Raw genomic sequence first — 72,089 nt, 5'->3', positions numbered from 1 at the left:
ATTGATATTGTCTTTTTATTCCACTGCGACCTCCATCACTCTTCCAAGCGGCATTGATATTGTCATTTTATTATACTGCGAACCACCACCACTCTTCCAAGAGGCATTAAAATCGTCTTGTTACGCTACTGTGACCTCCTCTTCTCTTCCACTGGGTATTAATATTGTCTTTATATTCCACTGTAACCTCCACCACTCTTCCAAGGGGCATTAAACCTTCTTGTTAAACTACTGTGACCTCCACGTCTCTTCCAGGGGGAATTAAAACCGTCTTGCTAAACCACTCTGAACTCCACAGCTCTTCCAAGGGGCATTAAAACCTTCTTATTAAGCTACTTTGACCTCCACGTCTCTTTTACGGGGAATTGATATTGTCTTTATATTCCACTGTAACCTCCACCACTCTTCCAAGGGGCATTAAAACCATCTTGTTAAATCACTCTGTACTCCACAGCTCTTCCAAGGGGCATTAAAACCATCTTGTTAAGCTACTGTGATCTCCACGTCTCTTCCACAGGGTATTGATATTGTCTTTTTATTCCACTGTGACCTCCACCAATCTTCCAAGGGGCATTGATAATGTCTTTTTCTTCCACTAAGACCTCCACCACTCTTCCAAGGGGCATTAAAACCATCTTGTTAAGCTACTGTGACCTTCACCTCTTTTCCAAGGGGCATTAAAACCGTCTTGTTAAACCACTCTGAACTCCACAGTTCTGCCAAGGGGCATTAAATCCGTCTTGATAATCTTCTGTGACCTCCACGTCTCTTCCACGCGGCAATGATATTGTATTTTTATTCCACTGCTACGTCCACCACTCTTACAAGTTGGAAATAAAACCGTCTTTTTAAGCTCCTGTGACCTCCATGTCTCTTCCATGGGGCACTGATAATGTCTTTTTATTCCAATGTAACCTCCACCACTTTTCCAAGGGGCAGAAAAACCATCTTGTTAAGCTACTGTGACCTCCATGTCTCTTCCAAGGGACATTAAAACCATCTTTTTAAACCTCTCTGAACACAACAGCTCTTCCAAGGGGCATTAAAACCGTCTTATTATGCTACTGTTACCTTCATGTCTCTTCCACGGGAAATTAATATTGTCTTTTCATTCCACTGCGTCCTCCACCACTCTTCCAAGCGGCATTAAATTTGTCTTGTTAAGTTACTGTGACCTCCACGTCTCTTCCACGGGGCATGGATATTGTCTTTTTATTCCACTGCGACCTCCACAACTCTTCCAAGGGGCATTAAAACCATCATGTTAAGCTACTGTGACCTCCACTTCTCTGCGAAGGGGCATTAAAACTTTCTTGTTAAACCACTCTGTACTCCACCACATTTCCAAGGGGTATTACAACTGTCTTGTTAAGCTACTGTGACCTCCACGTCTTTTCCACGGGGCATTAATATTGTCTTTTTATTCCACTGCAACCTCCACCTCTCTTCCAAGGTGCATTAAAACCGTCTTGTTAAGCTATTGTGACCTCCAAGTCTTTTCCACGGGGCATTGATATTGTCTTTTTATTCCACTGCGACCTCCACCACTCTTTCAAAGGGCATTAAAACTGTTTTGTTAAGCTACTGTGACCTCCACGTCTCTTCAACTGGGCATTGATATTGTCTTTTTTTTCCACTGCGACCTCCACCACTCTTCCAAGGGGCATTAAAACCGTCTTGTTAACCTACTGTGACATCCATGTCTCCTCCAAGGGGCATTAACACCGTCTTGTTAAACCACTCTGAATTCCACAGCTCTTCCAAGGGGCTGTAAAACCATGGTATTAAGCTACTTTGACCTCGACGTCTCTTCCACGGGGCAATGATAATGTCTTTTTATTCCTCTTCGACCTCCATCACTCTTCAAAGGGGCATGAAAACCATATTGTTAAGGTGCTGTGACCACCACGTCTCTTCCACGGGGCATTGATATTGTCTTTTTTCCACTGTGATCTCCACCACTCTTCCAAGGGGCATTGATATTATCTTTATATTCCATTGCGATCTCCACCACTCTTCCAAGGGACATTGAAACCGTCTTGTTAAGCTACTGTGATCTCCACGTCTCTTCCACGGGGCATTGATATTGTCTTTTTATTCCACTGTAACCTCCACCACTCTTCCAAGGGGCATTAAAACCATTTTGTAAAGCTACTGTGACCTCCATGTCTCTTCCACGGGGCATTGATATTGTCTTTTTATTCCACTGCTACATCCACCACTCTTCCAAGTGGCAGTGATATTTTATTTTTATTCCACTGCGACCACCACCACTCTTCGAAGGGGCATTAAAACCGTCTTGTTAAGCTACTGTGACCTCCACGTCTCTTCCAGGGGGAATTAAAACCGTCTTGCTAAACCACTCTGAACTCCACAGCTCTTCCAAGGGGCATTAAAACCTTCTTATTAAGCTACTTTGACCTCCACGTCTCTTTTACGGGGAATTGATATTGTCTTTATATTCCACTGTAACCTCCACCACTCTTCCAAGGGGCATTAAAACCATCTTGTTAAATCACTCTGTACTCCACAGCTCTTCCAAGGGGCATTAAAACCATCTTGTTAAGCTACTGTGATCTCCACGTCTCTTCCACAGGGTATTGATATTGTCTTTTTATTCCACTGTGACCTCCACCAATCTTCCAAGGGGCATTGATAATGTCTTTTTCTTCCACTAAGACCTCCACCACTCTTCCAAGGGGCATTAAAACCATCTTGTTAAGCTACTGTGACCTTCACCTCTTTTCCAAGGGGCATTAAAACCGTCTTGTTAAACCACTCTGAACTCCACAGTTCTGCCAAGGGGCATTAAATCCGTCTTGATAATCTTCTGTGACCTCCACGTCTCTTCCACGCGGCAATGATATTGTATTTTTATTCCACTGCTACGTCCACCACTCTTACAAGTTGGAAATAAAACCGTCTTTTTAAGCTCCTGTGACCTCCATGTCTCTTCCATGGGGCACTGATAATGTCTTTTTATTCCAATGTAACCTCCACCACTTTTCCAAGGGGCAGAAAAACCATCTTGTTAAGCTACTGTGACCTCCATGTCTCTTCCAAGGGACATTAAAACCATCTTTTTAAACCTCTCTGAACACAACAGCTCTTCCAAGGGGCATTAAAACCGTCTTATTATGCTACTGTTACCTTCATGTCTCTTCCACGGGAAATTAATATTGTCTTTTCATTCCACTGCGTCCTCCACCACTCTTCCAAGCGGCATTAAATTTGTCTTGTTAAGTTACTGTGACCTCCACGTCTCTTCCACGGGGCATGGATATTGTCTTTTTATTCCACTGCGACCTCCACAACTCTTCCAAGGGGCATTAAAACCATCATGTTAAGCTACTGTGACCTCCACTTCTCTGCGAAGGGGCATTAAAACTTTCTTGTTAAACCACTCTGTACTCCACCACATTTCCAAGGGGTATTACAACTGTCTTGTTAAGCTACTGTGACCTCCACGTCTTTTCCACGGGGCATTAATATTGTCTTTTTATTCCACTGCAACCTCCACCTCTCTTCCAAGGTGCATTAAAACCGTCTTGTTAAGCTATTGTGACCTCCAAGTCTTTTCCACGGGGCATTGATATTGTCTTTTTATTCCACTGCGACCTCCACCACTCTTTCAAAGGGCATTAAAACTGTTTTGTTAAGCTACTGTGACCTCCACGTCTCTTCAACTGGGCATTGATATTGTCTTTTTTTTCCACTGCGACCTCCACCACTCTTCCAAGGGGCATTAAAACCGTCTTGTTAACCTACTGTGACATCCATGTCTCCTCCAAGGGGCATTAACACCGTCTTGTTAAACCACTCTGAATTCCACAGCTCTTCCAAGGGGCTGTAAAACCATGGTATTAAGCTACTTTGACCTCGACGTCTCTTCCACGGGGCAATGATAATGTCTTTTTATTCCTCTTCGACCTCCATCACTCTTCAAAGGGGCATGAAAACCATATTGTTAAGGTGCTGTGACCACCACGTCTCTTCCACGGGGCATTGATATTGTCTTTTTTCCACTGTGATCTCCACCACTCTTCCAAGGGGCATTGATATTATCTTTATATTCCATTGCGATCTCCACCACTCTTCCAAGGGACATTGAAACCGTCTTGTTAAGCTACTGTGATCTCCACGTCTCTTCCACGGGGCATTGATATTGTCTTTTTATTCCACTGTAACCTCCACCACTCTTCCAAGGGGCATTAAAACCATTTTGTAAAGCTACTGTGACCTCCATGTCTCTTCCACGGGGCATTGATATTGTCTTTTTATTCCACTGCTACATCCACCACTCTTCCAAGTGGCAGTGATATTTTATTTTTATTCCACTGCGACCACCACCACTCTTCGAAGGGGCATTAAAACCGTCTTGTTAAGCTACTGTGACCTCCACGTCTCTTCCACGGGGCATTGATATTGTCTTTTTATTCCACTGCGACCTCCACCACTCTTCCAAGGGGCATTAAAACCGCCTTGTTAAGCTACTGTGGCCTCCACGTCTCATCCAAGGGGCATTGATTTTGTCTTTTTATTCCACTGCTACCTCCACCACTTTTCCAATGGGCATTGACATTGTCTTTTTATTCCACTGCTACATCCACCACTCTTCCAAGGGGCATTAAAACCGCCTTGTTAAGCTACTGTGACCTCTACGTCTCTTTCATGGGCCATTGATATTGAAATTTTATTCCACTGCGACCTCAACCACTCTTCCAAGGGGCATTGATATTGTCTTTTTATTCCACTGCGACCACCACCACTCTTCGAAGGGGCATTAAAACGGTCTTGTTAAGCTACTGTGACATCCACGTCTCTTCCACGGGGCATTGATATTGTCTTTTTATTCCACTGCGACCTCCATCACTCTTCAAAGGGGTATTAAAACCGTATTGTTAAGCTGCTGTGACCACCACATCTCTTCCACGGGGCATTGATATTGTCTTTTTTCCACTGTGATCTCCACCACTCTTCCAAGGGGCATTGATATTATCTTTATATTCCACTGCGATCTCCACCGCTCTTCCAAGGGACATTGAAACCGTCTTGTTAAGCTACTGTGATCTCCACGTCTCTTCCACGGGGCATTGATATTGTCTTTTTATTCCACTGTAACCTCCACCACTCTTCCAAGGGGCATTAAAACCGTCTTGTAAAGCTACTGTGACCTCCACATCTCTTCCACTTGGCATTGATATTGTCTTTTAATTCCACTGCGACCTCCACCACTCCTCCAAGGGTGATTGATATTTTCTTTTTTTTCCATTGCGACCTCCACTACTCTTCCAAGGGGCAAAAAAAACATCTTGCTAAGCTTCTGTGACCTCCACGTCTATTCCACGGGGCATTGATATTGTCTTTTTATTCCATTGTAACCTCCACCACTTTTCCAAGGGGCATTAAAACCGTCTTGTTAAGCTACAGTTACCTTCACGTCTCTTCCAGGGGGCATTAAAACCGTCTTGTTAAGCCACTCTGAACTCCACAGCTCTGTCCTCTGCCAAGGGGCATTAAAATTATCTGGTTAACCTAATGTGACCTCCACGTCTCTTCCACTACGCATTGATGTAGTGTTTTTATTCCACTGTAACCTCCACCACTCTTCCAAGGGGCATTAAAATCATCTTGTAAAGCTACTGTGACCTTCACATCTCTTCCAAGGGACATTAAAATCGTCTTGTTAAACCACTCTGAACTCCACAGCTCCGCCAAGGTGCATTAAAACCGTCTTGATAATCTACTGTGACCTCCATGTCTCTTCTACGTGGCAATGATATTTTCTTTTTATTCCACTGAGATCACAACCACTCTTCAAAGGGGCAATAAAACTGTCTTGTTAAGCCACTGTGACCTCCGCGTCTCTTCCTCGGGGCATTGATATTGTCTTTTTATTCCGCTGTAACCTCCACCACTCTTCCAAGGGGCATTAAAACCGTCTTGTTAAGTTAATGTGACCTTCACGTCTCTTCCACTGGGCATTGATATTGTCTTTTTATTCCACTGCGACCTTCACCACTTTTCCAAGGGGCATTGATATTGTCTTTTTATTCCACTGTGACCACCACCACTCATCGAAGGGGCATTAAAACCGTCTTGTTAAGCTACTGTGACATCCACGTCTCTTCCACGGGGCATTGACATTGTCTTTTTATTCCACTGCGACCTCCATCACTCTTCAAAGGGGTATTAAAACCGTATTGTTAAGCTGCTGTGACCACCACATTTCTTCCACGGGGCATTGATATTGTCTTTTTTCCATTGTGATCTCCACCACTCTTCCAAGGGGCATTCATATTATCTTTATATTCCACTGCGATCTCCACCACTCTTCCAAGGTACATTAAAACAGTCTTGTTAAGCTACTGTGACCTCCACGTCTCTTCCATGGGGCATTGATATTGTCTTTTTATTCCACTGTAACCTCCACGACTCTTCCAAAGGGCTTTAAAACCGTCTTGCTACGCTACTATGACCTTCACGTCTCTTCAACGGGACATTGATATTGTGTTTTTATTCCACTGCGACCTCCACCACTCCTCAAAGGGTGATTGATATTTTCTTTTTTTTCCATTGCGACCTCCACTACTCTTCCAAGCGGCAAAAAAAACATCTTGCTAAGCTACTGTGACCTCCACGTCTATTCCACGGGGCATTGATATTGTCTTTTTATTCCATTGTAACCTCCACCACTCTTCCAAGGGGCATTAAAACCGTCTTGTTAAGCTACAGTTACCTTCATGTCTCTTCCAAGGGGCATTAAAATCGTCTTGTTAAGCCACTCTGAACTCCACAGCTCTGCCCTCTGCCAAGGGGCATTAAAATTATCTGGTTAACCTATTGTGACCTCCACGTCTCTTCTACTGGGCATTGATGTAGTGTTTTTATTCCACTGTAACCTCCACCACTCTTCCAAGGGGCATTAAAATCGTCTTGTAAAGCTACTGTGACCTTAACATCTCTTCCAAGGGACATTAAAATCGTCTTGTTAAACCACTCTGAACTCCACAGCTCTGCCAAGGTGCATTAAAACCGTCTTGATAATCTACTGTGACCTCCATGTGTCTTCCACGCGGCAATGATATTGTCTTTATATTCCACTGCAATCACAACCACTCTTCCAAGGGGCAATAAAACTGTCTTGTTAAGCCACTGTGACCTCCTCGTCTCTTCCACGGGGCATTGATATTGTCTTTTTATTCCGCTGTAACCTCCACCACTCTTCCAAGGGGCATTAAAATCGTCTTGTTAAGCTACTGTGACCTTCACGTCTCTTCCACTGGGCATTGATATTGTCTTTTTATTCCACTACGACCTCCACCACTCTTCCAAGGGGCATTGATATTGTCATTTTATTATACTGCGAACCACCACCACTCTTCCAAGAGGCATTAAAATCGTCTTGTTACGCTACTGTGACCTCCTCTTCTCTTCCACTGGGCATTAATATTGTCTTTATATTCCACTGTAACCTCCACCACTCTTCCAAGGGGCATTAAACCTTTCCTCTTAAGCTACTGTGACCTCCACGTCTCTTCCAAGGGGAATTAAAACCGTCTTGTTAAACCACTCTGAACTCCACAGCTCTTCCAAGGGGCATTAAATCCGTCTTATTAAGCTACTTTGACTTCCACGTCTCTTTTACGGGGAATTGATATTGTCTTTATATTCCACTGTAACCTCCACCACTCTCCCAAGGGGCATTAAACCTTCTTGTTAAGCTACTGTGATCTCCACGTCTCTTCCACGGGGTATTGATATTGTCTTTTTATTCCACTGTGACCTCCACCAATCTTCCAAGGGGCATTGATAATGTCTTTTTATTCCACTAAGACCTCCACCACTCTTCCAAGGGGCATTAAAACCGTCTTGTTAAGCTACTGTGACCTTCACCTCTTTTCCAAGGGGCATTAAAACCGTCTTGTTAAACCACTCTGAACTCCACAGTTCTGCCAAGGGGCATTAAATCCGTCTTGATAATCTACTGTGACCTCCACGTCTCTTCCACGCGGCAATGATATTGTATTTTTATTCCACTGCGACGTCCACCACTCTTACAAGTTGGAAATAAAACCGTCTTGTTAAGCTACTGTGACCTCCATGTCTCTTCCATGGGGCACTGGTAATGTCTTTTTATTCCAATGTAACCTCCACCACTTTTCCAAGGGGCACGAAAGCTGTCTTGTTAAGCTACTGTGACCTCCATGTCTCTTCCAAGGGACATTAAAGCCATCTTTTTAAACCTCTCTGAACTCCACAGCTCTTCCAAGGGGCATTAAAACCGTCTTTTTATGCTACTCTTACCTCCATGTCTCTTAAACGGGATATTGATATTGTCTTTTCATTCCACTGCGTCCTCCACCACTCTTCCAAGGGGCATTAAATTTGTCTGGTTAGGCTACTGTGACCTCCACGTCTCTTCCACGGGGCATTGATATTGTCTTTTTATTCCACTGCGACCTCCACCACTCTTCCAAGGGGCATTAAAACCATCTTGTTTAGCTGCTGCGACCTCCACTTCTCTGCCAAGGGGCATTAAAACTTTCTTTTTAAACCACTCTGTACTCCACCACATTTCCAAGGGGCATTAAAACCGTCTTGTTAAGCTACTGTGACCTCCATGTCTCTTCCACGGGGCATTAATATTGTCTTTTTATTCCACTGCAACCTCCACCACTCTTCCAAGGGGCATTAAAACCGTCTTGTTAAGCTGCTGTGACCCTCCAAGTCTTTTCCACGGGGCATTGATATTGTCTTTTTATTCCACTGCGACCTCCACCACTCTTTCAAAGGGCATTAAAACTGTTTTGTTAAGCTACTGTGACCTCCACGTCTCTTCAACTGGGCATTGATATTGTCTTTTTTTTCCACTGCGACTTACACCACTCATCCAAGGGACATTAAAACCGTCTTGTTAAGCTACTGTGACCTCCATGTCTCTTCCAAGGGGCATTACCACCATCTTGTTAAACCACTCTGAATTCCACACCTCTTCCAATGGGCAGTAAAGCCATGTTATTAAGCTACTTTGACCTCGACGTCTCTTCCACGGGGCAATGATAATGTCTTTTTATACCACTTCGACCTCCATCACTCTTCAAAGGGGCATTAAAACAGTATTGTTAAGTTGCTGTGACCACCACGTCTCTTCCACGGGGCATTGATATTGTCTTTTTTCCACTGTGATCTCCACCAGTCTTCCAAGGGGCATTGATATTATCTTTATATTCCACTGCGATCTCCACCACTCTTCCAAGGGACATTGAAATCATTTTGTTAAGCTACTGTGATCTACACTTCTCTTCCACGGGGACTTGATATTGTCTTTTTATTCCACTGTAACCTCCACCACTCTTCCAAGGGGCATTAAAACTGTTTTGTAAAGCTACTGTGACCTCCATGTCTCTTCCACGGGGCATAGATATTGTCTTTTTATTCCACTGCTACCTCCACCACTCTTCCAAGGGGTATTGATATTGTCTTTTTATTCCACTGCTACCACCACCACTCTTCGAAGGGGCATTAAAACCGTCTTGTTAAGCTACTGTGACCTCCACGTCTCTTCCACGGGGCATTGATATTGTATTTTTATTCCACTGCGACCTCCACCACTCTTCCAAGGGGCATTAGAACCGCCTTGTTAAGCTACTGTGGCCCCCACGTCTCATCCAAGGGGCATTGATTTTGTCTTTTTATTCCACTGCTACCTCCACCACTTTTCCAATGGGCATTAAAACCATCTTCTTAAGCTACTGTGACCTCTACGTCTCTTCCATGGGGCATTGATATTGTCATTTTATTCCACTGCGACCTCCACCACTCTTCCAAGGTGCATTGATATTGTCTTTTTATTCCACTGCGACCACCATAACTCTTCGAAGGGGCATTAAAACCGTCTTGTTAAGCTACTGTGACATCCAGGTCTCTTCCACGGGGCATTGATATTGTCTTTTTATTCCACTGCGACCTCCATCACTCTTCAAAGGGCTATTAAAACTGTATTGTTAAGCTGCTGTGACCACGACATCTCTTCCACGGGGCATTGATATTGTCTTTTTTCCACTGTGATCTCCACCACTCTTCCAAGGGGCATTCATATTATCTTTATATTCCACTGCGATCTCCACCACTCTTCCAAGGGGCATTGAAACCGTCTTGTTAAGCTACTGTGATCTCCACGTCTCTTCCACGGGGCATTGATATTGTCTTTTTATTACACTGTAACCTCCATAACTCTTCCAAGGGGTATTAAAAACATCTTGTAAAGCTACTGTGACCTCCACGTCTCTTCCAAGGGGCAATGATATTGTCTTTTTATTCCACTGCGACCACCACTACTCTTCGAAGGGGCATTAAAACCATTTTGTTAAGCTACTGTGATCTACACTTCTCTTCCACAGGGAATTGATATTGTCTTTTTATTCCACTGTAACCTCCACCACTCTTCCAAGGGGCATTAAAACTGTTTTGTAAAGCTACTGTGACCTCCATGTCTCTTCCACGGGGCATAGATATTGTCTTTTTATTCCACTGCTACCTCCACCACTCTTCCAAGGGGCATTGATATTGTCTTTTTATTCCACTGCGATCACCACCACTCTTCGAAGGGGCATTAAAACCGTCTTGTTAAGCTACTGTGACCTCCACGTCTCTTCCACGGGGCATTGATATTGTATTTTTATTCCACTGCGACCTCCACCACTCTTCCAAGGGGCATTAGAACCGCCTTGTTAAGCTACTGTGGCCCCCACGTCTCATCCAAGGGGCATTGATTTTGTCTTTTTATTCCACTGCTACCTCCACCACTTTTCCAATGGGCATTAAAACCATCTTCTTAAGCTACTGTGACCTCTACGTCTCTTCCACGGGGCATTGATATTGTCTTTTTATTACACTGTAACCTCCACCACTCTTCCAAGGGGCATAAAAACCATCTTGTAAAGCTACTGTGACCTCCACGTCTCTTCCAAGGGGCATTGATATTGTCTTTTTATTCCACTGCGACCACCACTACTCTTCGAAGGGACATTAAAACCATTTTGTTAAGCTACTGTGACCTCCACGTCTCTTCCACGGGGCGTTGATATTGTCTTTTTATTCCACTGCGACCTCCACCACTCTTCCAAGGGGCATTGATATTGTCTTTTTATTCCACTGCGACCACCACCACTCTTCGAAGGTGCATTAAAACCGACTTGTTAAGCTACTGTGACCTCCACGTCTCTTCCACGGGGCATTGATATTGTCTTTTTATTCCACTGCGACCTCCACCACTCTTCCAAGGGGCATTAAAACCGTCTTGTTAAGCTACTGTGACCTCCACGTCTCTTCTACGGGGCACTGATATTGTCTTTTTATTCCCTGCGACCTACACCACTCTTCCAAGGGGCAATAAAATTTTCTTTTTAAGCAACTGTGACCTCCACGTTTCTTCCACGGGGCAGAGATATTTTCTTTTTATTCCACTGCGACATCCACCACTCTTCCAAGGTGCATTGATATTGTCTTTTTATTCCACTGCAACCTCCAACACTCTTCCAAGGGGCATTAAAACTGTCTTGATAAGCTACTGTGACCGCCACATCTCTTCCACGGGGCGTTGATATTATCTTTTTATTCCAATGTAACCTTCACCACCTTTCCAACGTGCATTAGAACTGCCTTGTTAAGCTACTGTGGCCTCCCCGTCTCATCCAAGGGGAATTAAAACCGTCTTGTTAAACCAATCTGAACTCCACAGCTCTTCCAAGGGGCATTAAAACCGTCTTGTTAAGCTACTGTGACCTCCACGTATATTCCACGGGGCATTTATATTGACTTTTTAATCCAATGCGATCTCCACCACTCTTCCAAGGGGCATTAAAACTGTGTTGTTAAGCTACTGTGACCTCGACATCTCTTCCACGGGGCATTGAAATTGTCTTTTTCTTTCACTGTAACCTCCACCACTTTTCCAATGGGCATTAAAACTCTCTTTTTAAGCTACTGTGACCGCCACGTCTCATCCAAGGATCATTAATACCGTCTTTATAAACCACTCTGAACTTCACAGCTCTTCCAAGGTATATTAAAACCATCTTGTTAAGCTACTTTGACCTCCACGTCTCTTCCACGGGGCATTAATATTGGCTTTTTATTCCACTGCGACCTCCACCACTCTTCCAAGGGGCATTAAAACCATCTTGTTAAGCTACTTCTACGTTCACGTCTCTTGCACGGGGCATTGATATTCTCTTTTTACTCCACTGCAACCTCCACCACTCTTCTAAGGGGCACTAAACCTGTATTGTTAAGCTACTGTGACCACAATGTCTCTTCCACAGGGCATTGATATTGTCTTTTTATTCCACTGCGACCTCCACCAATCTTCCAAGTGGCATTAAAACAGTCTTGTTAAGCTACTATTACGTCCACGTCTCTTCCACGGGGCATTGATATTGTCTTTTTATTCCACTGCGACCAACATCACTCTTCCAAGGAACATTGATATTGTCTTTTTATTCCACTGCGACCCCCACAGCTCTTCCAACGGGCATTAAAACCGTCTTGTTAAGCTACTGTGACTTCCACGTCTCTTCCAAGGGGCATTAAAACCGTTTTGTTAAACCTCTCTCAACTCCACAGCTCTTCCAAGGGGCATTAAAACAGTCTTATAAAGCTACTGTGACCTCCACGTTTCTTCCACTGGGCATTGATATTGTCTTTTTATTCCAATGTAACCTACACCACGATTCCAATTGGCACTAAAACCGTCTTGTTAAGCTACTGTGACCTCCATGCCTCTTCCAAGGGGCATTAAAACTGTCTTGTTAAACCTCTCTGAACTACACAGTTCTTCCAAGGGGCATTAAAACAGTCTTGTTATGCTACTGTGACCTTCATGTCTGTTCCACTGGGTATTGATATTGTCTTCTTATACCACTGCGACCTCCACCACTCTTCCAAGGGGCTTTAAAATAGCCTTGTTAAGATACTGTGACCTCCACGTCCCTTCTACGGGGCATTGATATTGTCTTTTTATTCCACTGTATCCTCCACCACTCTTCCAAAGGGCATTAAAACTGTCTTGTTAAGCTACTGTCATCTTCACGTCTCTTCCAAGGGGCATTAAATCCTTCTTGTTAAACCACTCTGAATGCCACAGCTCTGCCAAGGGGCATTAAAAAGTGTCTTGTTAAGCTACTGTGGCCTCCATGTCTTTTCCACAGGGCATTGATATTGTCTTTTTTTTTCACTGTAACCTCCACCACTCTTCCAAGAGGCATTAAAACTGTCTTGTTAAGCTACTGCTACCTCCACGTCTCTTCCAAGGGGCATTAAAACCATCTTGTTAAACCACTCTGTGCTCCACAGCTTTTCCAAGGGGCATTAAAACCATCTTGTTAAGCTACTGTGACCTCCACGTCTCTTCCACGGGGCATTGATATTGTCTTTTTATTCCACAGCGACCCCCACTACTCTTCTAATGGGCATTAAAACCGTCTTGTTAAGCGACTCTGACCTCCACGTCTCTTCCACGGGGCATTGATTTTGTCTTTTTATTCCACTGCTACCTCCACCACTCTTCCACGGGGCATGAAAACCATTTTGTTAAATTTCTGTGACCTCCATGTCTCTTCTACGGGGAATTGATATTGTCTTTTTAGTCCAATACGATCTCCACCACTCTTCCAAGGGGCATTGATATTGTCTTTTTATTCCACTGCAACCGCCACAACTTTTCTAAGGGCCATTAAAACCATCTTGTTAAGCTACTGTGACCTCCACGTCTCTTACACGGGGCATTGATATTGTTTTTTTATTCCACTGCGACATCCACCACTCTTCCAAGGGGCATTAAAACCGCTTTGTTAAACTACTGTGACCTCCACGTCTCTTCCACGGGGCATTGATATTGTATTTTTATTCCACAGCGACCTCCACGACTCTTCCAAGGGGCATTAAAACCGTCTTGTTAAGCTACTGTGACCTCCACGTCTTTTCCAAGGGGCATTGATATTGTCTTCTTATTCCACTGCGACCTCCACCCATCTTCCAAGCGGCATTAAAACTGTCTTGTTAAGCTACTATTACCCCCACGTCTCTTCCACGGGGCATTGATATTGTCTTTTTATTCCACTGCAACCAACATCACTCTTCCAAGTAACATTGATATTGTCTTTTTATTCCACTGCGACCCCCACAACTCTTCCAACGGGCATTAAAACCATCTTGTTAAGCTACTGTGACTTCCACGTCTCTTCCAAGGGGCATTAAAACCGCCTTGTTAAACCTCTCTGAACTCCACAGCTCTTCCAAGGGGCATTAAAACTGTCTTGTTATGCTACTGTGACCTCCACATTTCTTCCAATGGGCATTGATATTGTCTTTTTATTCCAATGTAACCTACACCACGATTCCAATTGGCACTAAAACCGTCTTGTTAAGCTACTGTGACCTCCACGTCTCTTCCAAGTGGCATTAAAACTGTCTTGTTAAACCTCTCTGAACTCCACAGTTCTTCCAAGGGGCATTAAAACAGTCTTGTTATGCTACTGAGACCTTCATGGCTGTTCCACTGGGTATTGATATTGTCTTCTTATACCACTGCTACCTCCACCACTCTTCCAAGGGGCATTAAAATAGTCTTGTTACGCTACTGTGACCTCCACGTCCCTTCTACGGGGCATTGATATTGTCTTTTTATTCCACTGCAACCTCCACCACTCTTCCAAGGGGCATTGTTATTGTTTTTTTATTCCACTGCGACCTCCACTACTCTTCCAAGGGACTTTGATATTGTCTTTTTATTACTCTGCGACCTCCACCAAGGGGCAATAAAGCCATCTTTTTAAGCTACTGTGACCTCCAAGTCTCTTCCACGGGGCATTCATATTGTCTTTTTATTCCACTGTAACCTCCACCACTCTTCCAAGGGGCATTAAAACTGTCTTGTTAAGCTACTGTCATCTTCACGTCTCTTCAAAGGGGCATTAAATCCTTCTTGTTAAACCACTCTGAATGCCACAGCTCTGCCAAGGGGCATTAAAAAGTGTCTTGTTAAGCTACTGTGGCCTCCACGTCTTTTCCACAGGGCATTGATATTGTCTTTTTTTTTCACTGTAACCTCCACCACTCTTACAAGAGGCATGAAAACTGTCTTGTTAAGCTACTGCTACCTCCACGTCTCTTCCAAAGGGCTTTAAAACCATCTTGTTAAACCGCTCTGTACTCCACAGCTCTTCCAAGGTGCATTAAAACCATCTTGTTAAGCTACTGTAACCTCCACGTCTCTTCCACGGGGCATTGATTTTGTCTTTTTATTCCACTGCTACCTCCACCACTCTTCCACGGGGCATGAAAACCATTTTGTTAAGTTTCTGTGACCTCCATGTCTCTTCTACGGGGAACTGATATTGTCTTTTTAGTCCAATACGACCTCCACCACTCATCCAAGGGGCATTATTATTGTCTTTTTATTCCACTGCAACCGCCACAACTTTTCTAAGGGCCATTAAAACCATCTTGTTAAGCTACTGTGACCTCCACGTCTCTTACACGGGACATTGATATTGTTTTTTTATTCCACTGTGACCTCCACCACTCTTCCAAGGGGCATTAAAACCGCTTTGTTAAACTACTGTGACCTACACGTCTTTTCCACGGGGCATTGATATTGTATTTTTATTCCACAGCGACCTCCACTACTCTTCCAAGGGGCATTAAAACCGTCTTGTTAAGCTACTGTGACCTCCACGTCTTTTCCAAGGGGCATTGATTTTGTCTTTTTATTCGAATGCGACCTCCACTACTCTTCCAAGGAACATTGATATTGTCTTTTTATTCCACTGCGACCTCCACCCCTTTTCTAAGGGCCATTAAAACCAACTTGTTAAGCTACTGTGACCTCCACGTCTCTTGCACCGGGCATTGATATTGTATTTTTATTCCACTGCAAACTCCACCACTCTTTTAAGGGGCATTACAACTGTCTTTTTAAGCTATTTAGATCTCCACGTCTCTTCCCCGGGGCATTGATATTGTCTTTTTATTCCACTGTAACCTCCACCACTCTTCTAAGGTGCAGTAAAACCATCTTGTAATGCTAATGTGACCACCACGTCTCTTCCAAAAGGCATTAAAACCATCTTGTAAAATCAATCTGAACTCCACAGCTCTTCCAAGGGGCATTAAAACTGTACTGTTAAGGTAGTGTGACCTCCACGTCTCTTCCAAGGGGCATTGAAATTGTCTTTTTATTCCACAGCGACCTCCACCACTCTTCCAAGTAGTATTAAAATCGTCCTGTTAAGCTGCTGTGAAATCCACGTCTCTTCCACGGGGCATTGATTTTGTCTTTTTATTCCACTGTAACCTATATCACTTTTCCAAGGGGCATTAAAACCATCTTGTAAAGCTAATGTGGCCTCCACGTCTCTTCCAAGGGTCAATAAAACCATCTTGTAAAACCACTCTGAACTCCACCACTTTTCCAAGAGACATTTAAACCGTCTTGTTAAGCTACTGTGACCTCCACGTCTCTTCGAAGGGGCATTGATATTGTCTTTTTATTCCACTGCGACCTCCAGCAATCTTCCAAGGGGTATTGATATTGTCTTTTTATTCCACTGCAACCTCTAGCACTCTTCCAAGGGGCCTTGATATTGTTGTTTTATTAAACTGCGAACTCCACCACTCCTCCAACGGGCATTAAAACCGTCTTGTTAAGTTACTGTGACCTCAACGTCTCTTCCACGGGGCATTGATATTGTCTTTTTATTTCACTGTAACCTCCACCACTCTTCCAAGGGGCATTAATACCGTTTTTTTAAGCTACTGTAACCTCCACGTCTCTTCCAAGGGGCTTTCAAACCGTCTTGTTAAACCACTCTGAACTCCACAGCTCTTCCAAGGGGGAGTAAATCTGACTTGTTAAGCTACTGTGACCTCCACGTTTCTTCTACGGGGCATTAATATTGTCTTTTTATTCCACTTCGAACTCCAACACTCTTCCAAAGGGCATTTAAACCGTCTTGTTTAGCTACTGTGACCTCCACGTCTCATCCAAGGTGCATTCATTTATTTTTTTTTATTCCACTGCGACCTCCACAACACTTCCAATGGACATTGATATTGTCATTTTATTCCATTGCGACCTCCACCACTCTTCCAAGGGGCCGTGATATTGTCTTTTCATTCCACTTCGAAATCCACCATTCTTCCAAGGGGCATTGATATTGTCTTTTCATTCCACTGCGAAATCCACCACTCTTTTAAGCGGCATTACAATTGTCTTTTTAAGCTATTTAGATCTCCACGTCTCTTCCCCGGGGCATTGATTTTGTCTTTTTATTCCACCGTAACCTCCATCACTCTTCCAGGGGGCTTTAAAACCATCTTGTAAAGCTAATGTAACCTCCACGTCTTTTCCAAGGGTCAATAAAACCATCTTGTAAAACCACTCTGAACTCCACCACTTTTCCAAGGAGCATTTAAACCATCTTGTTAAGCTACTGTGACCTCCACGTCTCTTCCAAGGGGCATTGATATTGTCTTTTTATTCCACTGCGACCTCCAGCAATCTTCCACGGGGTATTGATATTGTCTTTTTATTCCACTGCAACCTCCACCACTCCTCCAAGGGGCCTTGATATTGTCGTTTTATTAAACTGCGAACTCCACCACTCCTTCAACGGGCATTAAAACCGTCTTGTTAAGTTACTGTGACCTCCACGTCTCTTCCACGGGGCATTGATATCGTCTTTTTATTCCACTGCAACCTCCACCACTCTCCAAAGGGCATTGATATTTTCTTTTTATTCCACTGCAACCTCCAGCACTCTTCCAAGGGGCAAAAAAAACATTTTGTTAAGCTACTGTGACCTCCACTTCTCTTCGACGGGGCATTGATATTGTCTTTTTATTTCACTGTAACCTCCACCACTCTTCCAAGGGGCATTAATACAGTTTTTTTAAGCTACTGTGACCTCCACGTCTCTTCCAAGGGGCTTTCAAACCGTCTTGTTAAACCACTCTGAACTCCTCAGCTCTTCCAAGGGGGAGTAAAACTGACTTATTAAGCTACTGTCACCTCCACGTTTCTTCTACGGGGCATTAATATTGTCTTTTTATTCCACTTCGAACTCCAACACTCTTCCAAGGGGCATTTAAACCGTCTTGTTTCAAACTCCAACACTCTTCCAAGGGGTATTTAAACTGTCTTGTTAAGCTACTGTGACCTCCACGTCTCATCCAAGGGGCATTCATTTATTTTTTTTTATTCCATTGTGACCTCCACCACTCTTCCAAGGGGCCGTGATATTGTCTTTTTATTACACTGCGAACTCCACCATTCTTCCAAGGGGCATTAAAACCATCTTGTAAAGCTAAAATGACCTCCACGTCTCTTCCACGGGGAATTGATGTCTTTTTAATCCACTGCGACTTCCACCACTCTTACAAGGGGCATTAAAACCATCTTGTTATGCTTCTTTGACCTCCACGTCTCTTCCCCGAGGCATTGATATTGTCTTTTATTCCACTGCGACCTCCACCATTCTTCCAAGCGGCATTGATATTGTCTTTTTATTCCACTGCGACCTCTACCACTCTTCCAAGGGGCATTAAAACCGTCATTTTAAGATACTGTGACCTCCACGTCTCTTCCAAGGGGCATTCAAACCGTCTTGGTAAACCACTGTGAACTCCACCACTCTTCCAAGGGGAATTTAAACTGTCTTGTTAAGCTACTGTGACCTCCACGTCTCTTGCAAGGGGCATTGATATCGTCATTTTATTCCACTGTGAGCTCCACCACTCTACCAAGGGGCATTTATATTGTCTTTTTTTTCCACTGCGACCTCCACCACTCTTCCAAAGGGCCTTGATAATGTGTTTTTATTCCACTGCAAACTCCACAACTCTTCCAAAAGGCATTAAAACCATCTTGTTATGCTACTGTGACCTCCATGTCTCTTCCACGCGGCATTAATATTGTCTTTAAATTCCATTGTAACCTTTACCACTCTTCCAAAGGGCAATATAACCATATTGTTAAGCTACTTTGAGCTCCACGTCTCTTCCAAGGGGCATTGATATTGTCGTTTTATTCCCTGCGACCTCCACCACTCTTCCAAGGGGCAATAAAACCGTCTTTTTAAGGTATTGTGACCTCCACGTTTGTTCCTCGGGGCATTGATATTGTCTTTATATTCCACTGCGACATCCACCACTCTTCCAAGGGGCATTAAAACTGTCTTGTTAAGCTACTGTGACCTCCACGTCTCTTCCACGGGGCATTGATATTGTCTTTCTATTCCACTTTAACCTTCACCACCTTTCCAAGGGGCATTAGAACCACCTTGTTAAGCTACTGTGGCCTCCATGTCTCATCCAAGGGGCATAAAAACCATCTTGTTAAACCACTCTGAACTCCACAGCTCATCCAAGGGGCATTAAAAACGTCTTGTTAAGGTACTGTGACCTCCACGTCTATTCCATGGGGCATTGATATTGTCTTTTTATTCCACTGCGACCTCCACCACTCTTCCAAGGGGCATTGATATTGTCTTTTTATTCAAGTGCGATATCTACCACTCTTCCAAGGGGCATTAAAACTGTCTAATTAAGCTACTGTGTCCTCCACGTCTCTTCCAAGAGCCATTGATATCGTCTTTTTATTCCACTGCGACCTCCAACACTCTTCCAAGGGGCATTAAAACCGTCTTGTTAAGCTACAGTGACCTCCACGTCTCTTCCACAGGGCATTGATATTGTCTTTTTATTCCACTTTAACCTTCATCACCTTTCCAAGGGGCATGAGAACCTCGTTGTTAAGCTACTGTGGTCTCCACGTCTCATCCAAGGGGCATTAAAACCATCTTGTTAAACCACTCTCAACTCCACAGTTCTTCCAAGGGGCATTAAAACCGTCTTGTTAAGCTACTGTGACATCCACGTCTATTCCACGGAGCATTGATATTGTATTTTTATTCCACTGCGACCTCCACCACTCTTCCAAGGGGGATTGATATTGTCTTTTTATTCCACTGCGATCTCCACCACTCTTTCAAGGGGCATTAAAACTATCTTGTTAAGCTACTGTGTCCTCCACGTCTCTTCCAAGAACCATTGATATCATCTTTTTATTCCACTGCGACCTCCACCACTCTTCCAAGGGGCATTAAAACTGTCTTGTTAAGCTACTGTGACCTCCACGTCTCTCCACGGATCATTGATAGTGTCTATTTTTTCCACTGTAACCTCCACCACTCTTCCAAGGGGCAATAGAACCGTATTGTTAAGCTAATTTGACCTCCACGTCTCTTCCATGGGGCATTGATTTTGTCTATTTCTTCCCTGCGACCCCCAACACTCTTCCAAGGGCTATTGATATTGTCTTTTTATTCCACTGCAACCTTCACCACTCTTCCAAGAGGCTTTAAAACCATTTTGTTAAGCTACTGTGACCTCCACGTCTCTTCCACGGGGCAATGATATTGTCTTTTTATTTCACTGTAATCTCGCCCACTCCTCCAAGTGGCATTAATACCGTGTTTTTCAGCTACTGTGACCTCCATGTCTCTTCAAAGGGGCATTCAAACCTTCTTGTTAAACCACTCTGAACTCCACAGCTCTTCGAAGGGGCATTAAAACTTTCTTGTTAAGCTACTGTGACTTCCACGTCTCTTCTACAGGGCATTAACATTGTCTTTTTATTCCACTGCAAAATCCACCACTCTTACAAGGGGCATTTAAACCATCTTGTTAAGCTAATGTGACCTCCACGTCTCTTCCAAGTGGCATTGATATCGTCTTTTTATTCCACTGCGACCTCCACCACTCCTCCAAGGGGCATTGATATTGTCTTTTTATTCCACTGCGACCTCCACGACTCTTCCAAGGGGCATTGATGTTGTATTTTTATTCCACTCCAAACTCCACCACTCTAGCAAGCGGCATTAAAACCATCTTGTTAAGCTACTGTGATCTCCACATCTCTACCACGGGGCATTGATATTGTCTTTAATTTCCACTGTAACCTCCACCACTCTTCCAAGGGGAAATAAAACCGTATTGTTAAGCTACTTTGACCTCCACGGTTCATCCAAGGGGCATTGATATTGTCTTTTTATTGCCTGCGACCTCCAGCACTCTTCCAAGGGGCAATAAAACCATCTTTTTAAGCTAATGTGACTTCCACGTTTCTTCCACATGGCAATGATATTGTCTTTTTATTCCACTGCGACATCCACCACTCTTCCAAAAGGCATTGATATTGTCTTTTTATTCCACTTTAACCTCCAACACTCTTCCAAGGGGCATTAAACTGTCTTGCTAAGCTACTGTGACCTCCACGTCTCTTCCACGGGGCATTGATATTGTCTTTTTATTCCAATGTAACCTTCACCACCTTTCCAAAGGGCATTAGAACTAAATTGTTAAGCTACTGTGGCCTCCAAGTCTCATCCAAGGGGCATTAAATCCGTCTTGTTAAACCACTGTGATCTCCACAGCTCTTCCAAGGGGCATTAGAACCGTCTTGTTAAGCTACTGTGACCTCCACGTCTATTCAATGGGGCATTGATACTGTCTTTTTATTCCAATGCGACCTCCTTCACTCTTCCAAGGGGCATTAAAACCGTCTTGTAAAGCTAATGTGACCACCGTGTCTCTTCCAAGGGGCATTAAAACCATCTTGAAAAACCACTCTGAACTCCACAGCTCTTCCAAGGGGCATTAATACCGTATTGTTAAGCTACTGTCACCTCCACGTCTCTTCCACGGGGCATTGATATTGTCTTTTTATTCCACAGTGATCTCCACCACTCTTCCATGTAGCATTAAAACCGTCTTGATAAGCTACTGTGACCTCAACGTCTCTTCCACGGGGCAGTGATTTTGTCTTTTTATTCCTCTGTAACCTCCAGCACTCTTCCAAGGGGCATTAAAACAGTCTTGTAAAGCTAATGTGACCTCCATGTCTCTTCCACGGGGCATTGATGTTGTCTTTTTATTCCACAGCGACCTCCACCACTCTTCCTAGTAGCATTAAAACTGTCTTGTTTTGCTATTGTGACCTCCACGTCTATTCCACAGGGGGAACTGATATTGTCTTTTTATTCCACTACGACCTCCACCACTCTTCCAAAGGGCATTGATATTGTCTTTTTATTCCACTGTAACCTCCTCCACTGTTCCAAGGAGCATTAAAACCATCTTGTTAAGCTACTGAGACCTCCACATCTCTATCAAGGGGCATTAAAACTGTCTTGTTAAACCACTCTGAACTCCACAGCTCTTCCAATGGGCATTTAAACCGTCTTGTTAAGCTACTGTGACCTCCATGTCTCTTACAGGGCATTGTTATTGTCTTTTTATTCCACTTAGACCTCCACCACTCTTCCAAGGGGCATTAAAACCATCTTGTTAAGCTACTGTGTCCTCCACGTCTCTTTCACGGGGCATTGACATTGTCTTTTTATTCCACTGCGACCTCCACCACTCTTCCAAGGGGCATTGATATTGTCTTTTTATTCCACTGTAACCTCCTCCACTGTTCCAAGGGGCATTAAAACCATCTTGTTAAGCTACTGAGACCTTCACATCTCTATCAAGGGGCATTAAAACCATCTTGTTAAACCACTCTGAACTCCACAGCCCTTCCAAGGGGCATTAAAACCGTCTTGTTAACCTACTGTAACCTCCACGTCTCTTTTACGGGGCATTGATATTGTCTTTTTATTCCACTGCGACCTCCACCACTCTCCCAAGGGGCATTAAAAGCGTCTTGATAAGCTACTGTGACCTCCACGTCCCTTCCACGGGGCATTAATATTGTCTTTTTATTCCACTGCGACCTCCACCACTCTACCAAGGGGCATTGATATTGTCTTTTTATTCCACTGCGAACTCCACCACTCTTCCAAGGGACATTGATATTGTCTTTTTATTCCACTGCGACCTTCACCTTTCTTTGTCACGCTGTCTCTGTGTACTGGAGGTAGGGGGCCTAAGCTGACCCTAAGCTGGGGCCCTGACTAATCCCTCTACCTGGAGGTACTGTTAAAGGTACAGAGGTCCAGGCCGCCAGCGTAACCCCTACCTCCTGAGGATCCCTGCACCTAAGTAATCTAGTCCTGAGAAGGACCCCTGATCACAACAAAAGGGGACAGGTAATAATATGCCCACACTCAGTACTTAGACGAACGAGACAGTACAACGGTAAAACCAAAACCACCTTGCATACAAAAACTACACAACTACAACAGAGGGAACACCAACGGTAAAGGAGATAAATGTTAAAGTGAGGAAGGGAAAAAAACACTCCAAATACACTTAGCTCTGAAACTCCAAATACCACGATCCGCTCTGTTAGTCTGCATGAAATGCTTTCACCGACACTTCCCTAACAGACCGGCAGGCATTTGAAGGAGTCCCACTACAGCAGCATTGATTGCAGCTGGGCGAGGCTGGACCTTGTCTAGCACAGAGAGAGAGTTAACTCCCTCACTGCCGAAAAACACAAAGCACCAAAAACTCAGCTGCGAGAAGTCAGGCTGTGTAATCGTGAGGATCTTCGTGGCGACACACCCGTGACAGTACCCCTCCTTCTACTAGGGGCCTCCGGACCCTCAGGGCCAGGTTTATCCGGGTGAGTCGTGTGGAAGGCCCGAACTAATCGGTCTGCGTTAATATCCGACGCAGGAACCCACATCCTCTCCTCAGGACCATACCCCTTCCAATGAACCAGGTACTGAAGGGACCGGCGATTAAAGCGTGAATCGATGACCCTCGATACCTGGAACTCCAAGTTACCATTGACCACCACTGGAGGGGGAGGTAAAGGTGACGGTACCACCGGCGCCACATACCTCTTAAGCAATGATCTGTGGAACACGTTGTGAATTTTAAACGTAGGGGGGAGGTCAAGACGGAATGCCACCGGATTAATTATAGAACTGATCCTGTACGGCCCGATGAACCTGGGACCCAGTTTCCAGGAGGGAACCTTAAGTTTTATATTCCTGGTAGACAACCATACCCGATCGTTCACACTTAGGTCCGGACCAGACACTCTCCTCCTATCAGCCATACGTTTGTATCGGTTCCCCATAGTATTCAGATTCTTCAGCACCCCTCTCCATACTGAAGCGAGTGATGAAGAAAATCGTTCCTCCTCAGGAACCCCCGAAGAGACCCCCTACTGAAAGTACAAAACTGGGGGTGAAAACCATATGCCCCAAAAAACGGGGACTTACCAGTGGACTCGCTCCGCCTATTATTAAGAGCAAACTCTGCCAGAGGTAAGAAAGAAGCCCAGTCCTCCTGGTTCTCTGACACAAAACACCGGAGATATGTCTCCAAGCTCTGGTTCATACGTTCCGTCTGACCATTGGTCTGAGGATGAAAAGCCGATGAGAACGATAAATGCATCCCCCGCCATGTACAAAACGCCTTCCAGAATTTGGACACAAACTGAGACCCCCGATCTGACACCACCTCGGAGGGTACCCCGTGAAGCCTCACAATCTCCCCAATGAACACCTGCGCAAGAGTTTTAGCATTAGGAAGAGCAGGAAGAGCGATAAAATGTGCCATCTTGCTGAACCTGTCCACTACAGCGAGTATGACCGTTTTACCTGAAGACGGAGGGAGGTCCGTAATAAAGTCCATAGACAGATGAGTCCAAGGACGCTCCGGGATCTTCAAAGGTAAGAGGGCCCCAGACGGACGGGTATGTGAGGTCTTAGAGCGCGCACAAACCCCACAGGACGCGACAAAAGTTACCACCTCCTTATGTAAGTTAGGCCACCAAAACCGACGCGAGAGGAGATCCACAGTTGCTTTACTCCCTGGGTGTCCTGCTAAAGCTGAGTTATGGTGTGCCTCGATCACCTTTTGTCGCAACTGATCTGGAACAAACAGTCTCCCCGGAGGTCCAACAGGGGCGTCCCCCTGAGCCTCCAATACCTCCTCCTCAAGCTCAGAGCATACTGCCGAAACCACCACCCCCTCCTGAAGGATAGGAATCGGGTCGTCCGTATTCCCGGCCCCAGGGAAACTACGAGATAAGGCATCCGCCTTTACATTTTTTGACCCAGGACGATATGTAACGACAAAATTAAACCTGGTAAAAAACAATGACCACCTAGCTTGTCTGGGATTCAGACGTTTCGCGGACTCCAGATAAAGCAGGTTCTTGTGATCGGTGATGACGGTGACCGGATGGACTGCCCCCTCTAAAAAATGGCGCCACTCCTCAAAAGCTAACTTAATGGCCAAGAGTTCCCTATTGCCGACATCGTAATTCCTCTCAGCGGACGACAATTTTTTAGAGAAAAAGGCGCACGGATGCCACTTACCAGGGGACGAACCTTGTGACAATACTGCTCCCACCCCTACCTCGGAAGCGTCTACCTCTACAATGAATGGCTGTGACGCATCAGGTTGAATGAGTATGGGTGCTGAGGAAAAACATTTTTTCAAGGAGGAGAATGCTTGACAAGCCTTGTCAGACCACCTAGAAAAATCCGTCCCCTTTTTAGTCATGTCTGTGAGAGGCTAAACCATGGACGAGAAATTACGCATGAACTTCCGGTAATAATTAGCAAACCCCAGGAAACGTTGTAGTGCCTTAAGATTCTCTGGCCGATCCCACTCAAGAACTGCCCGCACTTTCCCAGGGTCCATACGAAAACCGGACGCTGAAACCAGGAAGCCTAAAAACTGGAGTTCCTGTACGGCGAACACACACTTTTCCCATTTGGCATACAGTTTATTATCCCGCAAGATCTGTAACACCTGCCTAACGTGCTCCTGATGAGACACCAGATCCGGCGAGTAAATTAAGATATCATCCAGATATATGACAACAAACTGTCCCACCAGGCGGCGAAAAATGTCATTAACAAAGTGTTGGAACACCGCCGGGGCATTAGTCAGACCGAATGGCATGACAAGGTTCTCACAATGCCCCTCCGGAGTGTTAAACGCCGTCTTCCACTCATCCCCCTCCTTCATCCTAAGCAGATTGTACGCCCCCCTGAGATCCAACTTAGAGAACCATTTGGCGCCCACGATCTGATTAAAGAGATCGGGAATAAGTGGGAGCGGATACGGATCTCGGACCATAATCCGATTAAGTTCACGGAAATCCAGGCAAGGGCGTAGGCCTCCATCTTTCTTCTTAACAAAGAAGAACCCCGCGGCCACCGGTGAAGATGAAGGTCTAATATGCCCCTTAGCCAGACTTTCTGAAATATAATCCTTCATGGCCTGCCTCTCAGGACCAGAAAGGTTATACAACCTAGCTTTAGGTAACTTGGCCTCAGGGAGCAGTTTTACAGAACAGTCATACTCGCGATGAGGAGGTAGTTCCTGACACCCTTTCTCCGAGAATACATCCTCAAAGTCCGCCAGAAATGGAGGTAAGACCCTAGGAGTAACCGCACCGATGACCGTATTCATGCAGTTTTTATTACAGAATTTACTCCATTGGCTTATCTCTCCGGATTGCCAATTAATAACCGAGTTATGCTTAGTTAACCAAGGAAGGCCCAACACTATAGGAGTGGGAAGACCCTCCAACACGTAGCAAGACAACAGTTCTTTATGTATCGCCCCCACTTGAAGTTTTACGTTATGCACAGCTTGCAAAAAACTTCCCTAACCGAGAGGCCTGGCATCGATCGAGAATATGGGGATGGGTTTAGCCAACTCACTCAATCGCATACCTTGAACCCGGGCAAACCGAGCGTCCACCAGATTAGCCCCGGCCCCACTATCCAGAAGAACAGATATCCTCTCAGTTCTCGTACCCACCACCACCTCCGCCGGAACGAGAAACTGAGACGAACCTAGGGACGAAATACCTACTCCCAGATTGCCGTCCACCACACAACCTGGGATCAACAGTTTTCTGACGACTCTTCACTCTGCAAGGGACGGGATGGACACCCCCCAATAAAATGTCCCTTTCTCCCGCAGAAGAAACACCTTCCTGTCTTATGGCACACCACCAGTCCCCTCCCCCGAAATGATGTCCCTCCTAATTGCATAGGCTCCTCTGGACTGACCAGGGGAACCACCATATGAGGGGACCTTGTAGGAGGTGGAGTCATCACAGGGGGTGGAGTTATCCCGCACCTCTCCCGAAGCCATCTGTCAATGCGAATAGCAAGGGCCATAGCGGCTTCCAGTGACGCGGGAGAGTCATACTGTGCCAACACATCCTGTAATTTGTCGGATAAACCTTGACAAAACTGGCTCCTAAGAGCCGGGTCATTCCATTGGGTGTCAGTGGCCCACCTACGGAACTCCGAACAGAATTCCTCCGCCGGACGATCTTCCAGCTGGATCCTACGTAACTTAGATTCAGCAAGGGAGATCCGATCCGGGTCATCATATACAAGACCCAGAGCAGCAAAAAACCTATCCACTGACTGGAGAGCCGGGGAGCCCGGGGGAAGAGAGAACGCCCAAGATTGTGGGTCCCCTTGTAGGAGCGAGATGACAATTCCCACCCTTTGTTCTTCACTCCCCGATGACCGAGGCCGCAGCCGAAAGTACAACTTGCATGCCTCCCGGAAAACAAAAAACTTGTCCCGCCCCCCAGTGAACCTGTCAGGGAGAGCTACTTTAGGTTCTGGACCGGCTTGCTCCTGAGGATACAAAACCTTGGACCTAACGTCCGCCAGCTCCATGGACAAACTCTGCAACTGCCGAGCTAGACCGGCTACTGGATCCATGGTAGCTGGAGAAAATCTAAGTGGTCGGTGAAAATGTCACGCTGTCTCTGTGTACTGGAGGTAGGGGGCCTAAGCTGACCCTAAGCTGGGGCCCTGACTAATCCCTCTACCTGGAGGTACTGTTAAAGGTACAGAGGTCCAGGCCGCCAGCGTAACCCCTACCTCCTGAGGATCCCTGCACCTAAGTAATCTAGTCCTGAGAAGGACCCCTGATCACAACAAAAGGGGACAGGTATTAATATGCCCACACTCAGTACTTAGACGAACGAGACAGTACAAGGGTAAAACCAAAACCACCTTGCATACAAAAACTACACAACTACAACAGAGGGAACACCAACGGGAAAGGAGATAAATGATAAAGTGAGGAAGGGAAAAAAACACTCCAAATACACTTAGCTCTGAAACTCCAAATACCACGATCCGCTCTGTTAGTCTGCATGAAATGCTTTCACCGACACTTCCCTAACAGACCGGCAGGCATTTGAAGGAGTCCCACTACAGCAGCATTGATTGCAGCTGGGCGAGGCTGGACCTCGTCTAGCACAGAGAGAGAGAGAGTTAACTCCCTCACTGCCGAAAAACACAAAGCACCAAAAACTCAGCTGCGAGAAGTCAGGCTGTGTAATCGTGACGATCTTTGTGGCGACACACCCGTGACACTCTTCCAAGGGGCAATAAAACCATCTTGTTAAGCTACTGTGACCTCCACGCCATTTCCACGGGGCATTGATATTGTCTTTTTATCCCACAGTAACCTCCACCACTCTTCCAAGGGGCATTAAAACCATCTTCTTAAGCTACTGTGACTTCTACATCTCTTCCACGGGGCATTGATATTGTCTTTTTATTCCACTGCGACCTCCACCACTATTTCAAGGGGCATTGATATTGTCTTTTTATTCCACTGCGACCACCACCACTCTTCGAAGGGGCATTAAAACCGACTTGTTAAGCTACTGTGACCTCCACGTCTCTTCCACGAGGCATTGATATTGTCTTTTTATTCAACTGCGACCTCCACCACTCTTCCAAGGGGCATTAAAACCATCTTGTTAAGCTACTGTGACCTCCATGTCTCTTCTACGGGGCATTGATATTGTCTTTTTATTCCCTGTGACCTACACCACTCTTCCAAGGGGCAATAAAATTTTCTTTTTAAGCAACTGTGACCTCCACGTTTCTTCCACGGGGCAGAGATATTTTCTTTTTATTCCACTGCGACATCCACCACTCTTCCAAGGTGCATTGATATTGTCTTTTTATTCCACTGCAACCTCCAACACTCTTCCAAGGGGCAGTAAAACTGTCTTGATAAGCTACTGTGACCTCCACATCTCTTCCACGGGGCGTTGATATTGTCTTTTTATTCCACTGTAACCTTCACCACCTTTCCAACGTGCATTAGAACTGCCTTGTTAAGTTACTGTGGCCTCCCCGTCTCATCCAAGGGGAATTAAAACCATCTTGTTAAACCACTCTGAACTCCACAGCTCTTCCAAGGGGCATTAAAACCGTCTTGTTAAGCTACTGTGACCTCCACGTATATTCCACGGGGCATTTATATTGACTTTTTAATCCAATGCGATCTCCACCACTCTTCCAAGGGGCATTAAAACTGTGTTGTTAAGCTACTGTGACCTCGACATCTCTTCCACGGGGCATTGAAATTGTCTTTTTATTCCACTGTAACCTCCACCACTTTTCCAATGGGCATTAAAACTCTCTTTTTAAGCTACTGTGACCGCCACGTCTCATCCAAGGATCATTAATACCGTCTTTATAAACCACTCTGAACTTCACAGCTCTTCCAAGGGGCATTAAAACCGTCTTGTTAAGCTACTTTGACCTCCACGTCTCTTCCACGGGGCATTAATATTGGCTTTTTATTCCACTGCGACCTACACCACTCTTCCAAGGGGCATTAAAACCATTGTGTTAAGCTACTTCTACGTCCACGTCTCTTGCACGGGGCATTGATATTCTCTTTTTACTCCACTGCGACCTCCACCACTCTTCTAAGGAGCACTAAAACTGTATTGTTAAGCTACTGTGACCACAATGTCTCTTCCAAGGGGCATTAAAACTGTCTTGTTAAACCTCTCTGAACTACACAATTCTTCCAAGGGGCCTTAAAACAGTCTTGTTATGCTACTGTGACCTTCATGTCTGTTCCACTGGGTATTGATATTGTCTTCTTATACCACTGCGACCTCCACCACTCTTCCAAGGGGCTTTAAAATAGTCTTGTTAAGATACTGTGACCTCCACGTCCCTTCTACGGGGCATTGATATTGTCTTTTTATTCCACTGTATCCTCCACCACTCTTCCAAGGGGCATTAAAACTGTCTTGTTAAGCTACTGTCATCTTCACGTCTCTTCCAAGGGGCATTAAGTCCTTCTTGTTAAACCACTCTGAATGCCACAGCTCTGCCAAGGGGCATTAAAAAGTGACTTCTTAAGCTACTGTGGCCTCCACGTCTTTTCCACAGGGCATTGATATTGTCTTTTTTTTTTCATTGTAACCTCCACCACTCTTCCAAGAGGCATTAAAACTGTCTTGTTAAGCTACTGCTACCTCCACGTCTCTTCCAAGGGGCATTAAAACCATCTTGTTAAACCACTCTGTGCTCCACAGCTCTTCCAAGGGGCATTAAAACCATCTTGTTAAGCTACTGTGACCTCCACGTCTCTTCCACGGGGCATTGATATTGTCTTTTTATTCCACAGCGACCCTCACTACTCTTCCAATGGGCATTAAAACCGTCTTGTTAAGCTACTCTGACCTCCACGTCTCTTCCACGGGGCATTGATTTTGTCTTTTTATTCCACTGCTACCTCCACCACTCTTCCACGGGGCATGAAAACCATTTTGTTAAATTTCTGTGACCTCCATGTCTCTTCTACGGGGAATTGATATTGTCTTTTTAGTCCAATACGACCTCCACCACTCTTCCAAGGGGCATTGATATTGTCTTTTTATTCCACTGCAACCGCCACAACTTTTCTAAGGGCCATTAAAACCTTCTTGTTAAGCTACTGTGACCTCCACGTCTCTTCCACGGGGCATTGATATTGTTTTTTTATTCCACTGCGACCTCCACCACTCTTCCAAGGGGCATTAAAACCGCTTTGTTAAACTACTGTGACCTCCACGTCTCTTCCACAGGGCATTGGTATTGTATTTTTATTCCACAGCGACCTCCACGACTCTTCCAAGGGGCATTAAAACCGTCTTGTTAAGCTACTGTGACTTCCACGTCTTTTCCAAGGGGCATTGATATTGTCTTTTTATTCCACTGCGACCTCCACCAATCTTCCAAGCGGCAATAAAACTGTCTTGTTAAGCTACTATTACCTCCACGTCTCTTCCACGGGGCATTGATATTGTCTTTTTATTCCACTGCGACCAACATCACTCTTCCAAGGAACATTGATATTGTCTTTTTATTCCAATGTAACCTACACCACGATTCCAATTGGCACTAAAACCGTCTTGTTAAGCTACTGTGACCTCCACGTCTCTTCCAAGGGGCATTAAAACTGTCTTCTTAAACCTCTCTGAACTCCACAGTTCTTCCAAGGGGCATTAAGACAGTCTTGTTATGCTACTGTGACCTTCACGTCTGTTCCACTGGGTATTGATATTGTCTTCTTATACCACTGCGACCTCCACCACTCTTCCAAGGGGCATTAAAATAGTCTTGTTACGCTACTGTGACCTCCACGTCCATTCTATGGGGCATTGATATTGTCTTTTTATTCCACTGCAACCTCCACCACTCTTCCAAGGGGCATTGTTATTGTCTTTTTATTCCACTGCGACCTCCACTACTCTTCCAAGGGACTTTGATATTGTCTTTTTATTACTCTGCGACCTCCACCAAGGGGCAATAAAGCCATCTTTTTAAGCTACTGTGACCTCTAAGTCTCTTCCACGGGGCATTCATATTGTCTTTTTATTCCACTGTAACCTCCACCACTCTTCCAATGGGCATTAAAACTGTCTTGTTAAGCTACTGTCATCTTCACGTCTCTTCCAAGGGGCATTAAATCCTTCTTGTTAAACTACTCTGAATGCCACAGCTCTGCCAAGGGGCATTAAAAAGTGTCTTGTTAAGCTACTGTGGCCTCCACGTCTTTTCCACAGGGCATTGATATTGTCTTTTTTTTTCACTGTAACCTCCACCACTCTTCCAAGAGGCATTAAAACTGTCTTGTTAAGCTACTGCTACCTCCACGTCTCTTCCAAGGGGCATTAAAACCATCTTGTTAAACCGCTCTGTACTCCACAGCTCTTCCAAGGGGCATTAAAACCATCTTGTTAAGCTACTGTGACCTCCACGTCTCTTCCACGGGGCATTGATTTTGTCTTTTTATTCCACTGCTACCTCCACCACTCTTCCACGGGGCATGAAAACCATTTTGTTAAGTTTCTGTGACCTCCATGTCTCTTCTACGGGGATACGGGGAATTAATATTGTCTTTTTAGTCCAATACGACCTCCACCACTCTTCCAAGGGGCATTGATATTGTCTTTTTATTCCACTGCAACCGCCACAACTTTTCTAAGGGCCATTAAAACCATCTTGTTAAGCTACTGTGACCTCCACGTCTCTTACACGGGGCATTGACATTGTTTTTTTATTCCACTGCGACCTCCACCATTCTTCCAAGGGGCATTAAAACCGCTTTGTTAAACTACTGTGACCTACACGTCTTTTCCACGGGGCATTGATATTGTATTTTTATTCCACAGCGACCTCCACTACTCTTCCAAGGGGCATTAAAACCGTCTTGTTAAGCTACTGTGACCTCCACGTCTTTTCCAAGGGGCATTGATTTTGTCTTTTTATTCCACCGCTACCTCCACCACTCTTCCACGGGGCATGAAAACCATTTTGTTAAGTTTCTGCGACCTCCATATCTCTTCCACGGGGCATTGATATTGTCTTTTTAGTCCAATGCGACCTCCACCACTCTTCCAAGGAACATTGATATTGTCTTTTTATTCCACTGCGACCTCCACCCCTTTTCTAAGGGCCATTAAAACCAACTTGTTAAGCTACTGTGACCTCCACGTCTCTTGCACCGGGCATTGATATTGTATTTTTATTCCACTGCAAACTCCACCACTCTTTTAAGGGGCATTACAATTGTCTTTTTAAGCTATTTAGATCTCCACGTCTCTTCCCCGGGGCATTGATATTGTCTTTTTATTCCACTATAACCTCCACCACTCCTCTAAGAAGCAGTAAAACCGTCTTGTAATGCTAATGTGACCACCACGTCTCTTCCAAAAGGCATTAAAACCATCTTGTAAAACCAATCTGAACTCCACAGCTCTTCCAAGGGGCATTAAAACTGTATTGTTAAGCTAGTGTGACCTCCACGTCTCTTCCAAGGGGCATTGAAATTGTCTTTTTATTCCACAGCGACCTCCATCACTCTTCCAAGTAGTATTAAAATCGTCCTGTTAAGCTGCTGTGAAATCCATGTCTCTTCCACGGGGCATTGATTTTGTCTTTTTATTCCACTGTAACCTCCATCACTCTTCCAAGGGGCATTAAAACCATCTTGTAAAGCTAATGTTACCTCCACGTCTCTTCCAAGGGTCAATAAAACCATCTTGTAAAACCATTCTGAACTCTACCACTTTTCCAAGAGACATTTAAACCATCTTGTTAAGCTACTGTGACCTCCACGTCTCTTCGAAAGGGCATTGATATTGTCTTTTTATTCCACTGCGACCTCCAGCAATCTTCCAAGGGGTATTGATATTGTCTTTTTATTCCACTGCAACCTCCACCACTCTTCCAAGGGGCCTTGATATTGTTGCTTTATTAAACTGCGAACTCCACCACTCCTCCAACGGGCATTAAAACCGTCTTGTTAAGTTACTGTGACCTCAACGTCTCTTCCACGGGGCATTGATATTGTCTTTTTATTTCACTGTAACCTCCACCACTCTTCCAAGGGCATTAATACCGTTTTTTTAAGCTACTGTAACCTCCACGTCTCTTCCAAGGGGCTTTCAAACCGTCTTGTTAAACCACTCTGAACTCCACAGCTCTTCCAAGGGGGAGTAAAACTGACTTGTTAAGCTACTGTGACCTCCACGTTTCTTCTACTGGGCATTAATATTGTCTTTTTATTCCACTTCGAACTCCAACACTCTTCCAAAGGGCATTTAAACCGTCTTGTTTAGCTACTGTGACCTCCACGTCTCATCCAAGGGGCATTCATTTATTTTTTTTTATTCCACTGCGACCTCCAAAACACTTCCAATGGGCATTGATATTGTCATTTTATTCCATTGCGACCTCCACCACTCTTCCAAGGGGCCGTGATATTGTCTTTTCATTCCACTTCGAAATCCACCATTCTTCCAAGGGGCATTGATATTGTCTTTTCATTCCACTGCGAAATCCACCATTCTTCCAAGGGGCATTAAAACCATGTTGTAAAGCTAAAATGACCTCCACGTCTCTTCCACTGGGAATTGATGTCTTTTTAATCCACTGCGAACTCCACCACTCTTTTAAGCGGCATTACAACTGTCTTTTTAAGCTATTTAGATCTCCACGTCTCTTCCCCGGGGCATTGATTTTGTCTTTTTATTCCACTGTAACCTCCATCACTCTCTAGGGGGCATTAAAACCATCTTGTAAAGCTAATGTGACCTCCACGTCTCTTCCAAGGGTCAATAAAACCATCTTGTAAAACCACTCTGAACTCCACCACTTTTCCAAGGGGCATTTAAGCCGTCTTGTTAAGCTACTGTGACCTCCACGTCTCTTCCAAGGGGCATTGATATTGTCTTTTTATTCCACTGCGACCTCCAGCAATCTTCCAAGGGGTATTGATATTGTCTTTTTATTCCACTGCAACCTCCACCACTCCTCCAAGGGGCCTTGATATTGTCGTTTTATTAAACTGCGAACTCCACCACTCCTTCAACGGGCATTAAAACCGTCTTGTTAAGTTACTGTGACCTCCACGTCTCTTCCACAGGGCATTGATATCGTCTTTTTATTCCACTGCAACCTCCACCACTCTTCCAAAGGGCATTGATATTTTCTTTTTATTCCACTGCAACCTCAAGCACTCTTCCAAGGGGCAAAAAAAACATTTCGTTAAGCTACTGTGACCTCCACTTCTCTTCGACGGGGCATTGATATTGTCTTTTTATTTCACTGTAACCTCCACCACTCTTCCAAGGGGCATTAATACCGTTTTTTTAAGCTACTGTGACCTCCACGTCTCTTCCAAGGGGCTTTCAAACCGTCTTGTTAAACCACTCTGAACTCCTCAGCTCTTACAAGGGGGAGTAAAACTGACTTATTAAGCTACTGTCACCTCCACGTTTCTTCTACGGGGCATTAATTTTGTCTTTTTATTCCACTTCGAACTCCAACACTCTTCCAAGGGGCATTTAAACCGTCTTGTTTCGAACTCCAACACTCTTCCAAGTGGCATTTAAACCGTCTTGTTAAGCTACTGTGACCTCCACGTCTCATCCAAGGGGCATTCATTTATTTTTTTTTATTCCTCTGCGACCTCCACAACTCTTCCAATGGGCATTGATATTGTCATTTTATTCCATTGCGACCTCCACCACTCTTCCAAGGCCCCGTGATATTGTCTTTTTATTACACTGCGAACTCCACCATTCTTCCAAGGGGCATTAAAACCATCTTGTAAAGCTAAAATGACCTCCACGTCTCTTCCACGGGGAATTGATGTCTTTTTAATCCACTGCGACTTCCACCACTCTTGCAAGGGGCATTAAAACCATCTTGTTATGCTTCTTTGACCTCCACGTCTCTTCCCCGAGGCATTGATATTGTCTTTTATTCCACTGCGAACTCCACCATTCTTCCAAGCGGCATTGATATTGTCTTTTTATTCCACTGCGACCTCTACCTCTTCCAAGGGGCATTAAAACCGTAGTTTTAAGATAGTGTGACCTCCACGTCTCTTCCAAGGGGCATTCAAACCGTCTTGGTAAACCACTGTGAACTCCACCACTCTTCCAAGGGGAATTTAATCTGTCTTGTTAAGCTACTGTGACCTCCACGTCTCTTGCAAGGGGCATTGATATCGTCATTTTATTCCACTGTGAGCTCCACCACTCTTCCAAGGGGCATTGATATTGTCTTTTTTTTCCACTGCGACCTCCACCACTCTTCCAAAGGGCCTTGATATTGTGTTTTTATTCCACTGCGAACACCACAACTCTTCCAAAAGGCATTAAAACCATCTTGTTATGCTACTGTGACCTCCATGTCTCTTCCACGCGGCATTAATATTGTCTTTAAATTCCATTGTAACCTTTACCACTCTTCCAAAGGGAAATATAACCATATTGTTAAGCTACTTTGAGCTCCACGTCTCTTCCAAGGGGCATTGATATTGTCGTTTTATTCCCTGCGACCTCCACCACTCTTCCAAGGGGCATTAAAACTGTCTTGTTAAGCTACTGTGACCTCCACGTCTCTTCCACGGGGCATTGATATTGTCTTTCTATTCCACTTTAACCTTCACCACCTTTCCAAGGGGCATTAGAACCACCTTGTTAAGCTACTGTGGCCTCCATGTCTCATCCAAGGGGCATAAAAACCGTCTTGTTAAACCACTCTGAACTCCACAGCTCATCCAAGGGACATTAAAAACGTCTTGTTAAGCTACTGTGACCTCCACGTCTATTCCACGGGGCATTGATATTGTCTTTTTATTCCACTGCGACCTCCACCACTCTTCCAAGGGGCATTGATATTGTCTTTTTATTCAAGTACGATATCTACCACTCTTCCAAGGGGCATTAAAACTGTCTAATTAAGCTACTGTGTCATCCACGTCTCTTCCAAGAGCCATTGATATCGTCTTTTTATTCCATTGCAACCTCCAACACTCTTCCAAGGGGCATTAAAACCGTCTTGTTAAGCTACTGTGACCTCCACGTCTCTTCCACCGGGCATTGATATTGTCTTTTTATTCCACTTTAACCTTCACCACCTTTACAAGGGGCATTAGAACCTCGTTGTTAAGCTACTGTGGTCTCCACGTCTCATCCAAGGGGCATTAAAACCGTCTTGTTAAACCACTCTCAACTCCACAGTTCTTCCAAGGGGCATTAAAACCGTCTTGTTAAGCTGCTGTGACATCCACGTCTATTCCACGGGGCATTGATATTGTATTTTTATTCCACTGCGACCTCCACCACTCTTCCAAGGGGGATTGATATTGTCTTTTTATTCCACTTCGATCTCCACCACTCTTCCAAGGGGCATTAAAACTATCTTGTTAAGCTACTGTGTCCTCCACGTCTCTTCCAAGAACCATTGATATCGTCTTTTTATTCCACTGCGACCTCCACCACTCTTCCAAGGGGCATTAAAACTGTCTTGTTAAGCTACTGTGACCTCCACGTCTCTCCACGGATCATTGATAGTGTCTATTTTTTCCACTGTAACCTCCACCACTCTTCCAAGGGGCAATAAAACCGTATTGTTAAGCTAATTTGACCTCCACGTCTCTTCCACGGGGCATTGATTTTGTCTATTTCTTCCCTGCGACCCCCAACACTCTTCCAAGGGGCATTGATATTTAGTGTTGAGCCACCCCCTTAGTGTTCGGGTTCGGTTCGGTTCGTCGAACACCGGGATGTTCGAGGAACTGTTCGTCGGACTGTTCGTCGAACACCTTAGAACACCGTCGAACACCGTTAAAACCAATGGCAGGCAAACAAAAACACATAGGAACACATAGAAAACACCTTCAAAGGTGTCCAAAAGCTCACAAACTGCTCAGAAGACGCTTTCTTTAAAAAAGCCGGCCGGCAATTCAGCAGCGGCATACACCGGTACCCGACAATTTAGACATGAAGGAATAGAGCATCACACATAGATTAGATAGATAGAAACATGTCAGTCACATATATATGAAGTACAGTGACAGTGTTGCTTACTGTACATGTCATTTAGTGTAAAGGATTTATTAAAAAATATAATAGTGTTTTCATGCACCGTCTCTTTAAAAAAGCCGGCCGGCAATTCAGCAGCGGTACCCGACAATTTAGAACAGAAAGATAGAGCTTCACACATAGATTAGATACAGGGCCGGCTCCAGGTTTTTCTGGGCCCCGGGCGAAAGAGTCTCAGTGGGCCCCTTTAACACATACCACGATTCATGATGCAGAGATACGGCGGAGAAATATATATATATAGTACAATGCAAAGATTTCACTTCATGAGTGATATCTATTGTAAATTCCACAATAGCTCAGAAACCGGTGAATCGCTCCACACAGAATAGTGGCCCCCATATAAGGCTCCATACGGAATACTGGTCCCCATATAACGCCCATACGGAATACTGGCCCCCATATAACGCTTCATACGGAATACTGGTCCCCATATAAGGCCCCATACGGAATACTTGCCCCCATATAAGGCCCCATACGGAATACTGGCCCCCATATAAGGCCCCATACGGAATACTGGCCCCATATAAGACCCCATACGGAATACTGGCCCCCATATAAGACCCCATACGGAATACTGGCCCCCATATAAGGCCCCATATGGAATACTGGCCCCCATATGGAATACTGGCCCCCATATAAGGCCCCATACGGAATACTGGCCCCCATATGGAATACTGGCCCCCATATAAGACCCCATACGGAATACTGGCCCCCATATAAGACCCCATACGGAATACTGGCCCCCATATAAGACCCCATACGGAATACTGGCCCCCATATAAGACCCCATACGGAATACTGGCCCCCATATAAGGCCCCATACGGAATACTGGCCCCCATATAAGGCCCCATACGGAATACTGGCCCCCATATAAGGCTCCATGCGGAATACTGACCCCCATATAAGGCTCCATGCGGAATACTGACCCCCATATAAGGCTCCATGCGGAATACTGACCCCCATATAAGGCTCCATGCGGAATACTGGCCCCCATATAAGGCTCCATGCGGAATACTGGCCCCCATATAAGGCTCCATGCGGAATACTGGCCCCCATATAAGGCCCCATACGGAATACTGGCCCCCATATAAGGCTCCATACGGAATACTGGCCCCCATATAAGGCTCCATACGGAATACTGGCCCCCATATAAGGCTCCATACGGAATACTGGCCCCCATATAAGGCTCCATACGGAATACTGGCCCCATATGGAATACTGGCCCTCATATAAGGCTCCATACGGAATACTGGCTTCCATATAAGGCTCCATAAGGAATACTGGCCGCCATATAAGGCTCCATACAGAATACTGGCCCCCATATAACGCTCCATACAGGATACTGGCCCCCATATAACGCTCCATACAGGATACCGGTCCCCATATAATGCTGCATGCAGGCTGTTACCCCCCACATAATGCCCCATACAGGCTGTCCCCCCCTTATAATGCTCCATGCAGGCTGTTACCCCCCACATAATGCCCCATACAGGCCCCTCCCTTTTAATGCTCCATGCAGGCTGTTACCCCCCACATAATGCCCCATACAGGCTGCCCCCCCCTTATAATGCTCCATGCAGGCTGTTACCCCCCACATAATGCCCCATACAGGCCCCCCCTTTTAATGCTCCATGCAGGCTGTTACCCCCCACATAATGCCCCATACAGGCTGCCCCCCCCCCCCTTATAATGCTCCATGCAGGCTGTTCCCCCCCACATAATGCCCCATACAGGCCCCCCCCCTTTTAATGCTCCATGCAGGCTGTTACCCCCCACATAATGCCCCATGCAGGCTGTCACCCCTCCTCTTTATACTGCCCCATGCAGGCTGTCACCCCTCCTCTTTATAATGCCCCATGCAGGCTGTCACCCCTCCTCTTTATAATGCTCCATGCAGGCTGTCACCCCTCCTCTTTATACTGCCCCATGCAGGCTGTCACCCCTCCTCATTATAATGCCCCAAGCAGGAATCCCCCCCTCTTTATAATGCCCCATGCAGGCTGTTCCCCACCTTATAATGCCCCATGCAGGATGCCCCATGCAGGATGCCCCCCCCCTCCCCTCTTTATACTGCCCCATGCCTCCATACATTAAAAAAAAAAAAAAATCAAATACTCACCTCCCTTCTCCTCACCTGCTACCTGCTGCCCGCTGCCTGCTGCCTGCTGCCCGCTGCCTGCTGCCCGCTGCCTGGCTCCGAACTCCAGCGTTGTCGGCGTTGTCCCACTCAGCGCTCCCTGTGACGGCTCAGGGGAGGGCGCGGTGTAAAGACGTCACCGCGCCCTCTGACCTGAGACGTCACAGGGAGCGCAGAGCAGGAAGACAGCTGATCTGCGGAGGCACGGGGAGAGGTAAGTATCGGGCTGCCGGGGCCCTGAGCAAGCGGCGGAGAAGGGCGGGCGCAGACACCGCTCTCCTCCGCCCATAGCCCAGCGGGGTGCGCGACCGCCAGTGGGCCCCTCTGCCTGCTCAGGGCCCCGGCATTTGCCCGGGTGCGCCGGGTGCTGACGCCGGCCCTGATTAGATAGATAGAAACATGTCAGTGACATATATAATAAGTACAGTGACAGTGTTGCTTACTGTACTTGTCATTTACTGCAAAGGATTTATTAAAAAAAATAATAGTGTTTTCATGCACCGTCTCTTTAAAAAAGCCGGCCGGCAATTCAGCATCTGTACCCGACAATTTAGAATAGAAGGAATAGAGAATCACACATAGATTAGATAGATAGAAACATGTCAGCCACATATTTATGAAGTACAGTGACAGTGTTGCTTACTGTAATTGTCATTTAGTGTAAAGGATTTATCAAAAAAAATAATAGTGTTTTCATGCACCGTCTCTTTAAAAAAGCCGGCCGGCAATTCAGCATCTGTACCCGACAATTTATAACAGACAGAATAGAGCTTCACACATAGATTAGATAGATAGAAACATGTCAGTCACATATATAATAAGTACAGTGATAGTGTTGGTTACTGTACTTGTCATTTAGTATTAAAATAAAGGATTTATTATTAAAAAAAATTGGCGTGGGGTCCCCCATAATTTTAGTCTCTAGCGGAGGTTAAGCAGACAGCTGGGGCAGATGTTTGAAGCCTGGGAAGGGGGTAATACCCACGGAGCTTCCCAGGCTACTAATATCAGCCCCCAGCTGAATACCTAGCCTTTACTGGCTATTAAAATGGAGGACCCCCCCCAAAAAAATGACGTGGGGTCCCCCCTAATTTAATAGCTAGCAAAGGCTAGGCAGACAGCTGGGGGCTGATATTAATAGCCCAGGAAGGGAGCCATGAATATTGGCCCCCTCCCAGGCTAGAAACACCAGCCGTCAGCCGCCCCAGAAATGGCGCATCCATAGGATGCGCCAATTCTGGCACTTAGCCTCGCTCTTCCACGCTGCCCTGGTGCGGTGGCAGTGGGGTAATAGGGCTGGGGATGATGTCAGCTTATAATGCCAGCTGACATCAAGCCCAGGTTAGTAATGGAGAGGCGTCTATAAGACACCCCCATTACTAACCCCATAGTCAAAGTTAAAAAAGAAACACAAACACCCAGAATAAAGTCCTTTAATTGAAATAAACACACAATTCTTTATTGTTCTAAATTAAACCATACTTACCATCACGCCCATTCCAGCTGAAGCCAACGATCTCCTGCAATAAAAGAAAAATAATAAAGCAACATCATCCTTACCTTTCCATGGTTCCCACGACAGCTTCAGCTCTGCTACATCGAGATGACAGGCTGGACCGCAGCAGAAAGCTGCCATCCAGCCTGTCATCCCGCAGACACTGAGAAGAGTACGCATGCTTGCGCTCCTCAGTGTCTCGCTGTGACGGCATAAAGATGAGACAAGTTCATGTCCAATGAACTCGGCGCACCTCATGCACGTCACTGACAGCGTGGGAGAATTCTCCTGCACTCAGCACTTCAGCGTGAGAATTCTCCCACGCTGTCAGTGACGTACATGAGGTCAGCTGAGTTCATTGGACATGAATGAGCTCACCTCATGCACGTCACTGACAGCGTGGGAGAATTCTCCTGCACTCAGCGCTACAGCGTGAGAATTCTCCCACGCTGTCAGTGACGTGCATGAGGTGAGCTCATTCATGTCCAATGAACTCAGCTGACCTCATGTACGTCACTGACAGCGTGGGAGAATTCTCACGCTGAAGTGCTGAGTGCAGGAGAATTTTCCCACGCTGTCAGTGACTTGCATGAGGGGCGCCGAGTTCATTGGACATGACCTCAGCTCATCTGGATGCCGTCACAGCCAGACACTGCAGAGCGCAAGCATGCCTGCGCTTCTCAGTGTCTGCGGGATGACAGGCTTGATGGCAGCTTTCTGCTGCGGTCCAGCCTGTTATCTCGATGTAGCAGAGCTGAAGCTGTCGTGGGAACCATGGAAAGGTAAGGATTATGTTGCTTTATTATTTTTCTTTTATTGCAGGAGATCGTTGGCTTCAGCTGGAATGGGTGTGATGGTAAGTATGGTTTAATTTAGAACAATAAAGGAATGTGTCTTTATTTCAATTAAAGGACTTTATTCTGGGTGTTTGTGTTTTTTTTTTAACTTTCACTATGGGGTTAGTAATGGGGGTGTCTTATAGACGCCTCTCCATTACTAACCTGGGCTTTATGTCAGCTGGCATTATAAGCTGACATCAACCCCAACCCTATTACCCCACTGCCACCGCTACAGGGCAGTGGGAAGAGCGAGGCTAAGTGCCAGAATTGGCGCATCCTAAGGATGCGCCATTTCTGGGGCGGCTGACGGCTGGTGTTTCTAGCCTGGGAGGGGGCCAATATTCATGGAACCCTTCCTGGGCTATTAATATCAGCCCCCAGCTGTCTGCCTAGCCTTTGCTAGCTATTAAAATAGGGGGGACCCCACGTCATTTTTTGGGGGGGTCCCCATTTTAATAGCTAGTAAAGGCTAGGTATTCCGCTGGGGGCTGATATTAGTAGCCTGGGAAGCTCCGTGGGTATTACCCCCTTCCCAGGCTTCAAACATCTGCCCCAGCCGTCTGCTTAACCTCCGCTAGAGCCTATAATTATGGGGATCCCCACGCCAATTTTTTTTTAAATAAATCCTTTATTTTAACACTAAATGACAAGTACAGTAATCAACACTGTCACTGTACTTCATATATATGTGACTGACATGTTTCTATCTATCTAATCTATGTGTGATTCTCTATTCCTTCTATTCTAAATTGTCGGGTACAGATGCTGAATTGCCGGCCGGCTTTTTTAAAGAGACGGTGCACGAAAACACTAATATTTTTTTAAATAAATCCTTTACACTAAATGACAAGTACAGTAAGCAACACTGTCACTGTACTTCATATATATGTGACTGACATGTTTCTATCTATCTAATCTATGTGTGATTCTCTATTCCTTCTATTCTAAATTGTCGGGTACAGATGCTGAATTGCCGGCCGGCTTTTTTAAAGAGACAGTGCATGAAAACACTATTATTTTTTTTTAATAAATCCTTTACACTAAATGACAAGTACAGTAAGCAACACTGTCACTGTACTTCATATATATGTGACTGACATGTTTCTATCTACCTAATCTATGTGTGATTCTCTATTCCTTCTATTCTAAATTGTTGGGTACAGATGCTGAATTGCCGGCTGGCTTTTTTAAAGAGACGGTGCATGAAAACACTATTATTTTTTTTAATAAATCCTTTACACTAAATGACAAGTACAGTAATCAACACTGTCACTGTACTTCATATATATGTGACTGACATGTTTCTATCTATCTAATCTATGTGTGAAGCTCTATTCTGTCTGTTATAAATTGTCGGGTACAGATGCTGAATTGCCGGCCGGCTTTTTTAAAGAGACAGTGCATGAAAACACTATTATTTTTTTTAATAAATCCTTTACACTAAATGACAAGTACAGTAAGCAACACTGTCACTGTGCTTCTTATATGTGTGACTGACATGTTTCTATCTATCTAATCTATGTGTGAAGCTCTATTCTTTCGGTTCTAAATTGTCGGGTACCGGTGTATGCCGCTGATGAATTGCCGGCTTTTCATGTTTCACTGTGAGCACTGTTCCCATCGATTTGGGCAATCACTGTAATGCCACAACCACCATAGCTGTGGCATTACAGTGAGTGGCAGACAATCCCTGCATGATTGGTGCTCTAAATAGCGCCAGACATGCAGGACACGCTTTTAGTGCACGAACAGTTATCGAACATAACCTCGAACAGCCGAATTTTTTGCAAATCGTTCGGGTTCGTCGAACAACTCGAACACCGCCCAAAACAGCTCGAATTTGAGATTGGCGAACAGTTCTAGTCGAACACCGCTCATCTCTATTGATATTGTCTTTTTATTCCACTGCAACCTTCACCACTCTTCCAAGAGGCTTTAAAACCATTTTGTTAAGCTACTGTGACCTCCACGTCTCTTCCACGGGGCAATGATATTGTCTTTTTATTTCACTGTAATCTCGCCCACTCCTCCAAGTGGCATTAATACCGTCTTTTTCAGCTACTGTGACCTCCATGTTTCTTCAAAGGGGCATTCAAACCTTCTTGTTAAACCACTCTGAACTCCACAGCTCTTCGAAGGGGCATTAAAACTTTCTTGTTAAGCTACTGTGACTTCCACGTCTCTTCTACGGGGCATTAACATTGTCTTTTTATTCCACTGCGAAATCCACCACTCTTCCAAGGGGCATTTAAACCATCTTGTTAAGCTAATGTGACCTCCACGTCTCTTCCAAGTGGCATTGATATCGTCTTTTTATTCCACTGCGACCTCCACCACTCCTCCAAGGGGCATTGATATTGTCTTTTTATTCCACTGCGACCTCCACGACTCTTCCAAGGGGCATTGATGTTGTATTTTTATTCCACTCCAAACTCCACCACTCAACCAAGCGGCATTAAAACCATCTTGTTAAGCTACTGTGATCTCCACGTCTCCACCACGGGGCATTGATATTGTCTTTAATTTCCACTGTAACCTCCACCACTCTTCCAAGGGGAAATAAAACCGTATTGTTAAGCTACTTTGACCTCCACGGTTCATCCAAGGGGCATTGATATTGTCTTTTTATTGCCTGCGACCTCCAGCACTCTTCCAAGGGGCAATAAAACCATCTTTTTAAGCTAATGTGACCTCCACGTTTCTTCCACATGGCAATGATATTGTCTTTTTATTCCACTGCGACATCCACCACTCTTCCAAAAGGCATTGATATTGTCTTTTTATTCCACTGTAACCTCCAACACTCTTCCAAGGGGCATTAAACTGTCTTGTTAAGCTACTGTGACCTCCACGTCTCTTCCACGGGGCATTGATATTGTCTTTTTATTCCAATGTAACCTTCACCACCTTTCCAAGGGGCAATAGAACTGAATTGTTAAGCTACTGTTGCCTCCAAGTCTCATCCAAGGGGCATTAAATCCGTCTTGTTAAACCACTGTGATCTCAACAGCTCTTCCAAGGGGCATTAGAACCGTCTTGTTAAGCTACTGTGACCTCCACGTCTATTCCACTTGGCATTGATACTGTCTTTTTATTCCAATGCGACCTCCACCAGTCTTCCAAGGGGCATTAAAACCGTCTTGTAAAGCTAATGTGACTACCACGTCTCTTCCAAGGGGCATTAAAACCATCTTGAAAAACCACTCTGAACGCCACAGTTCTTCCAAGGGGCATTAATATCGTAATGTTAAGCTACTGTCACCTCCACATCTCTTCCACGGGGCATTGATATTGTCTTTTTATTCCACAGTGATCTCCACCACTCTTCCAAGTAGCATTAAAACCGTCTTAATAAGCTACTGTGACGTCATAGTCTCTTCCACGGGGCAGTGATTTTTTCTTTTTATTCCTCTGTAAACTCCAGCAGTCTTCAAAGGGGCATTAAAACCGTCTTGTAAAGCTAATGTGAACTTCACGTCTCTTCCAAGGGGCATTAAAACCATCTTGTAAAACCACTCTAAACTCCACAGTTCTTCCAAGGGGCAATAAAATCGTATTGTTAAGCTAATGTGACCACCATGTCTCTTCCACGGGGCATTGATGTTGTCGTTTTATTCCACAGCGACCTCCACCACTCTTCCTAGTAGCATTAAAACCATCTTGTGAAGCTACTATGACTTCCACGTCTATTCCACGGGGCATTGATATTGTCTTTTTATTCCACTACGACCTCCACCACTCTTCCAAGGGCCATTGATATTGTCTTTTTATTCCACTGTTACCTCCTCCACTGTTCCAAGAAGCATGAAAACCATCTTGTTAAGCTACTGAGACCTCCACATCTCTATCAAGGGGCATTAAAACCGTCTTGATAAACCACTCTGAACTCCACAGCTCATCCAAGGGGCATTTAAACCGTCTTGTTAAGCTACTGTGACCTCCACGTCTCTTACAGGGCATTGTTATTGTCTTTTTATTCCACTGAGACCTCCACCACTCTTCCAAGGGGCTTTAAAACCATCTTGTTAAGCTACTGTGTCCTCTACGTCTCTTGCACGGGGCATTGACATTGTCTTTTTATTCCACTGCGACCTCCACCACTCTTCCAATGGGCATTGATATTATCTTTTTATTCCACTGTAACCTCCTCCACTGTTCCAAGGGGCATTAAAACCGTCTTGTTAAGCTACTGAGACCTCCACATCTCTTTCAAGGGGCATTAAAACTTGTTAAACCACTCTGAACTTCACAGCTCTTCCAAGGGGCATTAAAACCGTCTTGTTAAGCTACTGTGACCTCCAAGTCTCTTTTATGGGGCATTGATATTGTCTTTTTATTCCACTGCGACCTCCACCACTCTTCCAAGGGGCATTGATATTGTTTTTTTATTCCACTTCGACTTCCACCACTCTTCCAAGGGGCTTTAAAACCGTCTTGCTAAGCTACTGTGAATGCCACGTCTCTTTCATGGTTCATTGATATTGTCTATTTACTCCACTGTAACCTCCACCACTCTTCCAAGGGGCATTAAAACCGTCTTGTAAAGCTACTGTGACCTCCATGTCTCTTCTGAGGGGCATTAAAACCATTTTCTTAAACCACTCTGAACTGCACAGCTCTTCCAAGGGGTACAAAAAGCGTCAACTTAAGCTACTGTGTCCTCCACGTCTCATCCACGGGGCATTGATGTTGTTATTTTTTTCCACTGTTCCCTCCACCACTCTTCCAAGCGCCATTAAAACAGTCTCGTTAAGCTACTGTGACCTTCACAGCTCTTCCATGGGGCATTAAAACCGTCTTGTTAAGCTACTGTGACCTCCATGTCTCTTCCATGGGGCATTGATATTGTCTTTTTATGCCACTGCGACCTCCACCACTCTTCCAAGGTGCACTAAATCTGCCTTGTTAAGCTACTGTGACCTCCATGTCTCTACCACGGGGCAATGACATTGTCTTTTTATTCCACTGCAACCTCCACCACTCTTCCAAGGGGCAATAAAACCGTCTTGCAAATCCACTGTGACCTCCACGTCTCATCCAAGGGGCATTAAAACCGTCTTGTTAAACCACTCTGAAAACCACAGCTCTTCCAAGGGGCATTAAAACCGTCTTGTTAAGCTAATGTGACTTCCACGTCTCTTCCACAGGCCATTGATATTGTCTTTTTATTCCAATGAGACCTCCACCACTCTTCCAAGGGCATTAAAACCGTCTTGTTAAGCTACTGTGACCTCCACGTCTCTTCCAAGGGGCATTAAAACCATCTTGTTTAGCTACTGTGACCTCCACGTCTCTTCCACGGGGCATTGATATTTTCTTTTTATTCCACAGCGACCCCCACTACTCTTCCAATGGACATTAAAACCATCTTGTTAAGCTACCCTGACCTAAACGTTTCTTCCACAGGGCATTGATTTTGTCTTTTTATTCCACTGCTACCTCCACCACTCTTCCAAGGGGCATGAAAACCATTTTGTTAAGCTTCTGTGACCTCCATGTCTCTTCCACGGGGAATTGATATTGTATTTTTAGTCCAATACGACCTCCACCACTCTTCCAAGGGGCATTAATATTGTCTTTTTATTCCACTGCAACCTCCACCACTTTTCTAAGGGCCATTAAAACCATCTTGTTAAGCTACTGTGACCTCCACGTCTCTTGCACGGGGCATTGATATTGTCATTTTATTCCACTGCGACTTCCACCACTCTTCCAAAGGGCATTAAAACCACTTTGTTAAGCTACTGTGACCTCCACGTCTCTTCCATGGGGCATTGATATTGTCTTTTTATGTCACTGTAACCTCCAGCACTCTTCCAAGGGGCATTAAAACCGTCTTTTTAAGCTACAATGACTTCCACGTCTCTTCCTAGGGGCACTCAAAATGTCTTGTTAAACCACTCTGAACTCCACAGCTCTTCCAAGGGGCATTAAAACTGTCTTGTTATGCTACTGTGACCTCTACGTCTCGTCTACGGGCCATTAGTATTGTCTTTTTATACCACTAAAAACTCCACCACTCTTCCAAGGGGCATTAAAACTGTCTTGTTAAGCTACTGTGACCTCCACGTCTCTTCCAAGGGGTATTAATACCGTCTTTTTAAGCTACTGTGAGCTCCACGACTCATCCAAGGGGCATTCAAACCATCTTGTTAAACCACTCTGAACTCCACAGCTCTTCCAAGGGGCATTAAAGCTGTCTTGTTAAGCTACTGTGACATCCACGTCTCTTCTGTGGGGCAATAATATTGTCTTTTTATTCCGCTGCGAACTCCACCACTCTTCCAAGGGGCACTAAGAACATCTTGTTAAGCGACTGTGAACACCATGTCTCTTCCAAGGGCATTAAAACCGTCTTGTTAAACCTCTCTGAACTCCACAGCTCTTCCAAGGGGCATTAAAACCGTCTTGTTATGCTACTGTGACCTCCACGTCTGTTCCACGGGGCATTGATATTGTCTTTTTATTCCACTGTAACCCACACCACGTTTCCAAGGGGCACTTAAATGGTCTAGTTAAGCTACTGTGACCTCCACGTCTCTTCCAAGGGGCATTAAAACCGTCTTGTTAAACTTCTCTGAACTCCACAGCTCTTCCAAGGGGCATTATAAAAGTCTTGTTATGGTACTCTAACCTCCACGTCTGGTCCACGGGGCATTGATATTGTCTTTTATTCCACTGCGACCTCCACCACTCTCCCAAGGGGCATTAACAGCGTCTTGATAAGCTACTGTGACCTCCACCACTCTACCGAGGGGCATTGATATTGTCTTTTTATTCCACTGCGAACTCCACCACTCTTCCAAGGGACATTGATATTGTCTTTTTATTCCACTGCGATCTTCACCACTCTTCCAAGGGGCAATAAAACCATCTTGTTAAGCTACTGTAACCTCCATGCCATTTTCATGGGGCATTGATATTGTATTTTTATCCCACAGTAACCTCCATCACTCTTCCAAGAGGCATTAAAACCATCTTCTTAAGCTACTGTGACCTCCACGTCTCTTCTACGGGGCATTGATATTTTCTTTTTATTCCCTGCGACCTACACCACTCTTCCAAGGGGCAATAAAATCTTCTTTTTAAGCAACTGTGACCTCCACGTTTCTTCCACGGGGCAGAGATATTTTCTTTTTATTCCACTGCGACATCCACCACTCTTCCAAGGTGCATTGATATTGACTTTTTATTCCACTGCAACCTCCAACACTCTTCCAAGAGGCATTAAAACTGTCTTGATAAGCTACTGTGACCTCCACATCTCTTCCACGGGGAATTGATATTGTCTTTTTCTTCCACTGTAACCCTCACCACCTTTCCAACGTGCATTACAACGACCTTGTTAAGTTACTGTGGCCTCCCCGTCTCATTCAAGGGGCATTAAAAACGTCTTGTTAAACCACTCTGAACTCCACAGCTCTTCCAAGGGGCATTAAAACCGTCTTGTTAAGCTACTTTGACCTCCACGTCTCTTCCACGGGGCATTGATATTGGCTTTTTATTCCACTGCGACCTCCACCACTCTTCCAAGGGGCATTAAAAGCATCTTGTTAAGCTACTTCTACGTCCACGTCTCTTCCACGGGGCATTGATATTGTCTTTTTACTCCACTGCGACCTCCACCACTCTTCTAAGGGGCACTAAACCTGTATTGTTAATCTACTGTGACCACAACGTCTCTTCCACAGTGCATTGATATTGTCTTTTTATTCCACTGCGACCTCCACCAATCTTCCAAGCGGCATTAAAACTGTCTTGTTAAGCTACTATTACCTCCACGTTTCTTCCACGGGGCATTGATATTGTCTTTTTATTCCACTGCGACCAACATCACTCTTCCAAGGAACATTGATATTGTCTTTTTATTCCACTGCGACCCCCACAACTCTTCCAACGGGCATTAAAACCGTCTTGTTAAGCTACTGTGACTTCCACGTCTCTTCCAAGGGTCATTAAAACCGTCTTGCTAAACCTCTCTGAACTCCACAGCTCTTCCAAGGGGCATTAAAACGTCTTGTTATGCTACTGTGACCTCCACGTTTCTTCCACTGGGCATTGATATTGTCTTTTTATCCCACTGTAACCTACACCACGTTTCCAATTGCCACTAAAACCATCTTGTTAAGCTACTGTGACCTCCACGTCTCTTCCAAGGGGCATTGAAACTGTCTTGTTAAACCTCTCTGAACTCCACAGTTCTTCCAAGGGCATTTAAACAGTCTTGTTATGCTACTGTGACCTTCACGTCTGTTCCACGGGGTATTGATATTGTCTTTTTATACCACTGCGACCTCCACCACTCTTCCAAGGGGCATTAAAATAGTCTTGTTAAGCTACTGTGACCTCCACGTTCCTTCTACGGGGCATTGATATTGTCTTTTTATTCCACTGCAACCTCCACCACTCTTCCAAGGGGCATTGTTATTGTCTTTTTATTCCACTGCGACCTTCACTACTCTTCCAAGTGACTTTGATATTGTCTTTTTCTTACTCTGCGACTTCCACCAAGGGGCAGTAAAGCCATCTTTTTAAGCTACTGTGACCTCCAAGTCTCTTCCACGGGGCATTCATATTGTATTTTTATTCCACTGTAACCTCCACCACTCTTCCAAGGGGCATTAAAACTGTCTTTTTAAGCTACTGTCATCTTCACGTCTCTTCCAAGGGCATTAAATCCTTCTTGTTAAACCACTCTGAATGCCACAGGTCTGCCAAGGGGCATTAAAAAGTGTCTTGTTAAGCTACTGTGGCCTCCACGTCTCTTCCACAGGGCATTGATATTGTCTTTTTTTTCACTGTAACCTCCACCACTCTTCCAAGAGGCATTAAAACTGTCTTGTTAAGCTACTGCTACCTCCACGTCTCTTCCAAGGGGCATTAAAACCATCTGGTTAAACCACTCTGTACTCCACAGCTCTTCCAAGGGGCATTAAAACCATCTTGTTAAGCTACTGTGACCTCCACGTCTCTTCCACGGGGCATTGATATTGTCTTTTTATTCCACAGCGACCCCCACTACTCTTCCAATGGGCATTAAAACCGTCTTGTTAAGCTACTCTGACCTCCACGTCTCTTCCACGGGGCATTGATTTTGTCTTTTTATTCCACTGTAACCTCCATCACTCTTCCAAGGGGCATTAAAACCATCTTGTAAAGGTAATGTGACCTCCACGTCTCTTCCAAGGGTCAATAAAACCATCTTGTAAAACCACTCTGAACTCCACCACTTTTCCAAGGGGCATTTAAACCGTCTTGTTAAGCTACTGTGACCTCCACGCCTCTTCCAAGGGCATTGATATTGTATTTTTATTCCACTGCGACCTCCAGCAATCTTTCAAGGGGTATTGATATTGTCTTTTTATTCCACTGCAACCTCCACCACTCTTCCAAGGGGCCTTGATATTGTAGTTTTATTAAACTGCGAACTCCACCACTCCTTCAACGGGCATTAAAACCGTCTTGTTAAGTTACTGTGACCTCCACGTCTCTTCCAAAAGGCATTGATATTTTCTTATTATTCCACTGCAACCTCCAGCACTCTTCCAAGAGGCAATAAAACCATTTTGTTAAGCTACTGTGACCTCCACTTCTCTTCGACGGGACATTGATATTGTCTTTTTATTTCACTGTAACCTCCACTACTCTTACAAGGGGCATTAATACCATTTTTTTAAGCTACTGTGACCTCCACGTCTCTTCCAAGGGTCTTTCAAACCGTCTTGATAAAACACTCTGAACTCCTCAGCTCTTCCAAGGGGGAGTAAAACTGACTTGTTAAGCTACTGTGACCTCCACGTTTCTTCTACAGGGCATTAATATTGTCTTTTTATTCCACTTCGAACTCCAAAACTCTTACAAGGGGCATTTAAACCGTCTTGTTAAGCTACTGTGACCTCCACGTCTCATGGAAGGGGCATTCATTTATTTTTTTTTATTCCACTGTGACCTCCACAACTCTTCCAATGGGCATTGATATTGTCATTTTATTCCATTGCGACCTCCACCACTCTTCTAAGGGGCCGTGATATTGTCTTTTTATTACACTGCGAACTCCATCATTCTTCCAAGGGGCATTAAAACCGTCTTGTAAAGCTAAAATGACCTCCACGTCTCTTCCACAGGGAATTGATGTCTTTTTAATCCACTGCGAGCTCCACCACTCTTACAAGGGGCATTAAAACCATCTTGTTATGCTTCTGTGACCTCCACGTCTCTTCCCCGGGGCATTGATATTGTCTTTTATTCCACTGCGACCTCCACCACTCTTCCAAGGGGCATTGATATTGTCTTTTTATTCCACTGCGACCTCTACCACTCTTCCAAGGGGCATTAAAACCTTCGTTTTAAGATACTGTGACCTCCACATCTCTTCCAAGGGGAATTCAAACCGTCTTGGTAAACCACTGTGCACTCTTCCAAGCATTTAAACTGTCTTGTTAAGCTACTGTGGCCTCCACGTCTCTTGCAAGTGGCATTGATATCATCATTTTATTCCATTGTGAGCTCCACCACTGTTCCAAGGGGCATTGATATTGTCTTTTTTTTCCACTGCGACCTCCACCACTCTTCCAAGGGGCCTTGATATTGTCTTTTTATTCCACTGCGAACTCCACAACTCTTCCAAAAGCATTAAAACCGTCTTGTTAAGCTACTGTGACCTCCACGTCTCTTCCACGCGGCATTGATATTGTCTTTAAATTCCACTGTAACCTTTACCACTCTTCCAAAGGGCAATATAACCATATTGTTAAGCTACTTTGATCTCCACGTCTCTTCCAAGGGGCATTGATATTGTTGTTTTATTCCCTGCGACCTCCACCACTCTTCCAAGGGGCAATAAAACCGTCTTTTTAAGGTACTGTGACCTCCACGTTTCTTCCAAGGGGCATTGATATTGTCTTTAAATTCCACTGCGACATCCACCACTCTTCCAAGGGGCATTAAAACTGTCTTGTTAAGCTACTGTGACCTCCATGTCTCTTCCACGGGGCATTGATATTGTCATTCTATTCCAATTTAACCTTCACCACCTTTCCAAGGGGCATTAGAACCACCTTGTTAAGCTACTGTGGCCTCCATGTCTCATCCAAGGGGCATTAAAACCGTCTTGTTAAACCACTCTTTACTCCACAGCTCATCCAAGGGGCATTAAAAACGTCTTGTTAAGCTACTGTGACCTCCACGTCTATTTCACGGGGTATTGATATTGTCTTTTTTTTCCACTGCGACCTCCACCACTCTTCCAAGGGGCATTGATATTGTCTTTTTATTCCATTGCGATATCCACCACTCTTCCAAGGGGCATTAAAACTGTCTAATTAAGCTACTGTGTCCTCCACATCTCTTCCAAGAGCCATTGATATCGTCTTTTTATTCCACTGCGACCTCCAACACTCTTCCAAAGGGCATTAAAACAGTCTTGTTAAGCTACTGTGACCTCCACGTCTCTTCCACGGAGCATTGAGAGTGTCTTTTTTTTCCACTGTAAGCTCCACCACTCTTCCAAGGGGCAATAAAACCGTATTGTTATGCTAATTTGACCTCCACGTCTCTACCACGGGGCATTGATATTGTCTTTTTATTCCACTGTAACCTCCACCACTCTTCCAAGGGGCAATAAAACCGTATTGTTATGCTAATTTGACTTCCACGTCTCTACCACGGGGCATTGATATTGTCTTTTTATTCCACTTTAACCTTCACCACCTTTCCAAGGGGCATTAGAACCTCGTTGTTAAGATACTGTGTTCGCCACGTCTCATCCAAGGGTCATTAAAACCGTCTTGTTAAACCACTCTCAACTCCACAGTTCTTCCAAGGGGCATTAAAACCGTCTTGTTAAGCTACTGTGACATCCACGTCTATTCCACGGGGCATTGATATTGTCTTTTTATTCCACTGCGACCTCCACCACTCTTCCAAGGGGGATTGATATTGTCTTTTTATTCCACTGCGATCTCCACCACTCTTCCAAGGGGCATTAAAACCGTCTTGTTAAGCTACTGTGTCCTCCACGTCTCTTACAAGAGCCATTGATATCGTCTTCTTATTCCAATGCGACCTCCACCACTCTTCCAAGGGGCATTAAAACCGTCTTGTTAAGCTACTGTGACCTCCACGTCTCTTCCACGGAGCATTGAGAGTGTCTTTTTTTTCCACTGTAACCTCCACCACAACCGTATTGTTAAGCTAATTTGACCTCCACGTCTCTTCGACGGGGCATTGATTTTGTCTATTTCTTCCCTGCGACCTCCAACACTCTTCCAAGGGGCATTAAAACTATCTTGTTAAGCTACTGTGACCTCCAGGTCTCTTCCACGGTGCATTGATATTGGCTTTTTATTCCACTGCGACCTCCACCACTCTACCAAGGGGCATTGATATTGTCTTTTTATTCCACTGTCACCTCCACCACTCTTCCAAGGGGCATTGAAACCATCTTGTTAAGCTACTGTGATCTCCACGTCTCTTTCTTGGGGCATTGATATTGTCTTTTTATTCCACTGTAACCTCCACCACTCTTCCAAAGGGCATTAAAACCGTCTTGTAAAGCTACTGTGACCTCCAAGTCTCTTCAGCGGGGCATTAATATTGTCTTTTTATTCCACAGCAACCTCCACCACTCTTACAAGGGGCATTAAAACCATCTTGTTATGCTACTGTGACCTCCACGTCTCTTTCACAGGGCATTGATATTGTCTTTTTATTCCACTACGACCTCCACCACTCTTCCAAGAGGCATTGATATTGTCTTTTTATTCCACTGCAACCTTCACCACTCTTCCAAGAGGCTTTAAAACCATTTTGTTAAGCTACTGTGACCTCCACGTCTCTTCCACGGGGCAATGATATTGTCTTTTTATTTCACTGTAATCACGCCCACTCTTCCAAGGGGCATTAATACCGTCTTTTTCAGCTTCTTTGAGATCCACGTCTCTTCCAAGGGGCATTCAAACCGTCTTGTTAAACCACTCTGAAGTCCACAGCTCTTCGAAGAGGCATTAAAACTGTCTTGTTAAGCTACTGTGACCTCCACGTCTCTTCTACGGGGCATTAATATTGTCTTTTTATTCCACTGCGAAATCCACCACTCTTCCAAGGGGCATTTAAACCGTCTTGTTAAGCTACTGTGACCTCCACATTTCTTCCAAGTGGCATTTATATCGTCTTTTTATTCCACTGCGACCTCCACCACACCTCCAAGGGGCATTGATATTGTCTATTTATTCCACTGCGACCTCCACGACTCTTTCAAGGGGCATTGATGTTGTATTTTTATTCCACTCCAAACTCCACCACTCTACCAAGCGGCATTGAAACCATCTTGTTAAGTTACTGTAACCTCCACTTCTCTACCACGGGGCATTGTTATTGTCTTTAAATTCCACTGTAACCTCCACCACTCTTCCAAGGGGAAATAAAACCGTATTGTTAAGCTACTTTGACCTCCACGGTTCATCCAAGGGGCATTGATATTGTCTTTTTATTGCCTGCGACCTCCACCAGTCTTCCAAGGGGCAATGAAACCATCTTTTTAAGCTAATGTGACCTCCACGTTTCTTCCACGTGGCAATGATATTGTCTTTTTATTCCACTGTGACATCCACCACTCTTCCAAAAGGCATTGATATTGTCTTTTTATTTCTCTGTAACCTCCAACACTCTTCCAAGGGGCATTAAACTGTCTTGTTAAGCTACTGTTACCTCCACGTCTCTTCCACAGGGCATTGATATTGTCTTTTTATTCCAATGTAACCTTCATCACCTTTCCAAGGGGCATTAGAACTAAATTGTTAAGCTATTGTGGCCTCTACGTCTCATCCAAGGGGCATTAAATCCGTCTTGTTAAACCACTGTGATCTGCACAGCTCTTCCAAGGGGCATTAGAACCGTCTTGTTAAGCTACTGTGACCTCCACGTCTATTCCACGGGGCATTGATACTGTCTTTTTATTCCAATGCGACCTCCACCACTCCTCCAAAGGGCATTAAAACAGTCTTGTAAAGCTAATGTGACCACCATGTCTCTTCCAAGGGGCATTAAAACCATCTTGAAAAACCATTCTGAACTCCACAGCTCTTCCAAGGGACTTTAATGCCGTATTGTTAAGCTACTGTCACCTCCACGTCTCTTCCACGGGGCACTGATATTGTCTTTTTATTCCACAGTGATCTCCACCACTCTTCCAAGTAGCATTAAAACCATCTTGATAAGCTACTGTGACCTCAACGTCTCTTCCACGGGGCAGTGATTTTGTCTTGTTATTCCTCTGTAACCTCCAGCACTCTTCCAAGGGGCATTAAAACCGTCTTGTAAAGCTAATGTGACCTCCACAGCTCTTCCAAGGGGCAATAAAACCGTATTGTTAAGCTAATGTGACCACCATGTCTCTTCCACGGGGCATTGATGTTGTCTTTTTATTCCACAGCGACCTCCACCACTCTTCCTAGTAGCATTAAAACCATCTTGTTTTGCTACTGTGACCTCCACGTCTATTCCACTGGGGCACTGATATTGTCTTTTTATTCCACTACGACCTCCACCACTCTTCCAAGGGGCATTGATATTGTCTTTTTATTCCACTGTAACCTCCTCCACTGTTCCAATGAGCATTAAAACCATCTTGTTAAGCTACTGAGACCTCCATATCTCTATCAAGGGGCATTAAAACCGTCCTTTTAAACCACTCTGAACTCCACAGCTCTTCCAAGGGGCATTAAAACCGTCTTGTTAAGCTACTGTGACCTCCACGTCTCTTTTACGGGGCATTGATATTGTCTTTTTATTCCACTGCAACCTCCACCACTATTCCAAGGGGCATTGATATTGTCTTTTTATTCCACTGTAACCTCCTCCACTGTTCCAAGGGGCATTAAAACCATCTTGTTAAGCTACTGAGACCTCCACATCTCTATCAAGGGGCATTAAAATCGTCTTGTTAAACCACTCTGAACTCCACAGCTCTTCCAAGGGGCATTTAAACCGTCTTGTTAAGCTACTGTGACCTCCACGTCACTTACAGGGCATTGTTATTGTCTTTTTATTCCACTGAGACCTCCACCACTCTTCCAAGGGGCATTGAAACCATCTTTTTAAGCTACTGTGTCCTCCAAGTCTCTTTCACGGGGCATTGACATTGTCTTTTTATTCCACTGCGACCTCCACCACTCTTCCAAGGGGCATTAATATTGTGTTTTTATTCCACTGTAACCTCCTCCACTGTTCCAAGGGGCATTAAAACCATCTTGTTAAGCTACTGAGACCTTCACATCTCTATCAAGAGGCATTAAAAGCGTCTTGTTAAACCACTCTGAACTCCACAGCTCTTCCAAGGGGCATTAAAACCGTCTTGTTAAGCTACTGTGACCTCCACGTCTCTTTTACGGGGCATTGATATTGTCTTCTTATTCCACTGCGACCTCCACCACTCTTCCAAGGGGCATTGATATTGTCTTTTTATTGCCTTCGACCTCCACCACTCTTCTAAGGGGCAATAAAACCATCTTTTTAAGCTAATGTGACCTCCACGTTTCTTCCACGTGGCAATGATATTGTCTTTTTATTCCACTGCGACATCCACCACTCTTCCAAAAGGCATTGATATTGTCTTTTTATTCCACTGTAACCTCCAACACTCTTCCAAGGGGCATTAAACTGTCTTGTTAAGCTACTGTGACCTCCACGTCTCTTCCACGGGGCATTGATATTGTCTTTTTATTCCAATGTAACCTTCACCACCTTTCCAAGGGGCATTAGAACTAAATTGTTAAGCTACTGTGGACTCCAAGTCTCATCCAAGGGGCATTAAATCCGTCTTGTTAAACCACTGTGATCTTCACAGCTCTTCCATGGGGCATTAGAACCGTCTTGTTAAGCTACTGTGACCTCCACGTCTATTCCACGGGGCATTGATACTGTCTTTTTATTCCAATGCGACCTCCACCACTCTTCCAAAGGGCATTAAAACCGTCTTGTAAAGCTAATGTGACCACTATGTCTCTTCCAAGGGACTTTAAAACCAACTTGAAAAACCACTCTGAACTCCACAGCTCTTCCAAAGGGCATTAATACCGTATTGTTAAGCTGCTGTCACCTCCACGTCTCTTCCACGGGGCATTGATATTGTCTTTTCATTGCACAGTGATCTCCACCACTCTTCCAAAGGGCATTAAAACTGTCTTGATAAGCTACTGTGACCTCAACGTATCTTCCACGTAGCAGTGATTTTGTCTTTTTATTCCTCTGTAACCTCCAGCACTCTTCCAAGGGGCATTAAAACAGTCATGTAAAGCTAATGTGACCTCCACGTCTTTTCTAAGGGGCATTAAAACCATCTTGTAAAACCACTCTAAACTTCACAGCTATTCCAAGGGGCAATAAAACCGTATTGTTAATCTAATATGACCACCATGTCTCTTCCACGGGGCATTGATGTTGTCTTTTTATTACACAGCGACCTCCACCACTCTTACTAGTAGCATTAAAACCGTCTTGTTTTGCTACTGTGACCTCCACGTCTATTCCACTAGGGCACTGATATTGTCTTTTTATTCCACTACGACCTCCACCACTCTTCCAAGGGGCATTGATATTGTCTTTTTATTCCACAGTGATCTCCACCACTCTTCCAAGTAGCATTAAAACCGTCTTAATAAGCTACTGTGACCTCAACGTCTCTTCCACGGGGCAGTGATTTTGTCTTTTTATTCCTCTGTAACCTCCAGCACTCTTCCAAGGGGCATTAAAAAAAGTCTTGTAAAGCTAATGTGACCTCCACGTCTCTTCCAAGGGGCATTAAAACCATCTTGTAAAACCACTCTAAACTCCACAGCTCTTCCAAGGGGCAATAAAATCGTATTGTTAAGCTAATGTGACCACCATGTCTCTTCCACGGGGCATTGATGTTGTCGTTTTATTCCACAGCGACCTCCACCACGCTACCTAGTAGCATTAAAACCGTCATGTTAAGCTACTGTGACCTCCACGTCTATTCCACGGGGCATTGATATTGTCTTTTTATTCCACTACGACCTCCACCACTCTTCCAAGGGGCATTGATATTGTCTTTTTATTCCACTGTAACCTCCTCCACTGTTCCAAGGAGCATTAAAACCATCTTGTTAAGCTACTGAGACCTCCACATCTCTATCAAGGGGCATTAAAACCGTCTTGTTAAACCACTCTGAACTCCACAGCTCTTCCAAGGGGCATTTAAACCATCTTGTTAAGCTACTGTGACCTCCACGTCTCTTACAGGGCATTGTTATTGTCTTTTTATTCCACTGAGACCTCCACCACTCTTCCAAGGGGCATTAAAACCATCTTGTTAAGCTACTGTGTCCTCCACGTCTCTTTCACGGGGCATTGACATTGTCTTTTTATTCCACTGCGACCTCCACCACTCTTCCAAGGGGCATTGATATTGTCTTTTTATTCCACTGTAACCTCCTCCACTGTTCCAAGGATCATTAAAACCATCTTGTTAAGCTACTGAGACCTCCACATCTCTATCAAGGGGCATTAAAACCATCTTGTTAAACCACTCTGAACTCCACGTCTCTTCCACGGGGCATTGATATTGTCTTTTTATACCACTTTAACCTCCACCACTCTTCCAATTGGCATTAAAATCGTCTAGTTAGGCTACTGTGACCTCCACGTCCCTTTCACTGTACATTGATATTTTCTTTTTATTCCATTTCGACCTCCACCATTCTTCCAAGGGGCTTTGTTATTGTCTTTTAATTCCACTGAGACCTCCACTACTCTTCCATGGGCATTAAAGTCGTCTTGTTAAGCTACTGTGACCTCCACATCTCTTCCACGGGGCATTGATATTGTCTTTTTATTCCACTGCGACCTCCACCACTTTTCCAAGGGGCATTGATATTGTCTTTCAATTCCACTGTGACCTCCTCCACTCTTCCAATCAGCATTACAACCATCTTGTTAAGCTATTGTGATCTCCACATCTCTTCCCCAGGGCATTGATATTGTCTTTTCATTCCACTGTAACCTCCACCTCTCTTACAAGGGGCATTAAAACTGTCTTGTAAAGCTAATGTGATCTCCACATCTCTTCCCCAGGGCATTGATATTGTCTTTTTATTCCACTGTAACCTCAAACACTCTTCCAAGGGGCAGTAAAATAGTTTTCTTAAGCTAATGTGATCTCCACGTCTCTTCCTAAGGGCATTTAAACCACTCATAACTCTACAGCTCTTCCAAGGGGCATTAAAACCATCTTGTTAAGATACTGTGACCTCCACGTCTCTTTCACGGGGCATTGATATTGTATTTTTATTCCACTGAGACCTCCTCCACTCTTCCAAAGGGCATTAAATTCGTCTTTTTTAAGCTACTGTGACCTTCACGTCTCTTCGACGGTGAATTGATATTGTCTTTTTATTCCACTGTGACCTCCACCACTCTTACAATGGGCATTAAAACCATATTATTTAAGCTACTGTGACCTCCACGTCTCCTCCACGGTGCATTGATATTATTTTTTTATTCAACTACGATCTCCACCACTCTTACAATGCGCATTGGTATTGTCTTTTTATTCCACTGCGACCTCCACCTCTATTTCAAGGGGCTTTAAAACCGTCTTGTTAAGCTATGGTGAACTCCACTTCTTTTCCACGGGGCATTGATATTGTCTTTTTATTCCACTGTAACCTCCACCACTCTTCCAAGGAGCACTAAAGCCGTCTTGTAAAGCTACTGTGACCTCCACTTATCTTTCAAGGGGCATTAAATCCGTCTTGTTAACCCACTCTGAACACTACAGCTCTTCCAAGGGGCATTACAACTGTCTTGTTAAGCTACTGTGACTTCCATGTCTCTTCCACAGGGCAGTGATATTGTTTTTTTATTTCACTGCGACCTCCACCACTCTTCCAAGGGCATTAAAACCGTCTTGTTAAGCTACTGTGACCTCCAAGTCTCTTCCACGGGGCATTGATGTTATCTTTTTATTCCACTGCGACCTCCAACACACTTTTAAGGGGCATTACAACTGTCTTGTTAAGCTACTATGAACTCCACGTCTCTTCCACGGGGCATTGATATTTTCTTTTTATTCCACTGTAACCTCCACCACTCTTCCAAGGGGCAATAAAACCATCTTGTAAAGATAATATGACCTCCACGTCTCTTCCAAGGGGCATTAAAACCATATTGTAAAATGACTCTGAACTCCACATCTCTTCCAAGATGCATTTAATCTGTATTGCTAAGCTACTGTGACCTCCACATCTCTTCCACGGGGCATTGATATTGTCTTTTTATTCCACAGCGACCTCTACCACTCTTCCAAGCATCATTAAAACCATCTTGGAAAGCTACTGTGACCTCCACTTCTCTTTCAAGGGGCATTAAATCCGTCTTGTTAACCCACTCTGAACACTACAGCTCTTCCAAGGGGCATTATAACTGCCTTGTTAAGCTACTGTGACCTCCATGTCTCTTCCACGGGGCAGTGATATTGATTTTTTATTCCACTGCGACCTCCGCCACTCTTACAAGGGCATTAAAACCTTCTTGTTAAGCTACTGTGACCTCCAAGTCTCTTCCACGGGGCATTGATATTGTCTTTTTATTCCACTGCGAGCTCCACCACTTTTCCAAGGGGCATTGATATTGTCTTTTTATTCCACTGCGACCTCCAACACACTTTTAAGGGGCATTATAACTGCCTTGTTAAGCTACTGTGACCTCCACATCTCTTCCACGGGGCATTGATATTGTCTCTTCATTCCACTGCGACATCCACCACTCTTCCAAGGGGCATTAAACCCGTCTTGTTAAGCTACTGTGACCTCCACGTCTCTTCCACGGGGCATTGATATTGTCTTTTTATTCCACTGTGACCTCCATCACTCTTCCAAGTTGTATTAAAACCGTCTTGTTAAGCTACTGTGACCTCCACGTCTCTTCCACGGGGCATTGATATTGTCTTTTTATTCCACTGCGACCACCACCACTCTTCCAAGGGGCATTAAATCGGTCTTGTTAAGCTACTATGACCTCCACGTCTCCTCCAAGGTTCATTGATATTGCCTTTTTATTCCACTGTGACCTCCACCACTCTTCCAAAGGTCATTGATATTGTGCTTTTATTCCACTGTGACCTCCACCTCTCTTCCAAGGGGCATTAATACCGTCTTTTTAAGCTACTGTGACCTCCCTCTCTCCTTCATGGGGTATTTATATTGTCTATTTATTCCACTGTAACCTCCACCACTCTTCCAAGGAGCATTAAAACCGTCTTGTTAAGGTACTGTGTCCTCCAAGTCTCTTCCAAAGGGCTTTAAAACCATCTTGTTAAACCACTCTGAACTTCACAGCTATTCCAAGGGGCATTAAAACCGTCTTGCTAAGCTACTGTGACCTCCACTTTTCTTCCACGGGGCATTGATATTGTCTTTTTATTCCACTGCGACCTCCATCACTCTTCCAAGGGGCATTAAGACAGTCTTGTAAAGCTACTCTGACCTCCACGTCTCTTCCACGGGGCATTGATATTGTCTATTTATTCCACTGTAACCTCCACCACTCTTCCAAGGGGCATTAAAATCGCCTTATTAAGCTACTGTGACCTCCAGATCTCTTCCAATTGGCATTTAAACTATCTTGTTAAACCACTCTGAACTATACAGCTCTCCCAAGGGGCATTAAAACCTTCTTGTTAAGCTACTGAGACCTCCACTTCTCTTCCACAGGGCATTGATATTGTCTTTTTATTCCATTGTGACCTCCACCACTCTTCCAAGGGGCATTAAATCCGTCTTGATAAGCTACTGTGACCTCAATGTCTCCTCCACGGGTTATTGATCTTGTCTTTTTATTCCTCTGTGACCTCCAAGTCTCTAACAAGGGGCATTAAAACCATCCTGTTAAACCACTCTGAACTCCACAGCTATTCCAAGGGGCATTAAAACAGTCTTGTCAAGCTACTGTGACCTCCACGTCTCTTCCACTGGACATTGATATTGTCTTTTTATTCCTCTGCTACCTCCACCACTTTTCCAAGGGGCATTGATATTGTCTTTTTATTCCACTTTGACCTCGACCACACTTCCAAGGGGCTTTAAAACCGTCTTCTTTAGCTACTGCGACCTCCATGTCTCTGCCACTGGGGCATTGATATTGTCTTTTTATTCCACTGTAACCTCCACCACTCTTCCAAAGGGCATTGAAACCATTTTATAAAGCTACTGTGACCTCCACATCTCTTCCAATGGACATTAAAACCATCTTGTTGTACCTTTCTGAACTCCGCAGCTCCTCCAGGGGGCTCTAAAACCATCTTGTTTAGCTACTGTGACCTTCACGTTTCTTAAAAGGGGCATTGATAATGTATTTTTTTTCCACTGTAACCTCCACCACTCTTCCAAGGGGAATTAAAACCGCCTTGTTAAGCTACTGTGACCTCCATGTCTCTCCAAGGGGCATTAAAACCATCTTGTTAAACCACGATGAACTCCACAGTTCTTCCAAGGGGCATTAAAACCGTCTTGTTAAGCTTACTGTGAACTCCACGTCTCTTCCACGGGGCATTTATATTCTCTTTTTTTTCCACTGCGACCTCCACAACTCTTCCACATAGCACTAAATCTGTCTTGTTAAGCTACTGTGACCTCCACGTCTCTTCCACGGGGAATTGATATTGTCTTTTTATTCCACTGCGACCTCCACCATTCTTCCAAGGGGCATTGATATTGTCTTTTTACTCGGCTGCGACCTCCACCACTCTTCCAAGGGGCATTAAAACCGTCTTGTTAAGCTACTGTGACCTCCACGTCTCTTCCAAGAGGCATTAAAACCTTGTTACTAAACCACTCTGAACTCCACAGCTTTTCCAAGGGCATTAAAACCGTCTTGATAAGCTAATGTGACCTCCACGTCTCTTACACTGGGCATTGATATTGTATTTTTATTAGACTGCGAACTCCACCACTCTTACAAGGGGCATTGATATTGTCTTTTTATTCCACTGCGACCTCCACCACTCTTCCAAAGGGCATTAAAACCGTCTTGTTAAGCTACTGTGACCTCCACATCTCTTCCACGGGGCATTGATATAGTCTTTTTATTCCACTGTAACCTCCACCACTCTTCCAAGGGGCATTAAAGCCGTCTTGTAAAGCTACTGTGACCTCCAAGTCTCTATAAGGGGCATTTATATTGTCATTTTATTCCACTGCAACCTCCACCACTCTTCCAAGGGGCACTAAATCGGTCTTGAAAAAGCTACTGTGACCTCCAAGTCTCTTCCACGGAGCATTGATATTGTCTTTTTATTCCACTGTGAACTCCACCTCACTTCCAAGGGGCATTAAAACCGTCTTGTTAAGCTGCTGTCACCTCCACGTCTCTTTCACTGGACATTGAAATTGTCTTTTTAATCGACTGCGACCTCCACCACTCTTCCAAGGGGTATTAAAACTGTCTTGTAAAGCTACTGTGACCTCCAAGTTTCTTCCAAGGGGCATTATAACCGTCTTGTTAAACCACTCTAATCACCACAGCTCTTCCACGGGGCATTAAAACCGTCTTGTTAAGCTACTGTCACCTCCACGTCTCTTCCACGGGGAATTGATATTGTCATTTTATTCCGCTGCGAACTCCACCACTCTTCCAAGGGCATTAAAACCGCCTTGCAAAGCTACTGTGACCTCCACGTCTCTTCCAAGGGCCATTAAAGCCATCCTTTTAAACCACTCTAAACACCACAGCTCTTCCAAGGGGCATTAAAACCGTCTTGTTAAGCTACTGTGACCTCCACATCTCTTCCACCGGTCACTGAGATTGTCATTTTGTTCCACTGCGACCTCCACCACTATTCCAAGGGGCATTGATATTGTCTTTTTATTCCACTGCGACCTCCACCTCTCTTCCAACGGGCATTAAAACCATCTTATTAATCTACAATGACCTCTACGTCTCTTCCACGGGTCATTAAAACTGTCTTGTTAAACCACTCTGAACTCCACAGATTTTCCAAGGGGCATTAGAACCGTCTTGTTAAGCTACTGTGATCTCCACGTCTCTTCCACGAGGCATTGATATTGTCTTTTTATTCCATTGCGACCTCCACCACTCTACAAAAGGCATTAAAACCATCTTGACAATATCAATGCCCAGTGGAAGAGACTTGGAGGTCACAGTAGCTTAAAAAGATGGTTTTAATGCACCTTGGAAGAGTGGTGGAGGTCACATTGGAATAAAAAGACAACATTGATGCGCCTTGGAAGAGTGTTGGAGGTCACTGTGGAAAAAAAAGACAATATCAATGCTAAGTGGAAGAGACGTTGAGGTCACAGTAGCTTAACAAATGATTATAATGCCCCTTGGAAATGATGTGAAGGTTTCAGTGGAATATAAAGACAATATCAATGCAATTTGGAAGATTTTTGGAGGTCACAATGGAATAAAAAGACAATATGAATGCCACGTAGAAGAGACGTGGAGGTCATAGTAGCTTAACAAGATGGTTTTAATGACCCTTGGAGAAGTGGTGGAGGTCGCCGTGGAATAAAAAGACAATATCAATGCCCCTTGGAATAGATGTGGAGGTCACAGTAGCTTAACAATACAGTTTTAATGCCCCTTGGAAGAGCTGTGGAGTTCAGAGAGGTTTAACAAGATGGTTTTAATGACCCTTGGAAGACATGTGGAGGTCACAGTAGCTTAACAAGACAGTTTTAATGCCCCTTTTAAGAGTGGTGGAGGTTACAGTGGAATAAAAAGACAATATCAATGCCCCTTGGAAGAGATGTGGAGGTCACAGTAGCTTAACAAGATGTTTTTTTTGCCCCTTGGAGGAGTGGTGGAGATCGCTGTGGAATAAAAAGACAATATCAATGCCCCGTGGAAGAGACGTAGAGGTCACAGTAGCTTAACAAGACGGTTTTAATGCCTCTTGGAAGAGCTTTGGAGTTCGAAGTGGTTTAACAAGATGGTTTTAATGCCCCTTGGAAGAGACGTTTGTAGCATCAACGTCTCTGCCTCAATACCATGGCATCTTGCCCCGGACCACGGCTTTCTGCACCTCCTCGTTTCGGAGTTGACCCCGCTCAAACTCGGGGCTTCATAAACCAGTGCACCCTGCGCTTTGAACTCTTGGCTCATCAGTTTATCTCCGACCGGGCCAAAGTGGCATTCATCATGTCCCATCTCAATGGGAAGGCACTGGCATGGCTTAACCCCCTGTGGGAGAGAGGGGACCCCCTGGTTTCCGACCTGTCGTCTTTCCTCACTGATTTCCGGAGAGTCTTCGATGAACCGGGGCGTAAGACCTCATCAGCCTCCTCTCTGCTATGTCTCCGCAAGGGACTCTCACCGTGGGCCAATATGCCATATGGTTCCGCACCCTCGCTTCTGAGCTTGCCTGGGATAACAAAGCCCTGGTGTCCATCTTCTGGGAGGGTCTTTCCGCTCTGATTAAAGATGAGCTCGCCGGTCGGGACATTCCTACCACCCTCGATGACCTGGTGTCGCTGGCTACCCGGATTGACATCCGGTTTCAAGAACGCACCAAGGAGACCACCCGTGAGAGAAGGTTTCCCCGCCTCGCTCCTACTTTCCAGAGACCTGTCTCCTCTTCTGTCACTCCCCGGGTGCACTCACCCGAGCCCATGCAGATCGACCAGACCATGATGGTCAAATCTCGCCAAGAGTCACGCCGAGCCGAGGGGAGCTGCTTCTATTGTGGCAGTAAGGAGCACCTGATCCGTTCCTGCCCGGAGAGGCCGGGAAACTCCAGTGTCTAGGACCACTCGGAGAGGTCGCCCTAGACAAAAGTAAGCCCTCTCCATCCCTGACTTAGTCTGTTTCTATCTCCTGGGGAGAGGACAGTCACTTTGAACTCGCCCACCTGGATTCTGGATCCGCTGGAAAACTCATCTCCCAGTCCCTGGTTGAGAAATACCATATTCCCACCAAGTCTCTGGCAGAACCATTGTCAGGCGCCTCCGTGGATGGAAGACTCCTTCCGGTGACCATCCTGCTCGTCACGGAATCCATAACCCTGCAGGTGGGAATGCTGCACTCTGAGGTAATCTCCTTCCATGTGCTACCCGGACTCTCCCACTCCCTATTGCTAGGCCTACCTTGGCTCCAGACACATGAACCCGTGTTGAACGGGCATTCCGGTGAAGTACTCCGGTGGGGGCCGCCCTGCCATAAGAGCTGACTGGTTCCGGTTCGTCCGGTTCGTCCACCACCTACCCCAGCTAATTTACCTGGTCTTCCGGCTCCTTACTGTCCCTATGCTGACATCTTTGGTAAAAAGGAAGCGGAGACATTGCCACCTCATAGGCCATATGATTGCCCGATCGACCTGGTACCTGGCGCCACTCCACCCCATGGGCATATTTATCCGTTGTCTGCAGCTGAAACCCGGGCCATGTCTGAGTACATAGAGGAAAATCTGGCTAGGGGATTCATCCGGAAGTCTACTTCCCCGGTTGGAGCCGGATTCTTCTTTGTCAAAAAAAAGGATGGCTCGCTACGCCCCTGTATTGACTATAGAGGACTCAATCAGATCACGGTTAAAAATAAATACCCCCTAACGCTCATCTCCGAGTTATTTGATCACCTTAAAGGTGCCAGAATCTTTTCCAAGCTAGATCTACGTGGAGCGTATAACCTGGTCCGTATCCGTCAAGGAGAAGAGTGGAAAACGGCATTTAATACCCGGAATGGACACTACGAGTACCATGTGATGCCCTTCGGCCTCTGCAATGCTCTTCCAAGTACTGGTCAATAACATCTTCCGTGATCTTCTTTACTCCTGCGTGGTGGTATACCTGGACGACATCTTGATCTTCTCTCCGGATCTTCCCACACACCGGAGGGATGTTCATCAGGTCCTGCTTAGGCTCAGGCAGAACCACCTCTATGCTAAATACGAGAAGTGCCTTTTTGAGCAGACCTCTCTTCTATTCCTGGGCTATGTTATCTCCCAGACAGGCTTGCGAATGGATCCCGAGAAGCTCTCTGCTGTCCTAAAGTGGCCCCGTCCGGAGGGGTTGAAGGCGATACAGCGATTCCTGGGCTTCGCTAATTACTATCGTCTCTTCATTCCACACTTCTCGTCTCGGACTGCTCCTATATCTGCGCTCACCTGTAAGGGAGCAAATCCCAAGGTATGGCCACCCGAAGCTGAGGAGGCCTTCCTTTCCGTGAAGCAAGCCTTCTCCTCTGCCCCTATGCTGCACCGTCCGGACTGCAACAAACAGTTCTACCTGGAGGTTGATGCTTCCTCCTCTGGAGCCGGAGCGGTGCTCACCCAAAAGTCTTCATCCGGGAGAATGGTAACCTGCGGCTTTTTCTCCAAAATCTTCTCCTCCTCTGAGCGCAATTACTCCATAGGAGACCAAGAATTGCTAGCCGTCAAATTGGCACTGGAAGAGTGGCGCTATCTGCTTGAAGGGGCTCTATACCCGGTGATCATCTACACGGATCACAAAACTCTGGCATATCTCCAAAATGCCCAGAGACTTAATCCACGTCAGGCCCGGTGGTCTTTGTTTTTTGCCCGCTTCGATTTCATCCTTCATTTCCTCCCGGTGGACAAGAATGTCAAAGCTGATGCCTTGTCCCGATCCTTCCTGTCCTCCGACCAAGAGGAGGAGCCTATGCAAATTATCGACCCCTCCAAGGTGATGAATGTGGCCCCCTTGGATTTGACTCGTCTTCCACCCGGCAAGACGTTCGTGGCGGTTCCTGACCGTGAGAAGGTTTTTCCCTGGGGTCATTCTTCTAAACTAGCTGGCCATGCCGGCCAAAAGAAGACCTTCCTGCTCATTTCCCGGCATTACAGGTGGTCTACCTGCGTAAGGATGTGGTAGACTTCGTCTCTGCCTGTTCATCTTGTGGCCGCAACAAAGTTCCCAGACACTTACAAGCCGGTCATCTCCTGCCGCTTCCCATAACTGTTGCCCCATGGCAACACATCGCTATGGACTTCATTACCGATCTCCCTGTTTCTGCCGGGTGTACTGTCATTTGGGTGGTCGTGGACCGCTTTTCTAAAATGGGCCACTTCATTCCCCTGCCTGGTCTCCCGTCTGCACCTGAGCTGGCTAAGGACTTTATCCGCCATATCTTCCGTCTCCATGGCCTACCCCTCCACATCGTGTCGGATCGAGGGGTTCAGTTCACCTCACGCTTCTGGAGAGCCACATGTAAACTGCTGGATGTAACCCTGGATTTCTCCTCCGCTTACCACCCTCAGTCCAATGGTCAAGTGAAGCGGATCAATCAGATCCTTACCAGCTACCTCCGGCACTTTGTTAATGCCCATCATTCTGATTGGGTGGACCTACTTCCTTGGGCCGAATTCTCTTATAATAACCACGAGAGCGAATCCTCTTCCAAGTCCCTGTTCTTTTTTGTCTATGGCCAACATCCCCGGATTCCGTTTCCCGTCTCCGCTTCTGTGGACAACCCTGCCGCGGAGTCTCTTGTCAGCGAGTTTTCTACCGTTTGGGAGAGTACTAGGTCCGCACTTCTTCACTCCTTCGAGCGGATGAAGAGATATGCTGATAAGAGACGTCTGGATCCGCCTCAATTCCATCCGGGAGACAAGGTTTGGCTCTCCTCCAAACATGTGCGGCTCAAGATACCCTCCTACAAGTTAGGTCCTCGCTTCATCGGCACTTTCGAAATCCTCAAGCAAATTAATCCAATGGCCTACAAGTTAAAAATCCCGGCCACCTTACGGATTCCCAACTCCTTCCACGTATCTCTCCTCAAACCCGTTGTCTTAAACTCTTTTTCCAACAATCCAGGTACTCCCCCTGCTCCGGTTTTCGCTGAGGACGTCTTTGAGGTAGAGAGTATTCTGTCCACCAAGAGGGTAAGAGGAAAGACCTTTTTTCTGGTGGATTGGAAGGGGTTTGGTCCTGAGGAGAGAACTTGGGAACCCAGGGAGAACATCCACGCCCCGCTTCTCCTTGAAAAATTTCTTACAGGCCAAAAAAAGAGGGGGCCTAAAGGGGGGGGGGTACTGTAGCATCGGCATCTCTGCCCCTTGCTAGGCAGAGATGCCATCCCTCTCACCTGCCCGCTCCTGGCGCGGTGTCCTCCAGCGCTTCTCCCCCCGCTGCTGCCGGCACGCGCTCCTTCCCCGGCAATGTGCTTAGGGGGCTCGCACGCGCGCTTCCCCTCTCTTAAAGGGACCACACACGTCGTCTTAAGGAGTCTCCGGCCGATTGCCGGAGGACCTCCCGTATATAAGGCACCTCCTGCAAAATGGAGGTGCCCGAGCAAGTTGTTGCACAGTTACTTATCTCTGCTTCAGCCCTCAGGTCCCGCTGCTAGCCTGACTCCTCGTCCTGTCTGCCAGCCTGTTATCTGCCCGTTACCTGCCGAGCCTGCCAGCCTGCTCACCTGGAGCGCTCACCTGTTACCTGCCTGTTACCTGCGCTGTCTGCCAGTCCGCTCACCTGGGAGCATCTGCCTGTTACCTGCCCTGTCTGCCAGTCCGCTCACCTGGGAGCATCCGCCTGTAACCTGCCCTGTCTGCCAGTCCGCTCACCTGGGAGCATCCGTCTATTACCTGCAGAGTCCGTCAGCCCGCTCACCTGGGAGCGCTAACCTGTTACCTGCCTGTTTCCTGCCATGTCGATCTGCCCGCTCACCTGGGAGTGCCCGCCTGTTTCCTACCAGCCTGTCTGGAGGCTCTGCCGTCACTTGCTGTGACCACCTTCCTGGTAAAACTAGAGACTACTACCTGCTCTGCCGTCACGTAACGTGACCACCTGTCAGCCACCAGAGATTTCTGCCTGCTTGCCATGTTCATCCGCCATACCGGTCAGTCCCAACCATCTGACCCGTGGGAGCCACCTGCTCTCTTACAAGGTCGTCCCCAGAGTAGCACCTGGTCCCTCAGACCGGATCCTCCCTGGTCACGGTGTCGTTAGCTGCTGTCCGACCAGGGTCGGTTCGGGTTGATACTTAGTCACGCCTCTCTGGGTCCCTCCTTGCACCTCGGCACAGAGGTTTCACCACACGGACCCGTAACAACGTTGAGGTCACAGTAGCTTAACAATACGGATTTAATGCCCCTTGGAAGTGTGGTGGAGGTCGCAGAGGAATAAAAAGACAATATCAATGCCCCGTGGAAGAGACGTGGAGGTCACAGTAGCTTAAAAAGACGGTTTTAATGCTCCTTGGAAGAGTGGTGGAGGTCGCAGTGGAATAAAAAGACAATATCAGTGCGCCGTGGAAGAGACGTGGAGGTCACAGTAGCCTAAAAAGATGGTTTTAATGCCCCTTGGAAGAGTGGTGGAGGTCGCAGTGGAATAAAAAGACAATATCAACGCTCCGTGGAAGAGACGTGGAGGTCACAGTAGCCTAAAAAGATGGTTTTAATGCCCCTTGGAAGAGTGGTGGAGGTCGCAGTGGAATAAAAAGACAATATCAACGCTCCGTGGAAGAGACGTGGAGGTCACAGTAGCTTAAGAAGACGGAATTAGTGCAACTTGAAGAGTGGTGGAGGTCGCTGTGGAATAAAAAGACAATATCAATGCTCCGTGGAAGAGATGTGGAGGTCACCGTAGCTTAACAAGCGGTTTTAATGCCCCTTGGAAGAGCTGTGGAGTTCAGAGTGGTTTAACAAGATGGTTTTAATGCCCCTTGGAAAAGAGGTGTAGGTCACAGAAGCTTTACAAGAAGGTATTAATGCCCCTTGGAAGAGTGGTGGAGGTTACAGTGGAAAAAAAATACAATATCAATGCCCAGTGGAAGAGTGGTGGAGGTCGCAATGGAATATAAAGACAATATTAATGCCCCCTGGAAGAGACATGGAGGTTACATTAGCTTAACAAGAAGTTTTAATGCCCCATGGAAGAGAGGTGGAGGTAGCAGTGGAAAAAAAA

This window comes from Phyllobates terribilis, unplaced genomic scaffold, assembly GCF_046119375.1.
Source record: "Phyllobates terribilis strain yellow unplaced genomic scaffold, ASM4611937v1 Scaffold_212__1_contigs__length_3418457, whole genome shotgun sequence".
Classification (NCBI taxonomy): Eukaryota; Metazoa; Chordata; class Amphibia; order Anura; family Dendrobatidae; genus Phyllobates; species Phyllobates terribilis.
Note: the sequence above shows the minus strand (reverse complement) of the source record.